The sequence below is a fragment of the Dreissena polymorpha genome, chromosome 15, assembly GCF_020536995.1.
Source record: "Dreissena polymorpha isolate Duluth1 chromosome 15, UMN_Dpol_1.0, whole genome shotgun sequence".
NCBI lineage: Eukaryota > Metazoa > Mollusca > Bivalvia > Myida > Dreissenidae > Dreissena > Dreissena polymorpha.
Window position 1 is genome coordinate 2,860,480 of NC_068369.1, and position 72,089 is coordinate 2,932,568.

General features: G+C 35.7%; 2 protein-coding genes across 2 annotated transcripts; one reads left to right on the forward strand and one right to left on the reverse strand.

Annotated features, from left to right (window-relative positions):
* Positions 1-5,187: 5,187 nt before the first annotated feature.
* On the forward strand, positions 5,188-35,736 carry LOC127860778 (nephrin-like). The gene is made up of 6 exons (XM_052399056.1): positions 5,188-5,484; positions 5,750-6,019; positions 6,146-6,439; positions 29,723-29,986; positions 32,672-32,725; positions 35,591-35,736. Exons 1-6 carry the CDS (start codon positions 5,469-5,471, stop codon positions 35,734-35,736), a joined length of 1,044 nt encoding a protein of 347 aa, XP_052255016.1. The 5' UTR covers positions 5,188-5,468.
* Positions 35,733-37,133, reverse strand: LOC127860779 (uncharacterized). The gene has a single exon (XM_052399057.1). The coding sequence runs from the start codon at positions 37,131-37,133 to the stop codon at positions 35,733-35,735; it is 1,401 nt and encodes a 466-aa protein (XP_052255017.1).
* Between the last annotated feature and the right edge of the window lie 34,956 nt (positions 37,134-72,089).

Here is a 72,089-nt window from a genome sequence, read left to right on the forward strand (position 1 = left end):
CCGCAGTCGATCTAAGATACCCACAGTTGATGGGAGCCGCAATAGTGGGGACAATGAGCACACTAACAGGTATTTTCTTTTTTTTCGATACTATGTACACTGTCGTGCGTTCTAGTTGCTGTAATCTTCTGTTATTACTTCCTCCGAATCCCGTCAGGCTCAGTGTCTCTATTCCATCACTCTCTAGTTGAAGATCGTCAGCAAGCTTTCTGGTGATAAAGGATCGCTGTGCGCCCTCGTCGAATAATATGGCGGCATCCGTTGTAGTGTTAGACGACGATACAGTGGCAATTGCGGTCTTTAATACAACGTCTGCGTTCGACCTCTTTGAAGACGAGAAGAATACGGCGGCTTCCGATTGCGGCAATTCAACTTCCGGTTTTCTTTGTAGCTCCTTACAGATAGAAGTGTGATGCTTCCGGTGGCAGTTTTGACAGCGTCCGTTTGACTTGCATTCTGTAATTCGGTGTTTACCCAAGCAGTTAAAACAAAGCTGTTTCTGTTTCACAACATTCATTCGGGCAGCAGTGTCAGGAAAGTTTTTACATTCGCAACTTAAATGTTCTTGATCACAAAATGCACATGTTCTAGAATAATTTTGCGTATTTCTTTTGCCAAACTTGTTGCTTATAGTGAATGAAGTCTTCTTACCATTCGCACTTGCATGAAACAATGCTGTTGAGTTGTAGTCGCTAACTTCCGGCAACGCATAGGAACTTCCGGTGCCGATCTCAAGAATGTTGATTTCCTTGTTAATCGCTCGTCGCAGATCTTGCAAAAACCAGTCATTATTCTCGTTTACGCGGGCGTGATTTTTACGTATATCCATCGGCAATTTTTCCAATACAACTGGCACCAATAGGCTACCGTACATATCTTGATGTTGTCCTAGCGACTCAAGACCCCGGATATACGTTTCCATGCGGTCGTAAAACCCTCTCAAACTCGCGACTGTGGAAGTTGGTGATGGCAATTTCAATAACGCTTGCATGTTTGCATGAACAATTTTGCAATGTTGACCATACCTTTCACGTAACAATTCGACTGCGCGCGTGTAATTTGCATTCGTGAGTGCAAATCCTTCAATAGTCATGGCGGCTGTACCCTCCAACTGTGCTTTCAAATAATTGAATTTCTGCACATCAGTCAAGTTGACATTGCAATGGATTGACGATTCGAATGAATCCCAGAACGATTGCCATTGTAATATATCACCGTCAAATCGTGGAAGTATTAATTTTGGCAATTTATGAGTACTAGATGTACTTATCTCGGGCGCTGACTGGCCGCTGTTGTTTGACGAATTGGTGTTCTCCCTGCGTTGGTTGTTTGGTGGTAGTGGAGCGGATGCCTGCTGACTACCGGAACCGGATGCATGCGATAATAAATCGGCGGCGTCTGTGATGCCAATGTTAGGCCGCTGTAGACGCTGCTTGTATCTTCGTAGTTTGACCTCTACGTCGAAGGTATACTCTTCTGCCTCGACCATCTCGTCTGGCGCAGCGTCGGCGTCGGTGAGCGAGATAATTTTAACATTGTGGACTAGCAGACATGCCACTTTTTCTTCTAATTTCTCGATAAGCGCTTGAAACTGAATGTCATCGTCTTCATCGCTCGTTTCTTCTATTTTACTGACGAAACGGTCAATAATATTTTTCAAACCTAGCCGCTGGCCTTGTAACTTCTCTATTGTCGTCGGCATTTTACTGTTTGTTCACGGCACCAATTTCACGAAGGTATACTGGTGTACTTTGAGTTGATATGCAAAACACGACTGTTCAGGTTCGATCCTTTAATTCAACTGCCCGTCAACAACAATACAAATCTATATGACGTCAAAATAATAATAATAATAACGTGCTCATTCGCGGCAACCGCCAATCAACGTTACGTCTAAAATCTCATATAATATTCACGACAATAACCTTAAAAAACAACCCCTTTAAACCTATCAGCGATCATAATACGGATGTGTATAGCGGCTATAGCCAATTCATACAAGATGTCGGTCAGAGAAGAATTTGTTTCCTTTCCTTGTCAAGAAACTATTATCATAAGGTCCATATTGAAGTAAATATTTTCTTATTCTTCTGATAATGATCATACAAGTTGTTCTTTTGAAATAAAATAACTTTTTAAAGGTCTGTTTTTATTTAATAATCTGTATTACTCTTCACTCTGTACAAGATTTGTTGTAGTTATTGGGGTTTAACGCCTTTTTCACACAGTACGTAACATTGCAGCCACAATATTTCAAACACAAAGCAAGATTTTTAAGCATGTATTCATTATTAAATCACAAAATACATAAGGAACAGTCATGATAAAGTTCTTTTGATAGAATATAGTAATATAATGTTAATATCAACAAAAACATTGGTTAATTATTAAAAACTTAATTTTTTGTTAAAAAAGCTGATTAATCGATTATTCGATGATTATGGCCTCCGATTAATCGACTCCGTTTTGGGGAACCGATTCCAATCACTAGTGGACACTGTTGCAGCTGCCAACCTGAACCCTGTGAACGTCTCCAACAAGTTTTCTGTCACAACCAACTACAAACGGGGGGTTGTCAGAGCAGATAATGGAAAACAACTAACTTGCAACGTGTCACATCAAACTCTTTCTGCTGCGTTGTCAACTTCTGTAACAGTAAACATTTTATGTGAGTGCAACATGAATACATTATCGATTATATGCATTTGCATTGTATATGAGCCCATCTTTTGATATTGCTGTTTAAAACCTTCATTAAATATGTGCTTCATAGTCAAAGTAAGCACACAAAACAGCATGTGCATTATCTATGGCGTGTTGCAAAAATAATTGCACTGATTTTGCATGTTAGTTTAGCTTTTGTGTAAATGTTTGTGTGTTTCGTATGTTTTATATGCACAGTTCGTCCCCTGAACGCAGCCATCAGTGGCAACCGTGAGATTGTAGCAGATGGTGTAAACCAATTAACATTGACATGCACTGCTGAGGAGTGTAACCCAGTTCCGGATATTGTCTGGTATAACGGGTCTTCACAGATAGCCAACACTCGTCCTTATTCAGACACAGAAGGGATGCAGTGGAATGGTAAGGTGAGAAGTCAGGAGCTCTGGCTGAAACCTACACGTTACATGAATGGAGACAACATAAGATGTGAAGTGAGAAATACAGTTTCTTCTGGTCCTGTCAAATCTGCAAATGCAACTCTTAATCTCAAATGTAAGTAAACACATCTAGTTAAAGTATATTGAAATAATTAATTTACTTGTCCTAAAATAATATTCATGGGTATCTTTGACATAGATTCTGGGGTATTTTCGGTATAGATCCATCAATTTCTTAGGTATGTTTTACATAAATTCGGGTGTATTTTTATGCAGGCATATAGGATGGCATATAGTGATCGCACTGTCCGTCTGTCTGTCTGTCTGTCACACTTTGCGATTAGGTTTCGAAAAATGCTCATAAATTCTATGTCCCTTCAGATGTAACCTTCATATTGGGTATGCATGTGTATATTAACAAGGCCTTTCCATGTGCACACAATTTTTACCCCTTTTACCTTGACCTTAAACTAAGGGTTCGCGTTTAGGTTTCAAAATCAGCGTTTAGGTTTTGAAAAATGCTCATTACTTCTATCAAAGTGTGTTTGGGGGGCATATGTCATCCTATGGAGACAGCTCTTGTTTTATTTAAATTAATGGGTATGTTTGGCATAGATTTCAATGTATGTTTTACATTCATATGGGGGTGAGCTGATCTACATTCATTGATATGTATGATATAGAGTCATGCTTGACATAGATTGGGATGTATGTTTAATTTAGATTCATGGGTATGTTTGACATGTATGAATATTCTTTCTTCTAACAAAGATATGAACAAGTTGATTTAGAATGTTTTCTTTAATAAAGCTTAACGATTAAGTTAGTTCAAGAAGCATGCATTAATATTGGTTTGAAAAATGTTTTTTTTTGAAGTTATACATACTTAAATAAATCTTATAAATAAATTTATGGCAGAGGCTTCAGCTTATTACAGTTTAATTGCATTTTATCAAAAATATTAATACAGTATTTTTAATCAAAAAACGGTTCTAAGGTCTAATTGATCTCAGTGTGCATGCCAGTGCTCATCCAGGCTCTAAAGTGTCTTGGTGAGCAATTATGGTCACCCTATTGTATGGCCTCCTGCATTGTGTATATTGTATCATGTATTGTCAATTGTCAGCTTTGTACCACTCTCAATTCGACATTTTTGATAATATCATGAAGACAGAATGTTGGAGAATCTTGGCAACATGTTGGCCAAGTTCTAGGATCAAGTGAGTTCAAAAACTAGGTCAACCGTGAAATCTTTGATAATCTTGTTACTACTCTACACCATATTTATGACTCCATGTGGATGTAACTTTGTCATAGTGTTTATCTTCACAATATCTAGACAGATTTTAAATCTTGGTCAAGTGCTTCCAAAAACTAGGTCACCAAGTCGAATCTTGTCACTTTGTTACCATTTAAGAAGCTTTGTTTATGACTCAATTTTAATTAAACTTGTTCAGATGTTTTGCTTGACAATATCAAAGCCATGTTTGAACTTGGGTCAAGTTACAACAACTAGATCACAAGGTTAATCATTCTACAATTGGTAAACCGTGAACTCAGATGAGTACTTAAAGGCCATGCTTAACTTCTTTTTCTATATAGCATGTTAATATCACTTTGTTTTGCGGATTCTTTCCATGATAATTATATATGTGTATACAGACCGACCTATAGTTAGTGTTGAGCCTTCTTCAAGTTACACTCTGAGAGAGGACCCCACAGCTACAGGGACGCTTACATGCACTGTGGACAGCTCTCCTCCCTCCAATATCTCATGGTACCAAGGTAACCTACTTATTTCATCTGCCGTTCCATCGGATGGACGACTTGTACACACAATCAATCCAGTCACCAGACAGAGCTATGGAACCTACACATGTAAAGCTGATAACACAATTCCGTCCAGAGATGAACAGGCAGTGTCTATAATTGTGGAATGTAAGGAAATTCTGATATTAATAACCTGCATTTAATTGTGTATGTTGTATTTAGCAATGCTCATTCTTATATAAAACTTCTTTATTATAGTTAACTGTGACAATTACAGTTTCATTCAATGAATAAATTACTATCAACACAGTTAGCCCAATCAACACTGTCATAGATGGCAACAAGGTCATCGTCGCGAACGGACAGAATACACTGACCTTGACCTGCACAGCCGGAAATTCCAACCCCGTATCTTCCATACAGTGGAACTTTGACTCTATTATTTCTACACAACCCTCGGTATCAAATGAATCCTCTTTATATGGAGGGAGAATAGCGCGTAGTGTTCTTACGTTTACACCCAGTAGAAACGATGATGGGAAGAATGTGTCATGTAGGGCGAACAATACACTCAACCGACCAGCGTCATCATCTGTCATGCTGGATTTCAAATGTTTGTACCTGTTGATTGATATGTCTTCTACTCAAAAAGTACCATGTATCCATCTGTACTTGAGTTCTTGCTGATAAGAGTATATGCACAATCATGTACATTTGTATATCTGTTATTATAACTATAACTACACATATATCAAAGACTTATAAATCTATCTGTTGTGTTTCCATGTCATTGTCAGTTCTTTAAAGTCATTGTGTGCATAATTGATAGCCTACTAAAAGCTTTATACATGTTTATTTTATAAGCAAGTAATTTGTAGATCGCCCACAGATTTCCCTGATACCGATTCAGTCCGCAGTTGAAGGTGACTCATACACTCTACTATGTGCAGCTCACAGTAAACCTCCTGCCACCTTTAGCTGGTACAGGAAGGGTGCATTAATCCATGAGGTATCTGGTACTAGTTCAGATAATCAGGGACCATACACAATCAACCCTGTTAACAGGTCTCATACAGGGATATACACATGTAAAGCAGATAACAACGTATGGAACAAGGACGAACAAGATGTTACTTTTACCGTGCAGTGTAGGTACCACATATCTGTTAAACATGTTACTTTATTTCAGTATTGATATTTTAATTTCATTTTTATGTTTGTTTTTTAACACTGTTTATTCTATTTTCTGATAATGCTATGCTATGAACTTTCAGATCCACCTGATATCACAGTTGTTGTTCAGAATACATCAATTATGACAAACATATCTCGGTTGATTTGCAATGCCTCTGGAGTTCCTAGTACGTACACATTCAGTTCTACATGGTCACAGGATTGGCCTGGGCACGGCAAGATCAAGGACTGGATTGGCAATAATGACACTCTTACACTGAACCAGCTGACTTACGCACATTCTGGACTGTACTCGTGCTCTGCTACAAATGGTATAAAGGTGTTTGGGACAGACCAACAGTACATGCGTGGTTCTGGATACCTGCTTGTTAAAGGTAGTATGTTGAAACATTAACACTCCCCATTATCTTAAACAAGATATTGTTATCTTGATTTGCATTTGTTTGTTGGCCACGATCAGTTCATATACCACCTCGTTTTCGCATGATTACTTAAGAACACTTTGACATATGATCATGCAATTTTGTATGATTATAACATGGAATGAATTTAAGACGCTTTTATTCGAGTCCACATATCAAATTAAGATCACCAGAGGTTGTAATAGGAATTTTGTTTCCGCACAATATCTAGAAGATGCTTTGGATTTGAATTGATGGGCTTAATACTTCTGAATCCACAGATTGAAGTGACAGGGTTGACGTTATTAAATTAGTTTCATCATAATATCTGAGTATGTTTTCAACTAAAATAATCTAAACTTGTGTGTCGAGTCATTGGGATGAAATGAAGATGCCTATTGTTTAAGTAAATGGGGCTGATAACTTGTAATTAATTTTTAAACAATATCTAGAAAATGTATGGATGGATGTTATAGATGTTTATTATTATATTGGTTACATGGAGGGAAGGAAGCCAACTATGGATTTTCAGGTCAACACTTCAAATGTCAAGATCACAGGAACTTGTAATATAAACCGAGTTATTTCATATTATCTAGAGACGGCTTTATCCTATTATCATCTGAATTGTTATGCCCTTTATTGGGGGGGGGGGGGTGAGGGGGGGGGTGGGCAGAAAGATGAATATTGTTGAGGTGAAATTTATGTATCGAGAACCATTTGACCTACAATCATCATAATTGGTATACTGTTTTATTGGAAGTAAATCTAGACATGTACTTTTGATCAAGGACCCTTGGGTTGTGTACATTAAATTAATGTTTGCACATTACAAAGGGAATGGTCTTATCCATTATCATCCATAGTTGTTTTCTGGTTATTAGCAAAGAAGATAAGAGACCTACCCATTTTTGGCTAATCAGGACAAAGATCAATGTTTGTGACATGGCAAAACCGTTTTCCCGCAAAATATTTGGAATGTGTTAACCCTTTACCACTTAGATTCGTATTTTGACGCATTTGTAGTCCCTTAGAAAGTTGAATTTAATTAAATACCTTCCTTACAAGATTTAAGTTTTAAAGGCTTCATTTTCAACCCTAAGATACTGATGAGCAGCAAACAGCATAAAGCCTTAACAGACTGAGTAACTCGCAGGCTGTTCTGGTTTTATGCTGTTTGCACATAGCCATTTTCACTTTGCTTCTGAGTGGGAAAGGCTTAAGAGTTCGGCCGTTCAATATGTACAACAGGATATGCGTCCTAATTTATGTGTTGACGGTTCTCTAAAAACAAATACAATACATATATAATATAAACAGTCAAACATTAAAAATATTTTGTACATAAAATAATTCAAACAATCGCACTCACGTAATAATAATGAATACAGAAATACATATACACCATAGTGTTTTTCCCAGGAGGGCAAAGTGGCATGGCGCATTACATTCAAAACGGGCATTTATAGTTTAGGCAAAAAAGGGCAAAAACATTTGTGAATACCTGGTTTTATGAGAAACATGTTATCAGAGGCAGTTGTGGGAAAACATAAACAAACTTGAAATGGCGCGGCAGAGGTCGACGTGTATCCCCACGCCACATGTTTGACCCAGGGGCGCCCCAGGGTTGGTAATGGGGCCATGCATAGTTGAGATTGACCGTTTTTCATAAGAGATGTTCAGTATCAATTAGAAGTAAATCGGTGTAGAAATGATGAAGTTATAGTAAAACGCAATTTTGGGTGGGTGTGGCCTATGTGGGCGTGGCGCCCTAGGGTTGGTTATGGGGCCATGCATAGTTGAGATTGACCGTATTGTCATAAGAGAAGTTCAGTATCAATTAGAAGTGAATCGGTGTAGAAATTAAGCAATTATAGTAAAAGGCAATTTTGTGGCCTATGTGGGTAGGGGCGCCTCAGGTTTGGTAATGGGGCCATGCATAGTTGAGATTGACCGTATTGTCATGCATAGTTGAGATTGACCGTATTGTCATTAGAGAATTTCAGTATCAATTTGAAGTGAATTGATGTAGAAATGAAGAAATTATAGTAAAAGGCAATTTTGGGTGGGTGTGGTCTTTATGGGCGGGGCGCCCCAGGGTTGGTAATGGGGTCACGCATGGTTGAGATTGACCGTTTTGTCATAAGAGAGGTTCGGTATCAATTTGAAGTAAATCGGTGCAGAAATGAAGAAGTTTATGTAAAATAACATAAAAAATGAGTGAAAATCTCTGGCCCGGCCCCGCCCAAACCCCCATAACTTTTGACCCAGGGGTCAGATCAAAATTCGAAATAGTGCAGGGTCGCACATATGCTCATAGCAACCATGTGTGTAAGTTTCAAGGTTCTAGTGCTTATTGTGTAGGAGGAGATAGGGGTCAGGACGGACAGACAGACGGACAGACAGACGGACGGCGGAGATAACCACAATATCCCCACGCTTTTCAAAAAACGTGGGGATAATAAAGCAATATATGCATATGAATCTGATTATGCATAGATCAACTAACATATAAGTGAAACCATGGTTGTCTGATCCCATTTTCTAACAATAATCTTGTCAGATGTTTTAACTTTGCAAGGAAACTGAACGCAACAAATTGCAAACACTCTTTAGCGTGACATAAATCCACTGAGCAGATTACTTATACATATGTTGTTGACTATCTAAAACGTTTTATGCATAGTTGATTATCACAGGAATTTCATTAATCCCTCCTAAATGTATGATCTCCATCGTTAATTCCATCGCTATTTGCCATTTTTGCCGAGTCACAATTTATTTTCTATATAGTCCGCCATCATGTTAAAATGATGTTAGCGACAGGTGCTCATAGCAACATTTAATCGTATAATATGTCTGCCTTATACGCGATTTGCATTTTGTTTAATTAGTTTATTATATTAAAGTAATTGTTTCAATAATTAATTATCTTAAAGACAATAACTATACAGATACATCTTGTTTGTGATTTAAAAATAAATTAATTACACGCAAAACTAAATGTTTTGATATAACTGAATTATGAATGAAATGCACAATTTCCACGAGGATAAAATCGAGGTTTTCATTATAAGCCTCTGAAGTAACTATCCGCGATAAGAACATATTATGGACCGATTAGTGTGTTTGGTATAACAAAGCCACTGACATTATCGATTTATATTTACACCTGAATATTTACGCACGACTAATTTACAACCGCATGAATCTTCGCTGCCTTGGGGCCATACTCAGATCCAGTTGTCTTAGAAGATTGGTCATGAGACAATTAAGATGTTATCAATAAGGGCGCTGTTGCCTTTGAAAAGGGCAGAATGGCGCTTAAAAATGGCGGCGTGGTGCAGCGCCACGCAAAACGGGCCTTTGAAAAACACTACAATATAAATACTAAGAATATGATAACAGGCATATATTTTTTCCATACTCGCAAAGGCCGCACTCTTAAAACAATTCAAAACTTAACGGATATCAACGTAAATCAACAATAACAATAAATGTCGTCAGATGCGTTAATGTATTTGGCGCTAAGGTTATAATTAAGTTCGCGTAAATTAACGTTGTTAAAACTCCCCACCATGAAATAACACGGATTTCATAATAAACAATGCAAAGAATTATAAACAAACACAAAAAATATAATTAGAAAAGTTAGTATACACTTTCACGCAAAGTATTTTAAGACAACAATTAAAGATGAAACACACTTTAAATGCCACTGCTTCAAGAATGTAAAAAAATAAGTAACATATAATAACTTGATGAGTCTTTATATCCAGATTGTTCTAAGTACAGTTCAAATATGTTTGATAATTCAATAATTATTGTATACTTTGTCAGTTTTGTTTCAATTCACATTGAACACTCGATGCGATCGTACCTCACAATTACGGACCTACCCGTCCCGACTCTTAATTACCTTCGTAAAAAGTCACTGTCCTCTTGGTGTATTGTCACGAGCTACTAACACAAGGTCACCGCCACGTAAGTCAGTCTGTGTCCTTTGCTACTCATGGCGTACATGCAACGTTGGCAAATATTCTCGTATCCATCTACAAAAAAAAAACGTCACTCAGATACTGAGTTTGTCGCAACCAATGATTTGAGTACGTGTCCTCTTTCTGGTAAATATCCATCGGAATACTGCCGTTTGTTTTCATCAGCATGATCGGAGTCAGAACTGACGAAACTTTTGGGTCGTTGCTCACTTGAGTAATAGGTCAATCATTAATTATTCTCATTGCTTCTGCCATAAACATAGTTAAATTTTCATCTGTGAGAAGTTGTTCTCCAGCCATTGCCTTGAAAATCGAATGTGTAGACTTAATCAGCCCCTCCTATACACCACCCTTGTGACTAGCAAACCGAGGGTTGAAGTTCCATTTAATTCCTCAGTTGAGCATATAGTTTTCTAAATTGCAAGAATTCATCTCATTTTTCAATTGGCACAACAAACTTTGTTCATGAAGAGCGTTTCTGGTGTTCCCCGTTGACAGGTTAAACTTAGAAACGCTGAGATGAAAGATTTGGTGGTCAAGCTATGTGCAACTTCTATATGCACTGCTCTTGTTGTGAGGCATGTAAAAAGGCAGCCATATCTTTTTACACTTGATCGCCCACTTTTGACTAACAACGATCCGAAATAATCTACCCCTACATAGGTGAATGATGGTTTGTTTGGTGTCACCTGTTAATGTAAAACAGGTGCCATTACATGATTGAGCAATGGGCTGTGCTGTCATCTGCAAAAACAACTTTTCAGTATCCTTTTTATGATACTTGGGCCACATAACATCCAATATCCTAAAGAGTAACTGCCAACACCTGTTGCACCCCAATGTGACCATTGATCAATTGGCTAATGTTGAATTAGCAGCATCGTCACGTGATTGTTGCTAGAGAGAATAACAGGATACGTCGCTGTGTCCACATTTGGCTGCCTCCCAGCCACTCGGACAAGGCTGTCGATTAATTTAGGGTTTAGCGAAGCTTAATTACACTTTTTTAACATGTTTGTTGTTTCTCAGCAAGGTTATTGCATCTGTAAAATGTGCGCTCTGGACATTTTCTAGAATGACACATGTGGCATTTCATACTTCTGTTACAGTTAAAGTTTCTGTGTTCAGCTGGATAGTGTGTCTCAGGTAACGACGTCGGCAGTAAAGTTTGAATCTAAATAACCACGCAAAGGCTCGCTGTAATTTTGTCCATGTTGAATAACGACCAATCAATTCTTCAAAAACATGGGAAATTTGTGTGGTTAACTTCATGGCAGTATTTTCTTTACTTCTTGGTCATCTTCTGTCACATTCGGTATCACGGACAGACAGACCAAGCGTCCGATGATTGAGACAGGAATGCTGGTCTATTCAGCCACATTTCAAGTATCTGCAAATTGCACGAATTAACACCTCTCGACGCAATATATGTGGGATTGGAACTTGAATCTACACTTCGCCGTTGAGTCGGAGACGTATTTTTATACCCCCACACACGTAGTTTAGGAGTGAGCTTGTAGGTCTGTCTGTCGGTCAGTCTGTCGGTCCTTATTAAGTGTCCGCTCTCTAATTCAAGTGGTTTTCATCCGATCTTCACCAAGTTTGCACAGATGTTGTATCTAGATGATGTCTAGGTCAAATTCGAATATGGGTCATGTCGGGTCAAAAACTAGGTCACAGGGTCACTTAGTGCGTTTTAAACATTGAGCATGGTGTCCGCTCTCTAATTCAAGTTGTTTTCATCTGAGCTTCACCAAACTTGGTTAGAAGTTGTATCAAGATGATCTAAAGGCAAAGTTGGAACATGGGCCATGCCAGATCAAAAACTGGGTCACAGGATCACTTTGTACGTTTTAAACATTCAGCATAGTGTCTGCTCTCTAATTCGAGAAGTTTTCATCTGTTCTTCACCACACTTTGTCAGAAGTTGTATCTAGATAATGTGTAGGTCGAGTTCAAACATGGGCCATGCTGGGTCAAAAACTAGGTGAGGGAGTCTTTTAGTGCGTTTTAAACATTGAGCATTGTGTACGCTTTTTAGCTCATCTATTTTTTGAAAAAAAATGAGCTATTGTCATCACCTTGGCGTCGGTGTCGGCGTCCGGTTAAGTTTTGCGTTTAGGTCCACTTTTCTCAGAAAGTATCAATGCTATTGCATTCAAACTTGGTACACTTACTTACCATCATGAGGGAACTGGGCAGGCAAACTCTGGTTTGACATAATTATGTGCCCTTTTTATACTTAGAAAATTGAAAATTTTGGTTAAGTTTTGTGTTTAGGTCCATTTTATTCCTTAAGTATCAAAGCTATTGCTTTCATACTTGCAACACTTACTAACTATAATAACGGGACTGTGCAGGCAAAGTTATGTAACTCTGACTGTCATTTTGACAGAATTATGTGCCCTTTTTATACTTAGAAAATTGAAAAATTGGTTAAGTTTTGTGTTTAGGTCCACTTTATTCCTACAGTATCAAAGCTGTTGCTTTCATACTTGCAACACTTATTAACTATCATACGGGGACTGTGCAGGCAAAGTTATGTAACACCAACTGGCATTTGGACGGAATTATGGGCCCTTTATACTTAGAAAATTGAAAATTTCGTTAAGTTTTGTGTTTTGGTCCACTTTACCCCTAAAGTATCATAGATATTGCTTTCATACTTGGAACACTTGCAAACTATCATAAGGGTACAGTAAAAAGACAAGTTGCATAACTCTGGTTGTCATTTTTACGGAATAATGGTCCTTTTTTGAATTAGTAACTTTGAATATATGGTTAAATTTTGTGTTTCGATCCACTTTACTTCTAAAGTATGAAGGCTATTGCTTTCAAACTTCAAATAGTTTTATGCTATCATGAGGTTACTGTACCTTGCAAGTTGAATTTTACCTTGACCTTTGAATGACATTGACTCTCATGGTCAAATTATTAAATTTTGCTAAAATTGCCATAACTTCTTTATTTATGATTAGATTTGATTGATACTTTGACAAAACTACTCTTACCTGACATACCACAATATACTCCACCCAAACCATCCCCCGTGACCCCCCCCTCCCTCCCCCTCTTATATTTTTAATGTCCCCCACTATAGTAGTGGGGGACATATTGTTTTTGCCCTGTCTGTTGGTTGGTTGGTCTGTTGGTTGCTTTGCGCCAACTTAAACATTTTGCAATAACTTTTGCTATTTTAAAGATAGCAACTTCATATTTAGCATGCATGTGTATCTCATGAAGGTGCACATTTTGAGTGGTGAAAGGTCAAGGTCAAGGTCATCCTTCAAGGTCAGAGGTCAAATATATGTGGCCAAAATCGCTCATTTTATGAATACTTTTGCAATATTGAAGATAGCAAATTAGTATTTGGCATGCATGTGTATCTCATGAAGCTGCACATTTTGAGTGGTGAAAGGTCAAGGTCAAGGTCATCCTATAAGGTCAGAGGTCAAATATGTGGCCCAAATCGCTTATTTCATAAATACTTTTGCAATATTGAAGATAGCAACTTGATATTTGGCATGCATGTGTTTCTCATGGAGCTGCACATTTTGAGTGGTGAAAGGTCAAGGTCATCCTTCAATGTCAAATATATGAGTCAAAATTACTCATGTAATGTCACTTCTGCAATATTGAAGCTAGCAATTTTATATTTGAAATGCGTGTGTATCTCAAGGAGCTGCACATTTTGAGTGGTGAAGGGTCAATGTCAAGGTCATCCTTCAAGGTCAAACGTCATATAGGGGGACAATGTGTTTCACAAACACATCTTGTTTTTTTTAAGATCATCTCACAAATGACCACCACACCCTCACACTATACCCACCCCCCACCCACCCCCCCCATTTTTTTTGAACGGTTAAAAACACAAATATTTATTTTAATTATTTTATTTTTGAAATACCGTCCAACCATCGCATTAAAGAATCCCCTCCCCCCTATTGATATTGTAATAATGTGCACACCCCAACACTATACACCCCTCTTCACTCCACCCCTCCCTCCTTTGTGATTGAAATTGAGAGTCCCTTCACCATTAAAAAGAAAATAGATGAGCGGTCTGCACCCGCAAGGCGGTGCTCTTGTTTTTGTTAAGACAGCATGCACAATATTCTGTGTCAATGCGACATGTGGGGGTATTCGTCACGTCTGTGACAAAGCTCTAGTTTTATTTAATGCTGGGCCGATTTCCCATAAATGTCTTGAAGCGACTTGATGTGTTTTTATGTATCCAAACCATATGGTGGAATCAGTACAAAATATGGTCTGGTCTTCTTTTGATACGAATGCGTACAAGTGACTTGCGATCACTGCTCTGGACAGCTCTAAGCGTGGTATGGACATCTGTTTTATTGGTGCCAGTCGGGATTTACCAAGTATTAGACTACATGCCACGTTGTGATTGTCGTCGACCATCCGCAGATACGTGCATGCACCATAGCCTGTTTCCTAGCCATTACTGAACACCTGCATTTGGATACACTTAACTTCTGAGAACTGTACAGGAAGATAGCACCTTATTGCTTTAATTGCTAGACACGACAATTTCGCTGGCCACCATTTCCAGTCCTCATGATAGCGTGATGGTATTGTTTCGTCCTAGCCGATCTTCTCTCAGCAGAGTTGCTTGATGATTGCATTTGCGCGTAATGTCACAATTCAAACTAATTTAAAGGGGTAGAATATCTAACTCACAACTGATAAAATGCCATGTCAAAGGTATTTAAGTAAGTTTGATATCAAACCTAATTGCGTCCTAGTTTATACCACGTGACACCTTGTCCGTGTTTAGTTGGAAGTGCGTTACCAGGATGAGGCTAAACAAAAGACGTAGCGCGATTTGATTCCCGTGTTGCATCTAACACTTTCCTGCTGTTGCTTAGCCACTTGGTTAGTCTGAATCCACCTAAACTCATCAAGGCTTTCAGATCAGATGCCAGGTGAATCACACTCTCTTCTGACGGCAGAGATTTAAGACAATCATCTAAAAAGAAGTTCTTGTGAACCGTAGACGCTACTTTTGGGTCAAATTATTCGTATTGTCGGTTGCAGTTCGTTTCAGTGCAAATGCCGCGCAGCTGGGGGAAGACGTCGCCCCAAACAAATGTACCTGCATACAGTACGTCTTCAGAGTTGATGACTTGTCCCCGCCAGGCCACCATAGAAAATGAAGCGCTTGACAGTCATGTTCACATACACGCACTTGATGGAACATGGCCTCGATTTCGGCGACAATCTGTACCCTGTCCTGTCGTAATTGACACAGTACCCCAACTAGACTGTCAACAAAGTCAGGACCTTGAATGAGTTAGCTGTGAAGTGATGTTCCTTGAAACTTAGCAGCACAATCAAACACCACGCGAACCTTTCCTGGTTTATTCTCGTTTAACACTGGATGGTGTGGCAGATACAATGTTTGATTCGTGGTGTGGGTTTTAGTTACAAATGTACTTCCTTAGCCTACCTTTTGTCTATATAATCCTTTACTGTTGCCACGTAATTCTTATGCAGCTCAGAATCTCGCAAGAGCTTTTTCTTCAATTGCATGATTCGCTTATGCGCTAGCATAAGGTTGTAAGGTAAGCTTGGGTTTTCATCACGCCATGGTAGTCCCATCTTATAGTGATTTGAAGTGCCTGTTTCTTCGACTGAGAAGGATTCCTTTTCGTAATAAATAAGTTCATTGAAGTATTTTGTCCTCATCCGCTCTAGTTGTTGTTGTAAGAGGTCGTCACGTGACTGACTAAAATTGATGTTCACTTCATTTCTGATGTAAGTATCCGTAGTGCTCTGAACGGGACCTCTCACCACCTAACCCAGGCGTGATCGAACAGCATACAGTTGATTTTGCTCTCCTGTTCGCATGGTCAAGGGTATATGCGCTTCCGGTGCGTCTGTACCAATCAACAGCACAACATCACCTGCTCCAACAGACGGAACGTTCAAATCCACAAGATAATGCAATCTGAAAATATCTCGCAGAGGTGGCTGATTTTTTTAAATGGGGAGTCTCTTCACTGACTAGAAATGTTTATGTCCCCCGCCACTATAGTGGGGGACATATGGTTTTTGCCCTTTCTGTTGGTTTGTTGCTTTATTTGTGTGTTTGTTCAACATTTGCCATTACTTTTGCAATAATGACGATAGCAACTTCATATTTGGCATGCATGTGTATCTCATGGAGCTACACATTTTTAATGGTGAAAAGTCAAGGTCATCCTTCAAGGTCAAAGGTCAAATATATGGGTCAAAATCGCTCATTTAATGTACACTTTTGCAAAATTGAAGATAGCAACTTGATATTTGGCATGCATGTGTATCTAACAGACTTCCTGAAACTCAACAGTCGTCAGTCAGACATTTTGTCTGACTGGTCAGAATTTTTTGTCAGACCTTAGGTTATTATGTCCAACCAAAGAAAATACGTGAAATTTCAAACAAAACTGTGAAAAATATTAATAATTAGAAATACGAAAATATTGCTTTATCATTTTTTTATCATATTACTTTGAGTAGCAAAGTAAAGTAACACCGTTTGTTAACATCCACTTCCTCATTATAAAAGTTACTAATAAAATCACTATTTGTATCGTATCTATTTAAAAGCTTAATGTCATTTTTATTGTCGTCTTCTCCCCAGTCTTCTTCATCGTTCTGCGAGTATCCAGGCTCGAGCTCCTTGGGGGCAATTGCTCTGGAAAAAAAGATAACTTCATTTTATTCTTAATCACATTGTTTTTAGAAACAAAGTAATTTATTTAAATTCACTTCCTCATCTTGAAAGTTGCTACAGAAATCACTTTCTACAGAGGTGCTTATCCTGGTATTTTTTTCACTTGCTCACGGGAGTTTGCAAGTCGTCATCCGCAACCGTTCTAGATTTTTAGGCTAGAAGACATTAAAAAACTTTCACATTATTTATATTTACTTATTTACTACAGATACTTTATTAAAAATGAAAAAAATGACATGAAATCACCTGGTTATAAATCACAGTTAAACTCTGTGCGTGTTCATCGATATTGTTGATAACTGCAAGCTGTTGTTTTGTTACTTTCACTTTTGTTTCAAATAAAAGTCGATCGATCGAAGGTCAAATGTACCGATCCCGGCTTGAAGCATGCACTTATTTACTCGTCGACAATATGCAGGGAACCAAATGCATTTCTATAACATTCTCCACCGCCCACGGAAAGATTATTTCCCAGTTTTGACTAGAAGACTTTGGACCAATCAACAGTGGGTTAATTGACCGGCGAATACCAATCATAACACCTCGTCCATCTCCTGAGTCTCCGTAAAGAGCTGGTTAATGCAATAAAAAGGCGTTTGGGTCCAGAGTGCGACGAATACACACGAATATCACAAAATCGGCAAAGTGCGTATTCCGCCGTATTTCGCCGATGTTCTATAAATACTTTTAATTTCTTGGGAAAACAACAGTTAAAGGAATGATCCTTAGACACGTTTTTACAAAGGAGCCTGAAGAAGATGCACAATTTACTGACGTGTAACCGTATGCTTAAAATCGGATTTTACCCAACAATGTAACATGTGTGGTGCTTTTGAGAGCAGTCGGGTACCGAGCATTCTTTTTGTTTTCTGCAATTATTTGACAAATGGTTGCCTTTAAAGCAGTTAAAACACAGTTTGGATTTACGAACGAATGTTCTCCTGTTCACTAAACTCATGGGCTGAAAGAGCTTGCATGATGATAAATGCAAGATACAGAACAGCACAAACATTTACAATCATACTGACTGCGTTGCTTGTGAGTGTTAGTGGTCAAAGTGGTCACTTTGCTTTTAACATAAGCATCTTGCTTGAGTTTCGTTTTCGTGGGCTTAAAAAAGGAAATTGACCTTAGCAAGATCAGTGCCATACATAGAGCATGCAACATGAGATCTTTGTCAATAAACTTTCCTAAGTTTTAGAAACATGGGTCTCGTCTTGACTCTAAAATATCATATGCTAGGTCTACTCATTTTGTTCTTAAATGAATTGGAAAACGTTTTACAATAAATCTCAAGTTTTTAGAATGATCAACATCCAAAATGGATTCTTACTGAGATAAAGATATCTGGCATTTTCGCATATCTAAAGACATATGTGAAAGACCTTCAAAATCCGAAGCCTTAATTTGTGGTACATTAACTAATTTATCACTGAAGATCTAGCAATTACATGCGGCTTGCCATACCGGTTTTGCAAAATACTTCGGGCTTTACAGTAACCCTCGCTGGATGTTAACAAAACACATTCTTCTTTAAACTTCTTAGCATCTCCGGTACAATAATGAATCAGATAGCTTAACCTTAGTCTTTCATTATTAATCTTAGACCCGATAGTAGTCTCAAAGTTCCTAATGAACTTTCCATAATCAATTGTGTTTCCGCTAAATGTCTTTATTTCGGGTTTAGGCAAACTGAAATCTGCTTGCAATGTACTGGCTAGTCTATGAAATCCTGAATCAATATACAGCATAATTTTGTTCTGTTTTACCTGACCTGGCTTCTGCTGCTGCATCATCACGATTTCTGGAAGTAACATTCTGAGTCACAGAGAATAAGGCCTGCTTATATCACTACCTTCTCGAATGTCACAAACATCGTCAGGTAAAAAGTTTTCTCAACGTGCCCCACTGCGGGCACATCTCCTCTTGACTGCACCGTGACATCGCTGGACATCCGGTCTGCTCCTCTGGACCGCATAGACAAATCCCTGAACATCCTGTCTTCTCCATTGGACTGAACAATCACATCGCCAGACATCCGGCGGTTTGTTTCACTCGACAACCCCGTCAAATCCCCGGACATCTGGGAACCGTTTTAATATACATTGTAGTACATTTACGATACGATACATTTTTCGAAGATACATAATTGCTAAAGTCCATATCATATGATTATAAATGTTCAGTACTTAACTACTAACATTGGCATCTCAAGCGCTGTATATATTTGACGAGCATGGCGAGTTATTCGTCTACTTATTAAGATTACAAAATTCTCTCGTAAATTCACATTGTCGTACGATCGTTTATGAAACGGCCCACAGGTCTGCTCCACTACACCATCACATGGCCGATGGCTGTTATTCCTTTCCTTGTTTCTTCTTCCCAGATTGCCTCCTCAATCCGCACTTCCCCTACCTCCCTCTCGTGCTCAAGCAACTGGCGTTTGTGCTCAAGTACACGCTGTTCCTGTTCGCGTCTGTGTTTCTCGTGTAGCGTTCTCAGCTTTTTTCTACAAGCAAGCATTTGGCCCTGGCACTTCTTTAGTTTGACCGCGATGACCCTGTCGTACTTGCACGGCTTACTGAAGATATGATATCTTCGTCATCAGGCGCCTTCTCATCAGCGACAAGCCACTGTGAAAGTCTTTCCTGGAACTTGTTGAAATTGTTCCGAGGACATTCAAAAGGTTTGGATAAATTTTCACACATTACTGAGTCCGTACACAAACTTACACACTCTAGATTAACACATTTTAATTTCTCACACAATCTGTCGTTCAGCTGCTTAACATTCTCATAATTTTCGTATGAAGACATATTTTCTTACAGTTGTTTATACAGCTTCGTTAAATTGGCTATCTGGGTCAAACGTGAACGCTTCGCACTATTAAAGTCTTTTGATCCGTGAAACACCATTTTGTTTCTTATTAGAATGTTCACATATGCCTTCAATCTTGAATCTTCTTCACATTAGGGTTGTTTCTTCACACACTAAGTTGAAATTTGTTTCTCCACACAAAGTTGAAATGTGTTTCTCCACACGAACTCCTTATACACACGGAAATATGTTGAGAATTGGGAGAGTTCCGCCGTTCAATATGTAGAAACAAGATATCTGTCTTAAATTTTATTTGTGGATGATTCTCTAAAAACATACAATGCATATATAATATAAACAGTCAAACATACAAAACATTTAAAATATTATGTAAATGAAATAATTCAAAAAATGACGCTCACATAATAATAATACATACAGAAATACATATACAATATAAATATGAACAATATAATTACCGACATCAATTCTTCCATACTCGCAAAGGCCTCACTCTTAAAACAATTCCAAACTTAACTGATATTAACGTTTATCAACAATAGCAATAAATGATGTCGATTGCGTTTATGTATTTGGTGCCAATGTTATCATTTAGATTCGCGAAAATTAAGGTCCTTTACAGAATGCTTTCACAAAGTATACTATAAATTAGTATGCTTGTTAGTTTTGAGCTATCTTTTTGTGCTTTCAAGGAATTTGCAGGGTCTTTCCTTCTGTCTATGTGTTCTCCCGTCCTTTAGTTCTTTGCATATGGTATGCGGGGGATAACTATGGAAGTATTGACAGGATTCAAATGCAACTGATCATATTTATAAAGTTTTTCCTTTAATCAATTTTCTTATGCAGATTGTTTCTTCTCTAGTATTGAAGGTATGTAAATACATCAGTATAAATAGGTGGGATGTCATTGAAAGAAAGTGCAGATTACAAGAACCAAAACTCTCTTATAAGAATTGTGTAGTTATTGTCCTTAGCTTTTTTGTATATTGTGTTTCTGTTGCAATGCATAAGTCTGCAAGTGTTAAATGTATTAAAATGATCGAACTTCAATCAGTAATAATAATTAATGGCTTTAAGAGAAGATCCTAAGTAGAATGGTCATACATTTCTGTAAAGTGATTACATGTTTTGTTTTGCCCTGTGTTAATTTTTCATGTGCTAAGCATACATTTTTTTAGCATTGATGGGATTAAAATGGAACGTATTTACAATAAAATTGAAGACATTAATAAGAAACTTTATAAATCTACAGTGTGGGTAATTGCAGATTGCATGAACTGTTACAACTTCTTCATTATTTTTGGAGTTATTGCCCTTGGTATTTTGTGTTTTCAATGCCCAATTATATAGTGTAATTTTATTGTGCAGATCATTACTCAAATAAAACAAATAGAATAAATAATGAAGACATTTAGATAAATTGCTGAGGAAAAAAGCCATTACTCTCTCTTTGATATTTATGGAGTTTTTGCCCTTTGTAAAAGTTTATTTTACAGAACATGATTAATAGTATTTAATTGATTGCAATGAAAATATATTTATCAAATGAGGACATCAGCTTTCTGCAAACTTGATGGTAAAGATTGTTATATCATTTGGGGGACGTTTGGCACTAACAGTTACAGCAATTGTATTTATTGTTGTTTGTGTTTGTTGTGTGCTTTTTCTATGCCCGAATGTCGAATTGTAATTTGCCTCAAATACAAGATCTTGTATACGAAATGATTTCCTGCTGATGCGACTGTTCTGTCTATTTGCTTATATTTGATGGAAGGTTGAACAATATGGATTTTTAGAGATTAAAGTTTAAAGTTACATATGTTGTTTTTTTAAATGCCCGCGAGTCTGTTTGTTAAGGATCTCCATTTGCTAATTTCCGTATAATTACTGGGAGGAATAAACGGGGTTGAATAATCTTAATCTTTGGATGATCTTAGAGAAAGGAATCGTGGCTGTGGTGCTTTGGGCAGAATTATGGTCCTTTGCCTGTTTTACCACTACTGAAAATATAAGTGCAGTGTTTTAAACTCATATTTAATTCTGGGAGAATTTCATAGTATATTTATTTAGAATAGAATTTTGGCTAGGACAAGTGTTGGCAGTATAATTGCCCTTTGTCTGTTTTTCCACTATATGATATTTTGTCCCAAAATTGTGTTTTGTTTCCTCTTTAAGTACCACTTGAATACGACTCAAACTTTCAGAAATGATTAACCTTAAGGTGTACATTATCGTAAAGATAGGAAAAGTGAATTTGAACAGTTTTGGCTGTAAAATATATAGTGGATTTCTCTGTGTCCAAACATGTGTTTTTGAAAACAAATGTGTGTGTGACACGTTTCTACTTTTATTGAAAATCTACTAATAAACTGCAGAGAAGTTAATGTTTCCACAAATGTATCTGTGACTTGTACTTAATAGCATTGAACAAGTCCTTAGTTTCATTCCCTATTTACACAATATTGCACAGCCATTACATAGTTTACTCTAATTATTAAAGTACTGAAGAATGAGACTTAAAGATATTACTTATATTTTTATAAAGCTACACAAAACACTTCTTTTTCAGATGTCCCAGTCATCACATCGCCAGATGAGACAACTCCAAACAGGATTGCATCCGAAATTAATACAAATGCATCAATTACTCTTCAAGTTTATTCGAACAGTGGGGATGTGAAGGTTTCAGTATTTAAAGTCCTGAATGGCTTTAGAGGACAGACTTCCGTAGGATCAGTAAGCATGTCTTCTACAACTGTACACCTTCCTGTGTTTAACCGCAAAGTTCCAATAGAAGGCACAATTATCAATATTTCAATCTTAATGGAGCAAAGAGAAGACTTTGGATTGTATGAAGCAATAGTTTTCAATGCGATAGGAAACAGGGCCCTACGCATCAATGTTGAAGCTAAAGGTAAAGTACTTAAATGACACTGTGTACTAATGTCATGACTCCAATAGACAATTTGGTTTTATACCTACAAGAAGAACTTGGGATATCATTATAAATATTGTTCATTTGTCTGTCACATTTCGCCTTAGGCGTAGGGATATTGTTTTTGGCGTTGTCCTTCCGTCTTTCCGTCCGTCCGGAGCATTATCTTGGAAGTGCTTTCGCGGATTTCATTGAAAATTGGTATATTTTATATATATTTATATTATAGTATATATATGGATAAGCGAATGATGCACGCCAAATGGCATTGTAAACCATCTGTTAATAACAGAGTTATGGCCCTTTGTATCTTGAAAAAATGCTTTGTTTGTGTAACCGGAGCCATATCTTGGAAGTGCTTTGGCGGATTTCATTGATGTATATCAATAAGAGGATGATGCACGCCAAATGGCATTGTACGCCATCTGTTAATAACGCAGTTATGACCCTTTGTATCTTGAAAAAAAATGCTTTTTTGAGTGTCAAATATAACACTTTTGTGTCCAGAAGCATATTGGCGGGAGATATCAATTCAACAAATTTGCTTGTTAGGGTTAATTTTATATTTAATATGGGACTGGCGGGCGGGCGGGCGATCGGAACAAGCTTGTCCGGGCCATAACTTTGTCGTTCATTTTGAGATTTCAAAATAATTTGGCACATTTGTTCACCATCATTAGGCAGTGTGTCGCGCACAAGAATTGCATCGATTTCTTCAAGGTCAAGGTCACACTTTGAGTTTAAAGGTAAAAATGGCCATAAATTAGCTTGTCCGGGCCATAACTATGTCATTTATTGTGAGATTTTGAAATCATCTGGATCATTTGTTCACCATCATCGGACGGTGTGTCGCACGAAAGAATTACTTCAATATCTGCAAGGTCAAGGTCTCCACGACTAAAAATAGATTTATTTTGAAACAAAGGGGGTTAATTATTAACAATCAGTTTAGTTTGAGTTTTCTCCTTTTATCAGACTTTTTTTTCACATTGAAAACCTGGTTTTGTGTCAATTTTGTCCCTTGGTTCTTGTTAGTTCATCTTGGTGCTCGAGATGAGCTATTGTGATCACATAATGTCCATTCATGTGCAATGTGCCCGTGTGTGGCCAGTTTGTAATTTCAGCTCATTACAACTCTAGAGGCCACAGTTTTAATCGAAATGAGATTTGGTCATAATGTTTATCTGAACAATATCTTGGCTGAGTTAAAATCAATGTAATGTGAGTCCAAATGCTAATTCCCCAGGTCAAATCTTAAAGAAAACTTTTTAGCAAACTAGAAGCCACATTTATGGCTTAATACTGATGGAACTATGCAAGAATGTTTATTTTCCCCCGCCGTAGGCATATATTGTTTTGGCGTTGTCCGTCCGTCCGTCCGTCCATCTTTCTGTCCGTCCTTCCGTCCGTCACGCATTTTTGTGTCTGGAGCCATACCTTGGAAGTGCTTTGGATTTCATTGAAACTTAGGATGGATATATATATGGAAAAGAGGATGATGCATGCCAAATGGCATTGTATACCATCTGTTTATAATGCTTTTTTTATATAAGCTTAGAGCTTTATCTCCATTAACACACGAGCCAGAGCCATGAAACTTGACATAGTTGTTCCCAATCATCTGGCTGGGGTGCTTTACATTCAGCACCCATAGTCCTAGGGGCTAATTCATGACCCTTTGTATCTTGAAAAAAATGCTTTTTAATATAAGCTTACTTTTTTCTCCATTAGCACATGAGCCAGAACCATGAAACTTGCCATAGTTGTCCTCAATCATCTGTGGTTGCTTCACATTGAACACCCATAATCCTAGGGGCTAAGGTAATGGTCACACATTGAGGTCAAAGGTCACAAATTTGATGAATTATTCATTATTAAGTCATTCATTTACTATGCATCAAGGGATTCTGTAATTACTATCCACAATTGTTCACAATTTTCTAGCTGAGTGTCAAATATAAGATCCAGGTTGCTACCCAGCAAACAAAAGACGTCTTTTTACGTCTTTTTATGGTTGTTAAGACGTTGTTCTGCACAGAATAACGTCTTAACAACCATAAAAAGACGTCTTTTGTTTGCTGGGTAGAGTCATGGTTAAAGTTACACAAAAAGGTCAAAATCACACATTTTGATTAAATATGCATTATTTGGTAATGATTCTACCATGCTAAAATGGATTCTCAAAATGTCCTGATGTATTTTTTCTCAATTATCAGGCAGTGCAAGACCTATGTGTGTTTGACCTAAGTCAAGGTCACACATCAAAGGTCACACATTGTAGAAATATTTATTATTTAGCCATTATTTTACTATGCATCAGAAGATTCTGTAATAACCTTTCATAATTCTTCTCCATCTTCTGTCTTGCTGTGTGTCATATGTAAGATTCATGTCTAGGGTTAAGGTCAAGGTTCATGTCTAGGGTTAAGGTCAACATCACACAATATACTTCATGTAAGGTCATGCAATTTACATCAAGGGTCAAGGTAACACAAACGTTTCATGTAAGGTTGTACGCTAAACCCCTAAACTGACCAGCATTTTTTCCACAATTATGTATACATCTTTGTACTTTGAAATTAGAGGCTAGAGATTTTGTGATCCAACAAGGGAGAGCATATAGTCTCTGCTTTGTCTTTCTTACCTTCTCTCATAAGTTTATTGGGAGGAGGATATTGATTTGGCGTTGTCCATCCGTCCTTTTATCTGGATGAGATTGTTTTGGCGTTGCCCATCCGTTCAGAAAACTTTTGTGTCCAGAAGCATATTGTGGAACAAAATTTATTTGGCGGGGGATATCAATTCAACGAATCTGCTTTTTTAAACAATTTCTAGGTTGAGTATGGTATATGGGTCTTGTGCGTTCAAAACTATGTCACCAGTTCAAATCTTAGAAAAAATCTTGTTTCCACTTCAGAGGCCATTGATGATTCCATCTTGATGAAAATTTGTCAGAATGCTTATCTTGACATTTTCTTGACTGGGTTTGAATTCGGATTATGTGCCTCCAAAATTAGGTCACTAGGTCAAATCTTATAAAGAAAACATTGTTTTCACTCTAGTTGCAACAATTATGACGCAATCTTGATGAAACATGGTCAAATGTTTATTTTGACAATATCTTGACAGTATTTGATTGTGTTTCAAGTGTTTTAGAAAAACCTTGTTACCACTCCAGTCATAAATTCAGCTTATGTATTTTAAGAGAAAACAAATATTTGTATTGAATATAGGATTGACTCAGTAACCCCCTTTTTGCAATTATATGTATAATAGTTAAGTTTACTTGCATGTATCATGTGTGTGTTATTGTTATTCAAGGTTTTATTGTTTTAAAAAGAAGGCATAAAGCATTCCCACTGCCTGTCTTTCCACTTGAAGCATTTGTTTCCCTACCACAAAAGTCAAGTCATACTTAGTGGATACAGGTCAAATTTGGACATAAACAGCTTGAAAATTCACCTGTTTCATTACTTCATTGTAACTCGTACAGGTCAATTTTGCCATAAACAGCATGTGTGAGACAAAAGTGGAATGTGAAGGCATCTGTGCTTTGGATTAATTTCGGAACAGTATTACACTGTCCGTAGTCATGACACATTTTATCAATTATAATGGACTGATAGTTGTATTATCAACAATTTCAGATCTTTATGGGACGGATGAAAAGTAAAGTGTTGTTTTAATATTGTCTTACATTTTTGTGACCCTACAAAAACAATTAACAATGTTGACAACATTATTCAATGTGTTGAAATTTTAGGTTTATCAAATGCATAGTTCCTACAGTAAAAAATTGTAATTATCAATTTTAATCAAGTGAATGGAGTGATTGTTCTTTAAATTTGACGATTTTATTTCAATAGACACTGAATGGTGTTCAAGGTGCTGGACAAAAAATTGGCATCAACTTGATAAAAGTTGCACATTTTATTGGCGACTACTCTTTTTTGAGCCAGCTGCAACCCTAATTATGTCATAATTGGATTTCAAAATAAATTGTGACAAATGACCATTATATCAAATTATGTGTTGTGTGCAAAACCATGTATTTCATTTAATGGTCAAGGTCACAGTAGACACTGAATACCTGTGAATATTTTTATATGAATTACACTAAATATTCGTGAATATTTTTATATGGATTAAGTGAAAGAACAGGTTTATGCCTGGCAAATAAATTTGTTAAGTCTTGGTGGATTTGAAAATAAATTTACTCTGAAGATTCCAAATCTGCATAAACATAATGCTTGCTTTTAAGGTCACAATACATGCTTTAGGCATACTCCCCAAATACCGTTTTTGTGAGAAGATGTGTTCCGTTGCAGCCAATAAGTAAGTCAATCATGATGGGATATCAAAATGAATAAGAACAAATCATCACTATATCAAGATGGACTGTCATATGCATCAACCATGTATATTGCTTTATGTTCAAGATCTCAGTGGACGTCTGGTGCATATTCCTTATATTGTTATAGAGAAGGTTAATGTTTGTGGCTGATCCATAAGTTTGTTCTGCATTTTGGGATATTGAAATAAATTGGCGTCTTTCACCCTTTTAAAATGTTTAAAAACGCAAATAAATACAACGTCATGCGTATTGAAATCGCACCCGATTTGCCTTTTACGCAACTTCGTCACATTCGATGCGTATAATAAAATGGCTTCAATCGAAAATGCATTGCTCATTTTTGGTATTTTTTGTTTTTATTTTCGTAACGCGACGACGCTTTCATTCAGCAAGCGCCTGGATGACGGATCAGGAAAACAGTCAAAGTAATTCAAACGCTCTGCGGACAAGAGTTCATAGTTGAATAAAGCGTCTGAGCAAATTATTTACGACGACATACATGCGTTTTCAATCTTACTTAATCTGTCGTTCATTGTGCATGTATTTGTAAAGCGTGTGTACTTTCAGTTTCTATTACAATGCGTTATAAAATATCTAAGAGAGGTCAAAAGACGTCCACAATTGTTGCGCCAAAATACCAGTCAATCGCAAACGTTTTCGAACCAAGAAAGCAAGAGCCAATAAGTCCCGAATAATTCGTGTTATCAAATTTGTTTAAGTTTAAAGTTTATATTATGGACAGTTTCAAGGATTAAAGATGATATGAAACATCAGTTTATTAAAGTGAATTATACCCCCACAAACGAAGTTTAGGGGGGTATATAGGAAAGAACTTGTCTGTCAGTCGGTCGGTCGGTCGGTCGGTCGGTTGGTCTGTCAGTCTGTCTGTCGGTCTGTATTAAGTGTCCGCTCTCTAATTCAAGTAGTTTTCATCCGATATTCGCCAAACTTGGTCAGAAGTTGTATCTCCATGATATCTAGGCCAAGTTCGGACATGGCCCTTGCCGGGTTAAAAACTACGTCACGGGGTCACTTAGTGCGTTTTAAACATTCAGCATGTTGTCCGCTCTCTAATTTAAGTAGTTTTTATCCGATCTTCACCAAACTTGGTCAGAAGTTTTATCTAGATAATCTGAAGGCCAAGTTCGAACATGGGCCATGCCAGATTAATAACTAGGTTACAGGGTCACTTAGTACGTTTTACACATTGAGCATGGTGTCCCCTCTCTTTTTCAAGTGGTTTAAATCCTATCTTCACCAGACTTGGTCAGAAGTTGTAACTAGATGATGTGTAGGTCAAGTTAGAACACGGGCCATGCCGGGTCAAAAACTAGGTCACGGGGTCACTTAGAGTGTTTTAAACCTCACCATATTGTCCGCTCTCTAATTCAATTAGTTTTTATCCAATCTTCTCCAAAATTGGTCAGAATTTGTATCTTGATAGTGTCTAGTTCATGTTTGCATATGGGTCATGCCGGGTAAAAAACAAGGTTACGGGGTCACTTAGTGCGTTTAAAACATCACAATGGTGTCCGCCCTCTAATTCAAGTCGCTTTCATCCAATCTTCACCAAACTTGGTCAGAAGTTGTATCTAGATGTTGTTTAGGTCAAGTTTGAATATGGGTCATGCCGGGTCAAAAACAAGGTCCCGGGGTATCTTAGTGCGTTTTAAACCTCACCATGTTGTCCGCTCTCTAATTCAAGTAGTTTTTATCAAATCCTCACCGAACTTGGTCACAAGTTTTATCTAAATGATCTCTAGGACAAGTTTAAACATGGGCCATTCCGGGCCTAAAACTAGGTCATTGGGTCACAATGTGCGTTTTTTAACATTCAGCATGGTGACCGCTCTCTAATTCAAGTAGTTTACATCCGATCCTAACCAAACTTGGTCAGAAGTTTTATGGAGATAATCTTAAGGCCAAGTTAGAAAATGGGCCTTTCTGGGTCAAAAACTAGGTCAAGGGGTCACTTAGTGCGTTTTAAAAAATGAGCATGGTGTTTGCTGTTTTTTGTGAAGACGAAATACAAAATATTATGTGTCAATGCGGCATGTGGGGTTATTCGTCACGTCTGTGAAAAAGCTCTAGTTCAAAATTGGTCCAAGGGTGCAGATTAATTTTCATTTGTGTCAAATTGAAAACTGTAATAAACTCAAAACACAATCATTTTAGTGTCACAATGTGAATTCAGATGAGTGATCCTGTCCATGTCCTCTTGTTTCAAATAAATATGAAATTTTATTGGTTCCTCTTCAATTACAGCTTGCTGAACATTCATCACTCTTAAAATAATTCCAAGAATAATTATTTTTATTTCATTAAAGATTTCACTTATTGATGTTTTGTCATGGATGAAACAGATAACGTATTGTATGTTTTGTTTTTCCAGGGAAACCACAGCCACCATATGATGTTGTTATAGAAGAAATCAATGACCATTCCGCTGTAATATCCTGGAAACATGGCTTTCATGGTGGTTTTCCACAGACTTTTGTTATACAAACCAGCTTTGATGGAAACTCTTGGAAGAATGCAACCACTGTTGAAGGAGAAATGCTTATGACTGTGCTTCGTATTAACGCAACAGTGACTGGTCTTGAGCCAGCAACTCAGTATTTCGTTAGAATGTTCTCATTCAACTCAAAAGGAGCAAGTACACTTTCGGAGAACAAAAACTTCACAACCTTCAAATCACTGGGTAAATATTTGTCGGTCATTTTAGCTTTGGAACAAGTTAAAGTCAGTGAATTTTCATCATCATTTGGCATTTTATTTACAAACCATTCATTTTTTCAACATGCAGTTTTAAAATGACTACAAATACTTTGTCACATTATATCACATATAAGACGCCATTCATCGAGAAAAGTTCAAGGATATATTTAGAGGTCAAATGTCAGAATTTGACATTTTACTTCTCGTCCGAACTGTAAGCAATCATCATGAAATGTAACAATAATTCACTATACATTTAAAAAGGTCGTCAATTGCAAGTTCTCGCAGAAAAACGGTCGTTTTTTCCATTATATATTATAAGCTCCCAAATGTTTGTGTGCAAAATTTCTCAATTACTTCTGGTGGGATCATGATCAACTTGTCAGTGTGGAATAAGCTAAATGTGTAGATGATTGTTTAAAGGGGAATTTCGGATGCAACAAATTTGGCCAGAATAATGGCATTATGACGGTTTTCGACTTTTAAATATATATTTCAAAAACTTTGTATTACAGTTTCTTTGACTGCTTAGCGTTTATTGGCTCAAACTTTAACTTATAAATGACCTTGATGTGTGGATTTATTATTAAGAAAGGAGTTTTAGGATGCGTTTTTCTTTTGGCTAAATAAAGGATCTTTGTTAAATTTTACATCACCTGAGCACATTGTCAGCTTCGATAAAAAGTATTTCGTTGAAATAAAAGGAAAAGCATGAACAAAATGAGGACTTATTATGCGATTGCATATTTATACTTATTTAATGAAATTATGAAATGTTTGGTTATCATGAGCTTCTGTGATCATCTTTCTCCTTTGTTTCGTCGTCCATTGTAATTCGTTAACATTTACCTTTCAGAAGCCACATTTATTGCCAAATCTTTATGCACCATGGTCATAACCATTTTTCCCATAAAAAATTTGCCTAATTAGAAACTGGGTCACGAGGACTTAAAAACAAGGTTATTAAGTCACCGTAAAGAAAGAGCTTGTGAATGCTCGTGTAGTCACATGTTTTGTCCTACCATCATGAAATTTTCTGATTTCATTTGTTATACTCTCGACCAGGTTCGAAAATGAAGTATGTCCGTTAAAATCGTGATATTATAAGGATTGAATAGTTTTCCTTATTTGTCTTAAGTGAAACCTTGTGAACTCTATAAATTGCAATTCAGCCTTCTTAGCCTTAAACTTGATCAGACGCTTGATAAAATTATATCTCGCCGAGTTTGAAACTGATTTGGGTGTTCTTAAAAACATTGCCGACAGTGAGCGGAGAGGTTTTAATATATGAATATTTAGTGAAACATTTTGAAAAATATACAAATTAGGAATTTTTACCAAGCCTGATGAAACATGCTCAGAACAAGTGTTCTAACAATACCCAAGCTGAGTTCGAAAATGAGTATCGTCTGTTAAAATAAAAACACTTGGCTAACTAACAGAGTGCCTTGACTTTCCATTGTTGCTATATTCCTTAAACTTCTGTAGTTTGTAATAATTCTTATTAAATCACATGTGTGTACATAAACATCATGAAACCTGCTCAGAACACTTGATAAAATGATATATTCGCCGAGCTAGACAATCATCTTTGTCCCTTCAAAAACATTGTTGGCAGGTGTGTGATGCATTTTTCTTATCTTGCTGTTGTGAAACCTTCTAAACAGTATACTTTTTGTTTTTGTTTTTACCAATTTATCATCAAATTTGCATGTCGCATCTTTTATAATTATGACCATCGTTCCAATCTGTTAGTAAACATTGCCAGAAGCCAAGGGTGGAAAGTTTCGCTTGTATAGCTTTAACTAAAACAAAAGTGATCACTAAAAAAGTCACATATTGATGGAATATTAAAACAACTTAGCACATAAGAAACCAACCAACAGGAAATGGACCACGTGTAAATCCGTCACATTGTCCTTAAATATGAATGTCACCTTTAAAGTTCAAAGTTCCAATTTTTGCCATAAAGCAGCTTTGTTTCTGTTTATTGATTTATTAAGATGAACCTTTAAATATCATAATGGTCTAGCCGGAGATAAAATATTGGACCTGTAATTCAATTTCACAGTTTGTTAATTACTTACACCAGTTGTCCACTTTAGCCTATTATGTTGTTTTGTATAATGTAGATTGTTTAATGTGGCGAATAAGCTCAGTCTTGTTTGTAGAATCATCAAGATAAATTAACGCAATAATAATTATTGTCAATTCAATAGAACGTGTTTGTTCTATGGATACGTGTTGCTTTTTATATAAAGCAAGAGTCTGCATTTAATGGCGCTATGGTCTTGTTTCGCATTCAGCACTATTTTAATATTAAAGTTGCAGTAGTGACTTCTATGTGACCATTGTTTATATAATTTACATGGGTGCTTACATGTTTTTTAGATAAAGTTTCATCCGAAAGCAGTTCCAAAGCGGGGTTGATTGCCGGAAGTATTGTGGGAGGACTAGTTGGACTATTTGTCGTTGTGATGACTGTGGTTGCACTTAGAAAATACGAACTCATATTTAATTGTAAATGCGTTCGTAAGCCGGGTAAATACATTTAAACTTCTTTAAACATGAAACATATGTTATATCATGTTTTGATATATTAATAATAGTGTTCTTATTTCAGAATCCACCGGACAAGTGCTGTATGAGGCATCGGCTGTTTCGGCGATAAACAATGGTACGAAGCGTAGATGGAAAAATGCTGACATATGTTTGAGTTAAACAAGTTGAATAAATATAAGCTCTTTCATTATCCATAGCATATCTTATCCGTTAAGTACATTTTTATTTGTGTTAAATTAGTATATGTAGTGTGTGTTTTTTAATTGTAGTGGAATATGAGTCCCTTGGAAATCGAAATGATATACGGTACGTTAAACTGCGTATGAATTGTGGTGTTCAAACATATTTAATCGAGCAATTGAAATCTCATTTATTCTTTAAAACAAAACAAGCATTTATGATGAACATGCTTCACTGAACATGTATTAATTTAGTAAAAATAGTATAAGCATTTCAGTAGTGATTGTAACTACATTTTAGTATTTAAACAGTAACTTAAGACTATACCTTTCATTAAACCACAGCTGAGTCACAAGTAAAAAATGCACCTGAATAGGCTTAAGTATTTGTAAATGCATCTAGCATAAAATTGTCTCATAATACCGTAAAATTAGTTCTGTTTCTGGACGCGACCAACCTGAGATCAACACTAGGTGTAACGACAATGCACTTGGGACAAATGCGTACGAAAGTTTAGGTGAGTTTTGTATGTGTAGAACATGCAGTTTCTAACATTACCACATTTGCACGCCTCTACCTCTGCTGATACAACAATAATTTTGTTTACTAAAGTATACGTTAATTAATTGTTTTTATTTTACTCAATAATGAAGAACCTAGTCTTTAGAACAAAACTATATCAAACTTTTGTTCTCATGATGCAATTTAAAATTATATGTCAGTACACTATCATTCTGAATTATTGCGACGTTGCTACTATGTAATGATGCACGGTGCTTGTGTTAGTCGTCACGCTCGGATTTAAGCTTTGCCCCCAAAAAATATAATGCTTTGTTTTCTATTTCAGATGCTAATCAGAGGTAACAACGCACCTATCATCTCCATTAATATCTAGCATTGAAATAAATTATGAAATTTTGATGTAACATTCTACGAGGATCTCAAGTTATTACACGTGTATATTCAATTTCATGTTTTATACATAGCAGCAAGCATGTGTACTCGGAATTGGGACGTCAGACTGGAAAAGGAAAGACACGTCCATATGTAAATACCGCTGTACATCTAGATTCAGGTGACAACATAATAATATTTATACATCTTTAAACCTTCTATTTCAAGTGCATTAAAATGACGTTATTCCCAATATTATTTCCGAACAAGAAGCCCTAGAACAAATATTAAATAAACACACATTATTTCTGTATTGCAGGAAACGCTGTGTATGTGAATACCACGTTTGAAAATGCCTAACAGGCAATCCAGTAATGGTCTAATGGTGGACTTTTCGCGCTTTTGAAACATCGGTGTTATTTGTATGTTAGATAAACATTACGATTATCTGATTCTATTATATATTCTATTCTTTAATTCTTCTGTACACAATAAAGATCTACACGCGGCATTTCGACGGCCATTTATGGATTAGTTGTAATTTTTTAAGCAAATGTTTTTTTAAAAATAAAGTATGTATTGTATGATTGACAAATCGGTCTAATTAATATGAACAGTTAAATATTGTTTTGTTTTAAACTCATAACTATGAAAATAGCTCTACCTGGACATCTTTCATGCTGCTTGAAGATCAATAGTCATAGTAGGTATCGCTTTTGATAACGGTTATGACGTTGCAGGAAATTCTCGATAAAGTGCGCATTTTTATAATGTAGATAACAGGCTTAAGCATGTATAAAATATTTCTTAATAATGTGTATGTATGCATCTTGTTGCTCATTGATGAGTAAGTACGGGATACATTGTAATAAAAAAACGACACCTTATATTCGGTAATAAATGTATCAGTTGAAAAATTATGTACTGTGTTTCATTTATAATAATTAAATAATTGAATATTTATTTAATGGATTTTTAAATTGTATTGTATGAATATGTTATGATGAACTGTGTTATTATCGTTGAGGATACTGTTGTACATTGACAGACTCAAACAAAAAGAAAGTATGTTCTTTCAAACCAGACCACGCATGCTACTAATAAATAATGTCATCTGGAGACTTAAAATTGGCAAAATTACGTAATATCACCTGTAAAAGTTGATTAATATTGAATCTCACATTAAATAATAAATAATATATTTTATATTTAATATATTTACATGCTTACAATAAATACATAAAAAACAATATATTTAAAATAACGTTTAAATAAATATGTTTATATACAGTATGTTTTATATTTAATAAATACATGTCAATATTGAATAAATGCAATGCATGTTTATTATTAAATCATATAATTAAAGTATAGATTATTTCGTTCTCCTATTCTAATATTATATATACCCATTCATGCATATTGTAAATATACCTCAATAATAAATTCCATAATCGATCATATCTTATTTTGTCATAGTTTTGTAATATTATATATACCCATCAGTGCATTTGTTAATATTATACGGGCGGAAAGTAATGGTATACTATACCCCACACGCGACCAAAAAAAACAGACACGGTAAATGTTTTTCCTATTATTCGTTTAAACTAAGGCGTTCAACGTTTTTATTCACACTAACCCTACCGATACTACGTTTGGCGACCCTTTACTGTTCTATGTATTCCAGACTCGATATTCAATCATGACTGCTAAACTCAATCAAATTAACTTAATTAATTTAAAATGTTAGGATAATTTTTTAGCATTTGATAATATTCGATGAATTAATTTGAAATCATTATAATAACTAGGTGAGGAAAGTTAAATAGAGAATTGGAAGAGTTGTACATGCCATTGTAGTTGTAAGATACAGCCGTGATGCTGCTACTATCTCCTTCATCAGGTGGGTCCATATTCATCGGACGTTTCGGCACTGTCCCACTACGTCCTCCTATGGTGTGCCGACCGGAAGTGATCAATTTTCGGCCAGGAGATAGTAAGCCTCCGCTACACTTCCTCATCTGCCAGGTCTCGGTGGCCAGTCCCTAGTCGACAGCCCTGTGTCCCCCTATCCACTTCTCCTCTCTCTTCCGCCATAGCCACAAGGAAGCAGACTCCGTTTCACGTGCAACAACCGATATGGCCCGTTTCCGGACCTGTCCTGTAACCCCCAGTCTGCTGAAAGTGCGCCACAGTGATTGTGCTGGGAAACCTCTGCAGCCCACCTCCACTGGAAAACACCATGCCTTCCAGCCTTTCTCTGTGCAGGTATCTGTGAGGGCCTGGTACTTTTCGCGCTTCCGTTCGAAGCTCTCTTCAATCCGCTCCTCCCATGGTACTGTGAGCTCCACCATCACAACCTGTTTTGATGCAGCTGACCACAGTACTATGTCGGGTCTCTGGTTTGTCACGGTGATCTCCTGTGGAAACTTGAGCTGTTTCTTCAAGTCTGCTTCCATTCTCCAATCTGTTGCCGTTCCAAGAATCCCACATGCGCGTTTGGCCTTTGCCCCTTCTTCTCCGGCTCTGACAAAGGAAATGAATGAGGGGCCTTTGTTGGTCGTCTTCTGCGCTTTTCGTGCTTGATCTAGATGATCGGCGATTGAAGCAAGAACCCTGTCGTGACGCCATCTGTATCGACCATCAGACAGGGCTGTACTGCATGAGCTCAGGACATGCTCCAGATTCGCTAGTCTTCCACAGAGCTTGCAATCTGGCTTTTCGGCAAGACCCCAAGTCACTAGGTTTGTTGGACTTGGCAGCACGTCGTAGACAGTCTTGAGCAAGAAACTAAGTCTGTCGCTTTCCATGGTCCAGATCGCATTCCATGTAAGCTTTCTCTGGGGTACTCCCTCCCAGTTCAGCCATTTTCCCTGTTTCCGTAGGGTAACAGCTCTGGTGAGCCTGGATTCTTCCTCCATTCGGCGGATCTCTTCCTGCACTTGGGTGCGTCGGTCTTTTGCACTGGCTTTGCTCCACTGCGAACGGGTTACGCATCCGAAGCCTAGTCGCCCGTGTGCAACATTACCGACAATGTCGCTGTGCCGAAGACGAGCCTCAGCCTCTTCAACTGCCTTGTCAGCCCTCCACTTTCTCCCGGTGTTGACCTGCACTCCTGCTTCTCTAACCTTCTCATCTCTACTGTCTCGTAGCATAATGACTTTCCGAGCCTTTGTGACCTTGTATTCCTCCGTCAGTGATCTGAGAGGTATCTGCAGCTTGCTGCCTGTGCAGTACAAACCGAGGCTGGTGAAACTCTTTGGCACCCCCATCCACCTCCTGAGGAATGAATTTATTGTCCTCTCCATTGCTTCCACTGTTGATGACGGTACACTGTACACCAGCAGCGGCCACAATAGGCGTGGTAGGATGCCATGTTGGTAAATCCAGGCCTTGAATTTTCCTGGCAAACCACACTTGTCCACATCTTTCAACCAGTTCTCCATTTGCACTACCGTATATTCTTATTAAAATGGGAATCTAAAGGTTAACGATATACAAGTTAAGATGACCTTCCTTTCCATTTTTTGGGGGGATATTATAGTGGAAACCAATATATTTTCTTGGTATAATAATCAGAAGCGCTAATTGATTATTAAAATGTATATAACAAATGTATGTTGATAAGCGTCGTATTTTTCAAAAATGTCTTCAATCATAACAAGTCTGTGATTTAAGAAACGCCATGATCGTTTTGTATAATATTAATTCTGTTAAATTTATTGCAGTTACATCCAGTGGTGGTTTGTATTTGTCGTCCTTTTATTGAAAGCAAAATAACTTAGATTTTACTAGAGTTGCGACACCTTAAGGGTTTCGCGGGATGGAATGAGTGGGGAGATCAAATCAAATTGAAATCCGATTATTTCGAAAAAAATTGGGTACGAACAAATTTAGGTACGAAAAAAAATTGGGTACGAAAAAAATTTGAGCATGAAAAAAAAATTGGTACAAAAAACAATTGGGTAAGAAAAAAATGGGTACGAACAAAATTTCAAACAAACAAATATTGGGTTCGAAAAAATATGTGGGTACGCAAAATTTTTGGCCAAAAAAATGTGGAAACACAATAAAATGTGGGTAGGAAAAAAAATTTGGGTACACAAACAAATTTGAGTACGAAAAAAATAGGGTACGAGAAAAATAAGGGTTTGAAAAACTATTTGGGTACGAAAAAAATGGGTACGAATAAAAAATTGGGTACGAAAAAATATCACAGGTGTAAAAAAAATTGTGCGTATAAAAAGGCCTTGTCCATGTACACATGCATACCAAATATGAAGGTTATATCTCAAGGGACATAGAAGTTATGAGCATTTTTCGAAACCTAAACGCAAAGCGTAAACGGAAAGACAGACAGACAGACAGAGAGACAGACGGACAGTCAGATCACTATTTGCCCCATTTTTTTTCGAAAGGGGGCATTAAAAAGGCCATTATTATTTAAATATGTCAAGGGATATTGAAAATATTTGGGTTGGTACGCAAACTTTAACATAGATTTATCAATAATATGCATATTCTAGGTTGAAAAAAGGCCATAATTATTACAAAATGCTTGATAGAGATGTCTGCTCTTGTTTAAATATTGGGGTCTTGTTGGTAAAGAAGTTTGCAAAATATGAAAGCAATATGTAAAGGGACATTGAAAATATTTGGGTTGGTACGCAAACTTTATCATAGATTTATCAATAGTATGCATATTCTAAGTGGAAAACGGGCCGTTATTATCACAAAATGCTTGATAGAAGTGTCTGCTCTTGTTTATTGATTGGGGTCATGTTGGTAAACAAGTATACAAAATATGAAAGCAATATGTCAAGGGACATTAAAAATAGTGGGGGTGGTACGCAAACTTTAACATAGATTTATCAAAAATATGCATATTCTACGTGGACAAGGGCCATAATTATCACAAAATGCTTGATAGAGTTGTCTGCTCTTGTTTATAGGTTGGGGTCATGTTGGTAAGCAAGTACGCAAAATATGAAAGCAATATGTCAAGGAACATCGAAAATATTTGAGGTGGTACGCAAACTTTAACATAGATTTATCATTATTATGCATATTCTAAGTGAAAAAAGGGCCATAATTATCACAAAGTGCTTGATAGAGTTGTCTGCTCTTGTTTATAGGTTGTTGACATGTTGGTAAATAAGTATGCAAAATGTGAAAGCAATATGTCAATGGACATTGAAAGTTTTTGGGGTGGTACACAAACTTTACCATAGATTTATCAATAATATGCATATTCTAAGTGGAAAAAGGGCCATACTTATTAGAAAATGCTTGAAAGAGATGTCTGCTCTTGTTTATAGATTGGGGTCATGTTGGTTAAGAAGTTTGCAAAATATGAAAGCAATATATGACGGGACATTGAAAATATTTGGGGTGGTACACAAACTTTAACATAGATTTATCAATAGTATGCATATTCTAAGTAGAAAAAGGGCCATAAATATTACAAAATGCTTGATAGAGATGTGTGCTCTTGTTTATAGATTGGGGTCATGTTGGTTAAGACGTTTGCAAAATATGAAAGCAATATGTCAAGGGACATTGAAAATATTTTGGGTGGTATGCAAACTTTAACATAGATTTATCAATAATATGCATATTCTACGTGGAAAAAGGCCATAGTTATCACAAAATGCTTGATAGAGTTGTCTGCTCTTGTTAATAGGTTGGGGTCATGTTGGTAAATAAGTACGCAAAATATGAAAGCAATATGTCAATGACATTGGAAATATTTGGGGTGGTACGCAAACTTCAACATAGATTTATCAAAAATATGCATATTCTAAGTGGAAAAAGGGCCATAATTATCACAAAATGCTTGATAGAGTTGTCTGCTCTTGTTTATAGGTTGGGGTTATGTTGGTTAAGAAAGTATACAAAATATGAAAGCAATATCTCAAGGGAGATAGGAAATATTTCGGGTAGTACGCAAACTTTGCACGCTTACGCTAACAGGAACTCTAACGCCGACGCTGGGGTGAGTAGGATAGCTCCACTATATATTTATATATTTCATATAAAATAGTCGAGCTAAAAATGCTGAAATAGCTTTGGGTATTGACTGCCAATCTGGCTTTGATTTTTATATGTACCGAAATAGCTCAGGATCTTGACCACTGAACTGGCTTGGATTTTAATTATGCTAAAATAGCTCGGGGTCTTCAACTCTTAGCCGCCATTCTGGCTTGGATTTAATTATGCTAAAATAGCTCAGAATCTTGCCATCAAACAGGATTTTAATTAGCCTGAAATGTCTTGGGGTCTTGACTACAAAAATGGCTTAGATTTTAATTTTGCTAAAAAGCCTGGGGTCTTAAGCGCCTAAATGGCTAGGGTTTTAACAAGAGCTGTCAGAGGACAGCGCGCTCGACTATTCGAGGGCTTGACAGTATTATGTAAGCCTTCATGGAGAGGGGGGGGGTATAATGTTGGTGTGTGGTAATTTAATAGATAATGTTTCAAAAATAATGAAAGAACAATTGTTATTTTTTATGGGGGGGTCTGGGGTGGGGCATGGGGGATGGTTTGGAAGGAGTATATTGTGGTATGTCAGGTAAGTGTTGTTTTGTAAAAGTATGAATCAAATGTGATCATAAATAAAGAAGTTATGGCAACTTAAGCAAATTGTTCAATTATCTTAGTATAAAAGGGGCCATAATTCTGTCAAAATGATTGATACAGTTGTCTGCTCTTGTTTATAGATTGGGATCATGTTGGTAAAGAAGTGTGCAAAATATAAAAGCAATATGTCAAGGGACATTGAAAATATTCGGGGTAGTACACAAACTTTAACATTTGTTGCATATTCTAAGTAGAAAAGGGCAATAATTATGTAAAAATGCTTGATAGAGTTGTCTGCTCTTGTTTATAGGTTGGGGTCATGTTGGTAAACAAGTATGCATAATAATGAAAGCAATATGTCAAGGGACAATGAAAATAATTGGGGTAGTACGAAAAATTTAACATGTGCACGCTATCGGAAACGGAAACGCTGACGTTAGTAGGATAGCTCCACTATATATATTTCATATATAATAATCGAGCCAAAAATACTGAAATAGCTAGGGATCTTGACCACCAAACTGGCTTGGATTTAAATTATGCTGAAATAGCTTAGGTCTTGGCCGACAGTCTGGCTTGGATTTAAATTATGGTGAAATAGCTTAGGGTCTTGCCACCAATCTTGCTTGGATATTAATTATGCTGAAATAACTTGGGGTATTGACACTCAAAATAGCTTGGGCTTTAATAATGCTGAAATCGATTGGGATCTTGACCATCACAATGGCATGGATTTTTAATGTGCTGAAATAGCTTGAGGTATTGACCGCCAATCTGGCTTGGATTTAATTATACTTAAATCTCAGGATTTAAACCACCAAACTGGCTTGGATTTTAATAAACCTGAAATATCTTGAGGTCTTAACCATAAAAATGGCTTATAATTTAATAATGCTGAAATAGCCTGGGGTCTTGACAGCAAAAATGGCTTCTTATATTATTACACCTAAACTTGTTTTATTAGTAGCACAGCCCCATTAATATTTTATTTAGTACTGCCCCTGGAATTTGTTCACGTCATTATGCCATTATGAATTTTTGTGACGTCATACGACCGACTTTCCCAGTTGTAATCTACATGCATAGGTCATTGGTTTTATAACGTTCCATTTTATTTTATATTTTCTCTCTGATAGGCGTTTCTTGTTTGATTTAATTATTTTTATTTTTTTAGCAGTCACATAAACAACCAAGCTATGTAATATGGAATTTTTACACTCATTATTGCTGCTTCTTCCTGTATTTGCGCGATGATTATCTGAGATATTAACTCCATGACGCTATATTCTCAAATCTTTTTCTATAAACAAGGAATGTAGTTGACAATTGTTAATAGTTTTATTTGATCGTTCGTCAAAAAGTAGTAACTCTGTTACTCTTGTATCTTCAATGCAATTGAGTAATTAAATAGTAATTGAATTGAATGCGTTTTAATTCCATTTTATTATTGTTTAATTTGGGTTACAATGCTATGACGTTAAATTTTATTTACACTTAAATGTATTATGCATATTGCTGGGCCAAGTGTGAGGTTGAGCGCTCTATAACCAGGTTTAAACCCCCAATGCTTTGCATTGACCGTTCCAAGGCGTAGACCCCAGCTTTATTCATATTTTGTGTTTATGTTGGTTTGTATTGTGCTGTTTTGTACTGTTTGGGCAATCGGTCACTTGCCTTAAATAAAGGACCAACTAATTGTTTTAATGAAAATTCAATACTGCTCCAGCAGCTGGAGTTTCACTTCTTTATATTGTATGTTAATATTTAAAATTCAACAACTAATGACAACCGGACATATTTACTTAAAAAAAAAAAGAAACAATTTCTTTTATGAAAATGAAACAAATAAAACTGAATACTTATCATTTTATCGGCAAAACAACTAATTATCCAAACATTACACATTGAATCGCACATTTCAATAAAATAATGCCCCTTAAACGTTAATGCATATTGATATAACGAATACATCAAACGTTAGTAATTTGAATTACATTGGATATTAAGAACACAAAACATATATGGATGTTAATCAAACCCCGTTGTTGTTTATTTGTCAAGCTCAGTTTGTAAGAAAGAAATAGGTTTATTAAATTTATCGCGTGGTAATAGTATACACAATTTAACTCGTCAGACAAAATTAAGTACACAATGATAATTACATGGTTCTGTCGTATCTTTTGGAACAACCATCCGCTGCACAAAATACAGTCATTTGTATTGATGCTATTTAAGCAGAACAATTTCTTCTTTGTTTATTGAATTAATAACGCGTAACTTATTTTCCTTGTTTCGCCACATATGGAAGCTAGCCTAAGCGCTTTCCATGTCTTAACGTCACAATGTTTATGTTAGCGCGTGATCTTTACCATGACAAATAATTAAACACAAAAAACTGGAAAACTATATTTTTCCAAGATTATTTTTTATAATAGACTTGTTTTTTTCTTCAATTATTAATAACGATAGCTGTTTTTGCACACATTAGAAGAATAATTCGCAATGCAAATGGTCAGTATTTTAAAAAGTGTGCAACTCATTTTTTCACATTTTTCAACAGTTAGCGACAATTTTGTTTTCACAAATTTGAACAGTTTGAGACTCATATTTTTACAAATTTGAACAATGCTCAATTAATTATTTTCTCAATTTTTAACAGTCACAACTCACTTGTCCACAATTTTAAAAAGTGTGCAACTTATTTTTCCAAACTTGTCAAGATTGCGAGGCTCAATTTTAAAATCTTCAACATTGCGCGACTCATATTTCACAATTGTCAACATTGCGAGACACTTTTTTTTCACAATTTGTAAAAGTTTGCAACTGATATTTTAAAATTTTTAAACAATGCGCAACTCATTTTTTCACAATGTTGAATAGTCACCACCCATTTTTCTCACTGTGAACAGTGTGCAACTCATTTTTCAACAACATGAACAGTGTGTGACTGATGTTTTTTACAAAATGAGGCGGCAGAGGTTGGTGCACAAAGATAAAAAAGCCCACTGCCAGAAATTTTATCATAAAAAATAGCCACATGGCTTATTGGAGGTAAACAACCCTTTCTTCTTTCAACAAGCGCACAGACCAATGACAGTAGGACCATTGGCACTGACCGTTGGTTCATCAGCACGAAAAATGGGTGTCAAAAATAGCACAAATAATGCAACATATGTAATTTGCATGTATAACAATGAAACTTACAAACCACTTGACCTGGAAACATATGGTGCAGATCTATATCTACATCGGTACGTTGACCAGTCAAACTTGACAGTTACTCAACGGATCATTGGTCACAACAGCGTACACAACATCATTAATCTCAGCAATATATATCTCCGACTTCAAACACACAGTTTGCAAAATCGCTTAATATTGCACGAAAGCAGCTTGCTTACTTGCTTGCTTACTTGCGAACTATTTTTATGTGTAAATATGCATAGACGCTAGTGGATATGTAATCAGGCTACCGTTTATACATCAATGAAATTTAACGCTTGTTTGTTTTTGTTTGTTTTGTAAATATTTTCTCAAACGGGTTCAGCTTCGTATGTTAAACGCAATATGAACTTATTTATTAATTTGGGAAAAAAATCGCAATATGTATTATTTAAAATCAAATCTGATTTGTCCAGCGCGTGTATTGTCTCCTGGGGGTGAATTGTCGTGGGGTTGCTATTAACGCTATTAACGCTTCCGGTGAGAACTCATTTTAAAGCGATTGCGCAATAAAAAACACCACTTTTTAGGGATTTAATCAAAAACTGGATTTTTCATAGATTTTATTTACCTATTACCCAATTATATCTTATTTATATAATGTCATATTAATAAAGCCAACATCTCAATTATAACAGTTCATCTGCGGAATTAAAAGTCGTCGAAAAAATTGAGTTATATAATTTATGTGCGGTATCACATTAATGTTTGATATCGCTATAAATGTGCATCATATTATATGACACACAATACAATACTATTTAAGATATTTAATAAAAGGGCACACAGTCACATGTCTTACATAGTAAAACACCATTGAAGCACACCAAGCAGGGATCTACCTAAGATTTATAATTCATAAGTATTGACAGTATAAACCGCTTCGAGTATGTTCGGGAATACGCTGAAAGAAAGTATGTTATAGAAAATAAACTCACGACTTTAAAATGAACGCATATAAGAAAAAATAAATTAAAAACCATACTTGAAGTTGACATTCTTATATCTCAAAAACCGTACACTCCTTATTGAATCAACATTTCCGTCTAAAACATACACATACGTATAAATAAATGAATAAAGATTTATAAACAAATTATCATCACTGAGACCATCACTAAGTATTAAGCCCATTTAACGTCATATTAAATAATATCTTTTAGCAAAGAATTTCACAATTAGTTTTTGGCCATGGGTAAAGCCCCAATGCCATAGTAATGACATCAATTTCTGAGCCTATCCGCATTAGCTGGATGCCAAATTCCCAAAACTCCGAATTACCACATAATTCGTGCGCAATAGAATTAGCTCTTCGCAGATCTCAATAACTCGCCTTGTAAATACAGATCATTACTATATGACAGTGTCATAAAAAGTGTAAAAAAATATTATTGAAGCAAAATTGCTAAGCATTGGCTACGACAAAGTTTTCATTGTTTACATATCCATGCGAGAATAAGTTCGTCACGTGATGGTCTAGGCCGAAAAGATACGACTGTTTACGGAGACAGTAAGAAGACTTTTTTCTGAGACATTTTTTGAAGATCTTATATTTGGTATTTATAAACATACTTCAAAATATTCTTATTTTATTTTGCGTAAACAAGACATTCGAGAAAAAAAGGAAATAAAAAAACATATATTCACGATCATTCTCGGAAATAGACGAAGTAACCATCCATCCATCCATCCATCCATCCATCCATCCATCCATCCATCCATCCATCCATCCATCCATCCATCCATCCATCCATCCATCCATCCATCCATCCATCCATCCATCCATCCATCCATCCATCCATCCATCCATCCATCCATCCATCCATCCATCCATCCATCCATCCACCCACCCACCCACCCACCCACCCACCCAACCACCCACCCACCCACCCACCCACCCACCCACCCACCCACCCACCCACCCACCCACCCACCCACCCACCCACCCACCCACCCACCCAATACCCATCCATCCATCCATCCATCCATCGATCCATCCATCCATCCATCCATCCATCCATCCATCCATCCATCCATCCATCCATCCATCCATCCATCCATCCATCCATCCATCCATCCATCCATCCACCCACCCACCCACCCACCCACCCACCCACCCACCCACCCACCCACCCACCCACCCACCCACCCACCCACCCACCCACCCACCCATCCATCCATCCATCCATCCATCCATCCATCCATCCATCCATCCATCCATCTATCTATCTATCTATCTCCGTGTACTGCAAACCGCTCTTTCGAGTATTATAGGAAGATATGGACACTATAAAGACTGTTTCCTGGGAAGAACCAGTACTTGGTGTCTATGGAGGAGATAATGAGAAAGCTGCCCGAGTAGAAATCGAACCAACCACCTCAGATCTGTAGAGTTGAACAAAAGGTTATCGTTCCCACCACCAGTATCGTGTAGTCCCCCACCGTCTATGTACACTGTAGTATATATTCAAATATTGTATTTTCTTGCAGTCTCTGAGCGTCTGCACTCAACCGCTAGGGTCAATCCGTATAAATTCGGACAAAGGGAGAAATTCGGACAATATTTCTTCCCAAGCACAATAAATTTAGCCTCAGGCCTTCAGTGCCTACAGCGCTTTGATTTTAAGGATGTGACATTTAAACTAGTATTATTGCAACTAACTTACCGCCGATCAAATTGTGGCACTCTTCGCAGCCTAAATCACACATTTTAAGGAGCGCAAGTATTAAGAATAAACGTATGCAAACGTATATCATCTTTCTAGAACGTCTGATTTCGTGTTGAAATTATCATATTGAATTTTGAGCAAGGAATACATGTTAACTGCTAATTTTCTGCAAATGTCCAGGGTCTTATTGCTTTGGCTTGAATTTAGTTCCCTTAACAGATGATGGATCAATTTTTTATCATTCATTGAATGTCATGTTTTATTGTATAATAAATACTAAATAAGGAAAAGTTAATAATAAACAATTATTATGTTTTGTTTAATTGTTCAGTTAATTATAAGTTTTGATTCGAAAGTTATCACACAATATCCATAAACTTGTCATTTGAAACTCATTATACAGACGACATTTACATTTTAATGCACGTCAACCATGTCCATTATTTACGCTCTTTATAACTTGAAACACTATTTCGTTATATATTGTAGCATTGAGAATTCAGTGAAAATGTATACATGTTAATGCTATTGACGTTACGTAAACGTTTTGTTTATTTGAAAAAAAAACACATTTACGAGCCGTTGTGTTATGTACTGCTCACATGCTCAGATTTTAAGAAACATCTACAGTTTAGATCGGACAAGTCAACTTAACCATAATTACTACGATCTCTCTAATTTAGCAAAGGCGTTAATTAAATCAGTGTTATTATAAACCATTTAATGAAAATAAAATACGCGATTTAGCTATTCTAAAATGTATCCAGTAAAATGTTTTATTTTACTACCCAATTAACAATTCTAAGCTTTCAAGAAAGTTTAAACGGGAATCACATATGTTACTTCAAGTTCATTGACACAATCCCCGTAACACTACTATCTTCCTTATTGACCTCGCGCACACATATACATACTCTTCAAAATATTTGAATTTTATTGATTTTCATGTTCAAGGGAGAAGACCCGCAAATGTGTTTGAAAAATTTAAAATATATCTTTTTAAGGCTTGGTCTATAACCATGTGTAGATGAAACCCAGAATCGTTGGGTTAAGGGACGAAATATATATGAAGTTGTAATATCAATCAATGACGACTCGTATTTCTTTTATTCTAAGCCTCACATGACACATTATACAAAAGGCAATTACATGTTATTCTCTGAACATCAGAAACCGAGACCCACAGAATTGGCGAAAATATAGTATCATTTCAGCACCAGTGATCTAAGAACTGGCTGGCTATTACACACTGTTGAAAACAATTACATGCCTATGCATATAAGACCCCGAGCCCACAGACGACGTTGGTGCCAATATACTCAATACATCAGAACATTAGATGTTGGTACCAATATACTCAATACATCAGAACATTAGATGTAAGAATATTACCAATTATGTTAGAAGACGAGGCCAATAGACCGTTCCGATTATTCCCACTAAGCTATATAACGAAACTCGCAGTACGCGGCGACTACATGCGAACCAGATCGAGGTGCTTATACTCACCAGAACCCGACACCCTCTAAACGCGATGACAATATCACAACATGGCCCAAACATAAAGATGTGCTTTTTATCAATTTTATCAGAATCCGAGATGTCCAGGAGCGACTACACCCACTATATCAGAACTCAAGACACTCAGAACCAGGTGACTATAGCCGCAATGTCAGAACCCGAGAAATTTAGAAACCAGGACCTGCAGAACAAGAAGAATAAATCAATCATATCATAATCTTACATCCACAGAAAGCGATTATTATATCCAGTATTTTGAAGCCCGAGACTCACAGAATGTGGTGTCTATACCCACTTTATCAAAACGTTAGACCAACAAAAAGCTGTTCCCGTATACCTGTTAGGTCAAAACACAATTGCTCAGACCCTTGCGCCAATATAACCACCATTTATGAGCTCGTGACCCGCATAAAGCGTTGACTATATCCAATGTATCAACTAGAACCCGATCAAACAGAATGCGGTTAATAGAAACTTAGCTTTAGTAAACTTGACATACGCCACATGTGTGCAAATTTTACATTTCCTTGACACGAAGTACTCAATTTATTCAGATCCATGCTAACATGTAACATTTTGTGGGTAAAAATTGCTCTGTTAAAGATAGCCCCCACCCCCCCCCCCCCAACGCGTAGATCGAAATGAAATAACATATACTCAAATTTAAGTCATGATAAGTTGAGAATTTAGTTCTCTGATATCAGGTAAATGATACTTATCTGTATGTTTGCTTAATTTTACAGAAATAATAGGCTCCCTTTGATACCAATATGATATTTAGTATCAATAGAACGTCTGTCAATAGTACTGCCTATATGGTTTTTTATGAAAATCGATACTAAAAATGCTCGTGTTAAATGCATGTGTGCGACCAGGAAGATAGATCGCTTGTACGAATGCAATACACTTAACCGGTCTTCATTTAGATGTTTGTTTTTTCACCAAAATGAAGTTTCAACTTACGTTAAGTACGTTAAAGTGTTATTTAAATGAACCGCTTTTTTTCTTCAGAAATTATAAACCATTTAACATATCGACTGAGCGTCACCGTCTTAACATTTATTACCAAATATACTGAAAATATTAAAACTTAACAACTTTGTTTAAGTAATGTAATACATGTATACCAGTCGTGATATTTTAATCAATATAAACTAATAATTGTTAAAAAAAATACGGTATTATAGAACTTTCCTGTTTTTGTCAATCGCGGTTGACAGTCCTAATGACATTCCCACCATACGTGCAACAATCTTGAGTGAACACTGTAGTACGTAAGTCGTTTATGGGATGCAATTAGCAAAATCTATACACAAGAGTGCGTGTTGGTGCAACATGCAAACATCGGACCTTCAAGATAATTAAAAGGTTCGAGGCTGCACAGCTGTTTCACGCAGTCACGCACGTTTCCGCCGCTCAAGCCAAAAAAGACCGTTCGCCTGCTCGTTTAATTATTACCACAAAGAACAAACGTGCACATGTCACGCTGACTATGACTTCACACAACTACAAATGGAGAAAAGGTTGAATTTATTTTTGCTATCAATGCCATCCACTTTTTATCATCAAATAGTTTATACATCAACATATATGGGTTGTTTTTCTTTAAAACTTGGGTTTTAGCTTTACTTCAAACGAAATTCAAAGTTTAATTGAGAAGCTTCAGTTCATGTCTTGTTCAGGAAGTATTCCAATATAAGCAATATTTAGTTAGTTAGAAAAGAGTTTGATACTGCTCTTAGAGTGGGAAGCGATCCCGATATTTTCTGATCACTACCTGGACTATTTATGCAATCGAAATATAATCTGTTGAGAAATATCGGACTCAGAGTGAGATAACAAATCAGGCATGTTTTAGTCTGCTATAAGTGTTTCCGTCATAGTGTTGCTGAATTTGTGGTGACTTATTTTGACCACGAAATATACGCATGATTGTTGCATATATAAGCCAAATTATAAATTGATGCAAATCAAGTTTTAACATTACTAGTTAAATGGTGCTTTTGTAAATCGCCCATGGATTATTTAATCCAATATCGTAAAAATAATTCGTATACAAAGTAATTTATTGTTAATGTTCCAATCTTTAAAGAAACATAAGATAAAGCTTAAAGCGTAATGGTGAATAAGTATTTTTGTGATGCAACTAAATATATACTAAAGCGTCCACTCAGTTTATTTTATCAGTAATTGAGTCAACGAAATCTCTGCTATTTGACTCACATAGGTTCTAGAACATTATGTAGTACACGAACATTTATGTTATTATATGTTAGTTTGTTGATTAAAATAAGTTTGGCTGACCCACATTACGTTATTAGTCCATCTCGTTCTTGGTTAGGGAAAACATATCGGTCATTGCTCCTCATCACTTAACATGAAACATAATGAATATAACACTTTAAGAGTAGAAAAATTAACATTTTGTAATTTATAATCGGAAATGACTTAACCTTATTATGTGATGTTAGTGGGACAAAGCAGCTAGTGGGTGTCCACAAATGTACTCTCTTACAAGCAAATATATTGAGTCATTTGTTTTCATCGTATATTGATAGATGTAATAGTATTCTGAAAAGAGGCGTGAATGAATGAAACGAAGTTATATTTAAAGGTTAACACTGTCTATGTTTAACAACCCTGTTTTTAAATGAATACCAATGTAATTGATACAATAGCATAGAAAGTGTAACATTATTTGATGATTCTTTTACGATCGACAGTAAGTCAAAAGTGACATTCGTGTTAAGTCACATTCACTATTAATTCACCAAGAGCCGTTACAATTTATCATTCCCACTAACACTACTGTTGTAAACACATCAATATTTAGATTTTCACATTCTTTGTAGATAAATCGCAGACTAATTTCACATTCACAGTTTTCAATTTATATTTACAGCATCTCTTTTAATATGTTTAAGTTAAACACCAGCAAACGAAGTCTGACATGTGGTTATCTAGTTGTCAAGCTGACAGTCTGTTTGTCGAATGGTTTGTTGGTTGATTTGTCCGAATAAAATGTTACACAATATTGAAAAAATTGCCACCAGTACGACTGAATGAATAACTGAAATTTTTGTATATATGTTAAAATATTAAAACTAAGCGAACGCTCTGTCTTGTCTTCAACACGTGTTAAATTTTCATTTGAAAAACTGCTTGACGATCTTTGTTGTGTAGTTTAGCGGAAAGGATTGCATCGTTTGCAGATTTATATTTATTTTTCTGAAGAGTTGTTTTTCTAAAGAACGGACTGTGTATATTTTCAAACACTTGTTGTGTTCATAAGCATAATTCAAATAAAAAAAAAGATATTGGTGGTGCGGATGTTCCAATGCGCTAAAATTGACCTTGACCGCGCTGAAACCCGGTGTCGGCGCTCGTCTCATCAACAACTCGTATTAGGGCTAGTGCCATAGATGTAGTTACGTTTGGTATCACTTTGAATTTAAACAGATTATTTGAGTCTGAGGTGAATGTGCGTATGGCGGCTCATATGATTCCGAACAAGTATCCGGAAATGATGAAAGTACTACATGGTTTACTGTGAACAATTTGCGCTAATATGACGATGTCCTAAAATAAATGACAAATATGTATGGTGTATTTTTATATATAATATATTTATGTTTGTAGTTTACCAATATAACCACCATCATCAAAAAAGCAATTGCAGCAGCAGCATAAACAAGAACATCATCAAAACCATCGTGTGCAGAAGCCTTATCAAAAGAGATACTGATAGAATTAATAGCATGACGTTCGTTGAAAAAATCAGTATTCCGGTTAGTGCAACCATTTTTATAAATGTCGTGTTTAACTTAAGTACATAAATTATACATGTTCTAACACTACACGTGACTTGTTTTATATAGACAAAGAAGGAAATCAAGTGTGGGTTATTCTACATTCTAACACGGCACGCGACTTGTTTTCTATAGACAAAGAAGGAAATCAAGTGTGGGTTATTCTGCAATAAATTATGGGCGGAGCTTAATGTTTCGAAAATAGTTCTGAATAAATAAAGAAAATATTGCAGTAAAATGCACGTGTTAAAACCCGCTTAAAAGAAATGTAATTAATGTAGCATGTATATAAATGTTATGAAACAACAAATTGTATATTTGGTGATAAGTGGCATAACCACTCATGCAAAGAATGTTATTTGTTAAGAAACATAATTAAGAAAACATCTATAGCATGTCAACTTTTCAGTAGCATCAATAAACGTGGCGTCATTAAGTTTCCACAATTGTTGTTCTCAATGAAAGTGACGTCATTTGCAAAATATTTATAAATGAAAACGACGTCATATGTTTGTACAATTCAATGACGTCACTAAATAGTGAACTGTGAGTAAGAAGAGCGGTGTATTAAAAAATATAGTTCACGTCCAAAAGCTTGAACCAAATCAATCAGAATCGTGTTAGAATCGAAATAATATTTGTCTATGATGGTTTTTGTCGAATAACCCACAGTAAGGAGAATAGATGCGTGTTATCAAATCACTCGTGCTTCGCACTCGTGATTTAATCCCTATGCATCTCTTCTCCTTACTGTGGGTTGTTCGACAACAAACCATGATAGAAACATATTATTTTTTAAATAATTATGGGCGGAGCTTAATGTCTCGAAAATAGTTCCGAATAAAAAAAGAAAATATTGCAGTAAAATGCACGTGATAAAACCCGCTCTAAAATAAATTTAATAAATGTAGTATGTATATAAATGTTATGAAACAACAAATTGTATATTTGGTGATAAGTGGCATAACCACGCCTACAAAGAATGTAATGTGTTCGGAAACGTAATTAAGAAAACATTTATAGCATGTCAACTTTTCAGTAGCATCAATAAACGTGACGTCATTTAGTTTCTACGATGTTTGTTCGCAATTAAAGTGACGTCATTTGCAAAATATTTATAAATGAAAACGACGTCATATGTGTGTACAATTCAATGACGTCACTAAATAGTGAACTTTGTACTAAGAATTGCGGAGTATCAAAAATATAGTTCACGTCCAAAAACCTGAACCAAATCAATCAGAATCGTGCTAGAATCGAAATAGTAATTTTCTACGATGGTTTGTTGTCGAATAACCCCCAGTAAGGAGTAAAGATGCGTGCTTCGCACTCGTGATTTAAATCCTACGCATCTATACTCATTACTGTGTGTTATTCGACAACAAACCATGATAGAATGATTTCTTAAATAGAAAATATTAAACTGTTTGATTATAAAATATAAAACTTCATTGGTACATACAATATTTTTTGCAAAAGCCTATTGTAAAAACGTTTAAACTAAAACTTATAAATTATATTTACTGACAAGAGAACGCGATCAAAAAAGCGACGAATTTAGTTTTCGCCGCATTGTTTTTCTAACTAATATGATTGAAAAATAACTATATACATGTAAATGAATGCCACTAACATCACACTCAAAATAAACAATGGAGATGATTGTATTATTGCAATATAAGCATAACATCGAATAAACAATACCGACGTGTATTTTGGGTTTTCGGCTGTTATTCTTAATATAATGCACGTTCTGCACTGCCTTGAAAAGTGTTATGTCTGTTAGATGACTGTCATTAATCTGTCAACAAAAGAGCAGCAGATCTCTTTGATGACATCGTCGAAAAAATGTACTTATTCCGTTGTCGCAGCATATAATACAGTGGGAATTTGTCCGGTTAGGGCAATGGTTTGTACACCTATGCAACTGGAATTCATACCCACTCCCAGCGCATTTGAGCTTTATTGGTGGTAAACATACTCCAAAAATTAAGGGTTTCTTCAGGGTTCTTGGACCCACCCACTACACATACGAAGAGGAATACATTTCAGTAAAAAATAAATGACTTGATATTGCAGCTTTTATTCAGAATTCGTCACAAATTTCGTGCACCTAGTTACTTTATTATGTAGGAGTGCTTGGACACTCTCCGTGTCCTCACAGATTCAGGCTCGGAAGGACCTCATAAACTGTGTGTGTATTTCAGAGGTTATTTACAGGCACCCAACCCCGCGTCCTCCTGACTGTATCCTGCTTTGGTTTGAATTTTTGACAATTGTATATTTATGTGTTAATACAACAATCAAGTGGAATAATGTAGAAGTTTCCAACATGAATTTAGCAGTGCCTGATGAAATCAACAAGGAAGCTATTTGTGTACCCTACATGCAAGAACGAATTCATTCTCCGGGGGAAATCTTGGTTTGGATTTTCGGACGCTCAAACATGGCCACTTTATTTTTACGTTACATACATGTGCTAATTTAAATGATTTGTAATTTGGAAGTGACGTATATAGACAACACGTTGCTATATCAGCGTTATAGCCGTCGTATGCTCTATATTTAGCATGTGTTGCTCATTACTCCAGGAAAACGTGTTTAGGACTTCTGTCCACTGAAATATGGTCACTGTACGCCAGAAAGCAAAAACAAACGATTAATTCGACAAATTTAGAATGTAGAAGATTATTTGTGTATTCTTTAATCACGTTGTAATCAAAAGTCTTGCAACATTTTGGTTCTGGACTTTCGGATATTTAAACATGGTCGCTGTTGTTTAACAATGTACAAGAACCATTGCTTATGCAACTAAAGAATCTTCACGAGCATGTGGCGAATTTTAATGGCCCGTGACTATATCAGCGTGATAAGTACCTGTGTATTCTACTAGCATACATTCGTCTATAGTTCATGAAAACAATTGTTAGGGATTTTTGCACAGTTAAACATGACGACTTTATCTTACAAAAATCGGATAAACACGCCAAATGGGACGAATGGTTTAGTGTGTTTGACGGACTTATACGGAACCTGACACTGCCAGCATGGTAGCTGTTTGTATAACCAGCGCATGTCCATATACCTAAAAAACCCTTGTTTGGGACATTTTGACATAGAAACATGGGTACAGTGCGTTATAAGTTCTTGATTACTCTGAACATAATTACAACGGCTCAATCGGCTGATGATCACTCGCAAGTTCGCAAGTGCTGCATTTAGACGTTACGTGACCTTACCTGTTTGATAGGTGATTGTGTACTCTTACCGTCTATGAAAACTCATTGGGCACGTAACAAAAAAGAAACCAAATTTAAAATCCTTACATTGGGTGAATTGCCAATGGCCCGAGGTGTATTTCGACGGCAAATAACTATGTGAGCTAGGTAGCTGCTTCTATAATCTTTTCGGACGTATTAGTAAGGGACAACTCTTGTTTGGTATTTTGGACTACCTAACATGGGTACTGTCAGTTAAAAGTTCAAAAGCTAAATTATTGAAATGTCACATGTACGTGAAGAATTTGACGGAACGTGACTATATCAGCATAAAAGATGCTTGTTAGCACTACAAGCGCATATCCATTCATAGTCAGAAAAACTCCTGTAAATAACTTTTTGACACTCAAACATGGTCACTGTACGTTTGAACCTAGTTCAAAGGCTAATTTCGATTACTGTTCAAATGCACGTGACGAATTTAGACGGAACTTGGCTATATCAGCATGCTGGGTGTTTCAATGTTTCGTCCAAATTTTCGCGAACTACGGACCACTCCACGCATGTTGAGTACACTCGCATCTATCGCGCTGAAACAGTCACGTATTTTCAAAAATCATCCTGGACACGTAACCAGTCATCATATAAGCTTTCTTTTGTTACCATTTTGACGTTATGCGCAAATGTTTTAGAATCTGAAAGTCCTAAACAAGAGCTTTCCTGGACTTAAAACTAACTCGTGCTTGAAGAATAAGAAAACATCTACCAAGCTGGTTACAGTGTATGTCACGTTCCGTCTAAATGCAGCACGTGTGCGTGATCATCTCTCCGATTTAGCCTTTGTATTTAGTTTAGCTTTTTATTAACGAATAACGTACTATAAGAATCTACCAATCTGATAATGTCACGAGCCGGTTCAATACATTGCATGCACGTGACATTTCGTCCAGTTATCATGTTTGAGTATAAAAACAAGACAAATAAGTATTCCCAGACTATGGACTAACATGTGTTTGTAGAGTAAAAACCAAAGCACTTGACCACTCAATTAAAAGTAATACATACTACACATTACCAACATGAACCAGTACATACGAAAAGCTCTGTTTTCAGAGTTTAACGTTTATTTAATGAAAAACATATGTATTTTTTTACGGAAAATCTTCAAATTACCCCGAATAATAACATGCATGACCAACATACTAAAGAAAGAAGATTACATCATTTAACTCTGACTTTCACAAGAAGATGATGCATATATTATACGAAACACGAGGAAAAATATCATATTTAATTATAATAGTGGTAGTATATTCTTTAAGAGACGAGTCTTAAGGTATTTTAAGCGGTATATGTCATTTCATAATATGTTATATAAGAGTTAGTAGCCACTAACATGTCGCTATGAAAAAGCCTTTGTTTACAAAAGAGTCCTCTTCAATATTGTCATATTGCAGTCTTAAGGGGCTAAACACAGTAGAGCTTATTTGTTTGTATCTGGATAATATAATATTACACCAAACACTTATATACATCGGATTACAGAATAAAATTAGTAGCTGTATCTTGAGCTTTCTACCACAAATAACAATTTACGAATTAAGTATGAATCATTAACTGTATACAAGAACGTGCAATGAGGTTTGAAAGTGTTTCTGAAATACAACTTGTATCACTGTTCACACGGATGACTTCATTTGAACATAATTCGCCGTGTGTTAGCTACAGACCTTTCGTCCTCTAGGATAGTATGGGACCATTCGGATGCTTTGATATGCAACATTTGATAACAATCGGCGGATAGCTTCGGAAAATGTACAAACGCGTTTTTAAACATGTGCATTTAAATGACGAATGAAGCGACTCATCATCGACATCTTCACTTCCTGATAGCTTATTTTTTCTTCTGCATTCATTCTCTATTGTGAATCTCAAGTGAATGCTTGAACTCAAATTTCAATATACATGTGTTTTATCAGCGTATCCCATTACCACAGACATAAATCATCGCAATCCTACTTACACACTTAAAGGGGCCTTTTCACAGATTTTGGCATGTATTGAAGTTTGTCATTTGATACATGTTAACATAAATAAACAAAATACAAATAAAAAAAGAAAAAAGTAACCCTAAACTGAGCTCCAACCACTGTACCCTGGAGTCCTGGAGTAAAAGTCTGTCGCTTAGACCACTCGGCCATCCGTACTCAAAAAATGAGTAATGTATTTTATGCTTAATATATGCAATCCTCGTAGTTTCACAAAATATAACGACAACAACAGAACTCTCCAAATTATTCAATCGTTTCGCGTTGCATCGCTTTATATTTATCAGGTTTTTAAATCGTCAAATAATTCATATAATTGATATATTAGAGCATGGTAAATGTTAAGTATAACTGTTTCCTCACAAATATCATAACTAAAACGAAAATTTGCGAATCTGAAACAACTTTTTTTAGTTTTGTCAATTTACCAAAACGTTAAAAGGCCCCTTTAAGTGAACATTTATTATTTACATAATATACGTGCCGATAAAAAGCTCTTCACCATAACGAAGTTTATACTGTCAAAATTATGCTTGATTGCGACCTTGAGTGGTTCGAGAATTGAAATGTAAAAGGAAAATCTCAAAACATCGACGATTGTAAACTAGTATTTTGCTGTCGCTTCATTTTTATTTTTTTATTTGGATAGGTATCCAATTAGGTTTTAAAACTTCACATTGGTCCATTGCAATTAACAATTCAAAGGCTTAACTACATTTTAAACGGGCATATTATTTCCAAGTTCATTGACACTATCCTCTTTAAGGCACTATCTTCCGTATTGAGCTCGCTTTCACCTATACAAACACTTCGAAATATTTAAAAAAAAATAAAGTTCCTTGTTCAAGGGAGACACCCTTTACATTTTTGTCAAATTGTAAATAGCTCCAATAATGGGTTGGTTTACAACCTTAGGAAGATTATAACAATCGTAGGGTTACGAAACGAAATTCTTCAGTGCATCATTAAATAACGATAATGAGTATTTTTTTGTATTCACAATTTTCCACGACACGTCTTTAAATAAGCCAACGAAATGTTCTTCTCAGTATTAACAGTTTAATAGACATAGTTTGTGATCATTTTTCATAAATTGAGCCCCTGTACCAAATATTTAAGAGCCCAAATCCACACACCGCAGTAGCTTAATTCCTTCTATGTCTGATACAAAGTGTGACGTCAGATGCACCACCATTAAGAAAGCTTATTATATCATGTGATCCTTAATTAATGACGATAAACCAATTCCCAAACAGTGATATTCAAAACAAACGTACGAGGCACTACACGCCTGTAAACAACAAACACACCGAAAATAAATAAATTGTGGTCGACTTTGAACGGACAATGAATAGGGATGGGGTTGAAACCGTTGTTAGGATCTCCAAATCTCACAGTCGACCCAAAATTATTCACAAAAAACGTTAAATAACCAATAACCTCTTATACAAACAATATATCTGTACGGCTTTACACCGGCTTTTTCCTAACCAGAGACCCAGAAAACGTGGTATTTATATAGGTTATGACACCTATGTCTATACCGACTGCATCAGCACCCGAGACCCACAAGAGCGTGTTGTCTTTACCCTCTATACTCAATCTAGACACCTACAGAAAACAGTACATGTACCCACTATATCAGAACCCGAGATCAAAAGAAAGCTTTGTCTGTATACTGTACTTGTCAAAACCCTAGAGAACAGACCCTTATGTATATTATCCTGTCATAAATGTACCGGAGACTCTCAGAACGCTATTGCAATATCCAATATATCAACTCAAACCTTATCGAGCAGAAACTGTGTTTTTAGTACACTTGACATATTATACGCCACGTTTGTGCATATTTCACATTTCCTTGCCGCCATCCGAGATATGAAAAATACTTCAGTCACATTTATGGCTTTTTGATAAGCGGTGTTTATTATTCATTTACGTGCATGATTCATGCAAACATGCTAAATTGTGTTAATCAGACATTTTTACACCCGTAAAGATCACTCTCAGATGCGTTAATCGAACTGAAATAACGATTATTCGCACTTTAAGTCATAATTAGTTTATAATTAAGTCTTCTTATGTCTTGTTTATGGAATCTCCATAGTGCCACTTATATTATGTCTGCTTAATTTGGCAGAAATAATAAGCCCCTGTTTATGCACATATGATATGCAGTATTGATTCAACGACTGTCAATAGTGCTAACTAAAAGTTTATTGGGTAAATCTATATAAAAAAGCTAGTTTTAAATGTTGTGTGCGACCAGGAAGAAAGACCGCTTGTTAAAATTTACTTTTAACGGCCTTAATTGTAGAGGGTTTTTTCAGCAAACTATATGAACGTTAAAAAGTTATTTAAATGAACCACTTTTACGGATTAAGGAAAGTGAACCTGTTTCATATACTTTTTTGTCTACCGTCACCATCTCAACATTCTATCCTTAGGTAAATAACGCACATTTGGATAAAACAAACATATATCGAAATTTTACAAACACCTAAACTTTAAATTCAAGGGAAACAAATAGATGTATGATTCGCTTATTAAGGCTTCAAGATTTATTTTTCTTTACATAACTGCTTTCTTTCTGACAAAAAGAGAAAGCTTGTTTCTTTAATTGTTAATCTTTGTAATAAAATCTATCAATGAATTCATGTGTGTGATTCTACATACCTTAGGTAGTCCTAATGATCTTTATGAAATGGACCCCATACCAACTGGACAAATTATCCATAGACCCCCCTTAAAGGGGCCGACCAACGTTTTGGTAAATTGACAAAATTTAAAGAAGTTGTTTCAGATTCGCAAATTTTCGTATAAAATATGATATTTTTTATGAAATAGTAATACTGACCATTCACCATGCTCTTAAATATCTATTATATGCACCTTTTGATGAGTTGAAAACCTGAAAAGTATCAAGCGTCGTGCGACGCGAAACGATTGAATACTTTGGAAAGTTCTGTTGTCATTTCGGGATACTATGAGGGTTGAATATATAGGTACAAAATACATCCGCTTTAAACATGAGCATGGATGGTCGAGTGGTCTAGGCGGGAGTCTTTTTAATCCAGAGGTCATTGGTTCGAGCCCTGTTGAGGTTTACTTTTTTCATTTTTATAAATTGTATTCTTGTTTTTTAACTGGAGATGGTAAGTGCAAATGTTTAAATTTATCAATATAAAGCATTTAATGACGAGCTTCAATACATAACAAAATCTGTTTGACGGCCCCTTTAAACCAGAAAATGTCTTTAAAATTTATTTGTGTCCGCAAGATTTTACACGTGCACCATACTTGCATCAATCTGTGGTCAACACTTTCGTATCTTAATGTTATTTAAATGACGCAAAAAAACACAATCTATCTACATGCGCGCGTAATTAATGCAACAAAGAGACATTCCCGAATTTGTCTCATCACTGCCTTGACTCTATCAATATTATCGAGACATTATAATCATTTGAACAATATCGGCCTTAAACTAAGAAAACAAATCAGGAATGTTTGAGTCTGCTTTGAGTGTTTTTCGTCATAGTGTTGCTGAATTTGTGGTGACTAATTTCGTAATAGGCCATGAGATATACGCATTGTGGTTACCTATCAGCCAACTTGTAAATGGATGAATATCCAATTTTAAAATTACTATGTTCGATTATTTTTGCTAATATAATAGTTGATTATATTTCTATTAAAAATCTAATATGGTTATAAAGATTTTATAATTGTGAATAATTGTTATGTTTGTGATGCAAATAAGTTTATATTGAAGGATCCAATAAGTTTATCAATCAGTACTGTAATTGAGAAAACGCTGCGCTATTGTACTCCACCATGTTCAAGAACATTATATGGAAGATAAACATTTATTTACTTTGTTTCTCTTTGTTGTTGACGAATATATCGACAATATCAATAGTTTATGAACTATGTTTGGCTGATCTACAAAACGTTATTATTCCATATTGTTTTTGCTTAGTGCATTCGGTCATTGTTATTCATCGTTAAACGTGAATCTTTATCAATATTACCAAATGACATCAGCTATTTTGAAGTTATGTTATTTATAAACGGAAACGACCAAACCTAATTGTGTGATGTAAGTGGAATACAAAAAAAAACTATTTTATTTTAAGCAGTTTTGTTATGCCCCATAGCTTGTGAACGTTATATCCGACATGGTCTAGAAACATGCGGCAAAACCTGGTAGTGGATTACGAGCAAAATATAGAGTCATTTGTTTAATTGTGTATTGATGGTCCAATAGTGTCCTGAAACGAGGAATTAAAGGTCGTTATATTCAAAGGTTTGTACGGTCATAGTATAACATTTAGGTATGAAAAATAATAATACTGTAATGGGTACAAGAAGATTTAAAGCATCACATTCTTTGAGGATTGACAGTTGGTCGAAGCTGTTATTCCAAGTTAGCCACAGTCATAATTAATTGCTCAGGTGCCGTCATATTTAAACATTCCCACTAAGTAATACGCCTCTTATAAACACATCAAGATTAATATGTTCACATTTTTTGAAGATGAACAGTGAACAGAAAACGTTCTGTAATGTGATCAAAAAGTGTCGCATGATCAAAAGAAGAACTGCTTGACAAGCTCTGTAGTGTAGTAGAGTGTTTAAGAAGCACACCGTTTTGAAATCGCATTTTCTTTTTTTAAGAGCTAATTTCATACGACAATTTTTTTCTTCGAGTATATTTGTCGGAATAGATTTACATACGGTGCAATTGTAAAAATAACAGGTGGTTAGCGTGTGGCTTTGATATTAATGAATGAAAACATCATTTTAAATAATAAATAATCAAATTATAACGAAAAATCAACTTTTATGAAAAAAATCACTATCAAATATGTATAATATAACAAGGTATAAAACTCAAAATCACCCGAAAAAGGGGATGCATCGCTTTGAACAGCCATAATTTCATCAATTGTGCAGCGATTTTCACGACCTCGGTCTTATTTCAAATGCTGGGTCAAATTTAAAGAAATAACATGATACACAACTCGCGCGACCTACTCGTTGTCGATCGGACCCGATCTAAGACTGAAATCTTCACGGAGTTAAGGGCATTTTGCCTGCAAAGTTCACGGACCTCGGTTCCATAATTCAATAAAACGTATGAAAAAACATACCGTTCTTGCCGTTACATTATGCATCAAAACTAACTACCCAGTGCCGTTTGAAACCAATTTTTACATACATTTCAACTGGCTGATATTTAAAACACACGAGTGATTTCATTGGTCCGATGCGAAGGTGAGTCTTTACACCTGAAGATTTCATTCATAAGTCGGGTTCGATTGACACGAATAGGTCACGCGAGTTGTGTAACGTGTTATTTCTTAAACTTTGACCCAGCATTTTTTTAAATATATAATTTTAGTATTTATCATTCAAAATGATGTTTTCACTAATTAGTATCATAGCCACACGCTAACCACCTGTAGCCGAAATACCAATACCGGAGCCTAATTAAGTTTTACTGCCAGTTCGCTTAAAAAAACCTTAAAGGCTATTGAGCTCTTCAAACAAACGTGTTCTATATTAAATGAATCAATTTTTAACTTAAACTGCAGATGTGAAACAAGGTAAAAATACACCGTTTAGTCCTCATACCGATAAATCATATCGATCGGCCACCACTGCCGTATACGAGTACTGGGTCGCCGTGGTGTAATGGATATGGTGTCCGCCTAGCGACCGGGAGGTCACGGGTTCGATCCCCGCTGTGGGAGCGTTCTTTCGATCTCCCATATAGACACCAAGTACTGGTTCTAGGCCCAGGAAACGGACTCGAGAGCATTTCAAATAAGTAGGAATTACTTTCTATGCAATCGAGTTAAAATAAATAGGTTTAAACTATACGAGTACTCTTCGAGTCACAAGAGCCAATGTTTAATAAATGTATGGATTGCTAAAGTTTTCTGGTGAACGGGAAATCGACAGAGGGACACGCAACATCGTAATCCCAAAGCTTCATTTCTCCAATAAAGACCTGTTGGACGCTTATATTTTTGGAGCAGTTTATCTGATAAGAGTGTATAATACGTTTGTCCTCAGTTTAATGTATGTGGATGTAATGCGGCCTTTTGTTTCAGAAAAACATCCACATCGTTAGTCATAATCTATGAATTATTTTATGTAAGTGAGATCGTTTTTTTACCAACTAAAAACAATTAAAATCAATTTCGTTTAATATATTTCTTGTTTATTATTCACTTTTACGATGGATAGTTTTCACATAATAACGGTCTCCCGTGTGTAGCTCAATGTTGTTATACATACAGAGGCTCGTCAACTGCGTCGTCCTGATTATGTACGCTTTGATATGTTATTGGCGTCGCACTGGAGTGCGGCGACTAGTATGGTGGGCGGAAAACAAATTTGGTAGAGCAGTGTTTATATTTAAAATTCTAAGTGTTAAAAGTATAAGTAGTGGAATTTGTGGTTCACGAGACAGTTGGAATGGCTAGTTTATCGGTTGATGAGGTTATAAGCTCTATGGATGAATCAGACTCAATATCTATGACGGAATACTCAATACCCGTGCAAAACCGGTTCAAACAAAGACAAAATGGCGGCATCGGATCGTCTGACGGCTTTCAAACAGTGCAACGAAAACCGAAAAGGAAAAAAGTAAGTAACAGTAACACAGAACAGTTCGTAAATATGAATATAGATGATAAACTGTTGTGCATTTTCGAAAAAATTAACAGCGTTGAAGATAAAATATCACAGTGTAGAAGTGACATGGTGAGAGCAAACACGAATTTCAAACGTATTGACGACAGAGTGTGTGCACTAGAACAGGTATGCGAATGGCAATCAGAAATGACCAGGTCAATGTGTTACCATTTCATTGATAGGGATGCAAGAGACATGAGCAATAACATAATAATAGATTGCCTGTCAGAAAAAATGTCGTACAATGACAGAACATTGGTGATAAGGTTCCTTGAGAACGAGTTAGAAATCGGAACAGAAGGCATGATGATAGACCGAGCACACAGGCTGGGGAGAATTAATAGTTATCTAAATGATCAAAAACGCCCAATGATAGTCCGCTTTCGCGATTACGTTGACACAGAAACAATTCTTGCTAGGGCCTACAAGCTAAAGAGAAGCCCGTTTGGAATAGAAAGGCAATATCCAAAGGAAATAGCGAGAGCGCGAAAGGAATTGTATCAATCACAAGAAGCTGTACAAGGGAGACAGTTACATCAGAAAGTCCAAATAAAATATCCAGCTAGATTGCACATCAACGGACGGGTGGTACGCGATATGTTTCCAGTATGGTACAGCATGCTCGCTACAGATAGACTAAAACAGTGTCCGACCAGTCATACACATGATAAAGTAGAGTGTACTCTAACGAAACCGTGGTAGAACGTCGCGAAAATGATGAGGACAGTGATAAAGATGGAACGGACGAGGTGTTTACATTTACCCAGAGCAAAATTCATAAAATCCTTTCATCGTAAACGCCCATCTCGATGTAAACAATCAAGACTGCATTGAAAACACACAAAACGAAAGTAGGCCAAATTACGCGGACCGTAGTGAAAGCACGAGTAAAGAAAATGGCTACTTACCGAAAAGCGGTGATAAATCCAACAGGGGAAAATCAATCACGAGCGAAATTGACACAGACTGTTCGCAAAATCAAACGCAAAGAGCGAATTACTCCGATGCAGTAAAACGAATTAAAAATGGTAAATCCTCACAAGCGCAATCGACCAGAAACACACACAGTGTTGGAAAAAACCCAAGTAGCGGTACTATTAATAAAACACGGACACAGAACGCAGCCAAGCGCGGTGAATTGGACCAGAAATAGGACAGCTGTGGAGAGAACACGGGGATTCGACTTAGTATGTTAAATGTACAGGGACTAGTTGGAAAACGGTACAATTAATTGCAGTCGGTCGAAAGGAAAGAACTGTTTACAAAAATATATATTTTATTATTTACTGAAACCTGGTCAAACAAACTGTACGATTATTCTGTGGACGGGTTTCATTCTTATATATTAAACAGAAGTGTTAAATTAAAAGGCTCAAAAAGAGATAGTGGGGGGATAATAATATTTATCTCTGATCAATTGAAAAACGATGTTGAATTCTTAAAAAATACCGTTTATTGTTTTATATGGGTTAAATTAAAATGCAATTTGTTTAAAAGCAAGAGCGATGTTTTACTCTGTTTAGCATATAATGTGCCACAAGGAAGTAGTAGAGAAATGTTTGTTAATGAAAGCATATTTAATCTAATTTTAAACGATATGATTCAATTTCAATGTAATTTTAATAATAACTGTGAGTTTATTGTTTGTGGTGACTTTAATTCAAGAATTGGTAATAAACCTGATTATGTCGAAAATGATGGTTTACACCGTTTCAATGTATTACCAGATGATTATCTTGTAGATATTATTTTACCGAGGATAAGTCAAGATAAAAATGTAAACGAGAATGGTAAATGTTTACTTGATTTTTGTAAAATGTCTGGTTTAAAAGTGTTAAAGACGGCCGAGTTGATATTTCTCACAACAATTTGGTTTTCTCAACTGACCAGAATTGATCAGTATTCGTCTGATACATTCTAAAGCTTAACTCTTCCATACTGATTTTTTCAAAAACTGTACCAAAAAATGCCAAAAGCATCAAAAATACGAAACCTTATCATGTACATAGCGGAATCCTCAAGACTATTATTAACCTGTGACGTATGCACGCTGTGGGTTACGTGAGCGCCAATATCACGTGATTTCCACTTCCGCGCTTTTCAAAACAAAGAAGATACAACACACGAATTATGTCGACGAATAGCCCTAGCAAAGTGAGTGAGTATAAACATGTTTTAGTCTTAATGGATAAACGAGGATCATTGAGTATTTAATATCATGTCTCAGAATGTCTTAAAGGAAGGCAATTTGTGAACTACATTTCTTACCGTGATATAATAGATACACATAAGGATAATGTATAACTTATAAAATGAACAAAAAATAAGTTGAAAACCCTTATAAGTGTTATGATTGTTTCATTTATGTGAAGAGCAGAGTTTACATAAGTATTAAGATGCATGACCAGTATTAAAAGGTATAAAAGACTGCTTACGGGCATTTATTAACACAATTATGTGGCAATGTTTTAATTTCAACTTTAAATCACTGCAAATGTAATCTACACATATATTTGTGACAAAGTTTGTTTTCATGTTGATTTTGCGAAACTAAATGTTAAGAAAACAATTTGATAACTTGATACATTTATCTGGCTCCATAGCTAAATGAGTGATCAATAAATTCGGACATGATACTGTCCGAATTTAGTACTGCACCAGTTATGTTCGATATAACAACAATCGGAAACCAAGTTGCTTGCTTATTATCAAATTATCGAATTCATAAAGAAGTACAATTTGATAAACAAAACTACGTAAACATTTTAATAGTTTATAGACCTAGATCTATACGTACTTTTCTTTGGCCGAGACGGTTGTTTTTGCATGTGATGCGATGAGCATTTTCACCAACTCCGAGTCTGTGCATTTATTTTCATTCTTCAGGCGAGTCCATGCCTCGAGCGAATTTCCCAGATCGATAGTTCTGGCCTTCTTTTTGTCGTACGATGCTTTTCTTTGTCGTTTACGAGCTGATTGCGGTAATGTTGGAGGCCTACCTAGACGCGGTTTCTCCATTGCAAATGGCTTGTATACAATGATGCAATGGTCACGTGGTTTTACATGTGACCCGCGCGTCTTTTAAATTTAGATCATTTCCGTGCGTGCACAGAAATTGAAAAGCCGTATCTTTGTACTGAATTTAGGCATTTCTTGACCGATTTTGACCAAATTTTTTGCACATCTGACATAAATAACATCACATTTTGACTCATAATCACTTTTTTTGCGACACATAACCCCCCTTTAAATTTTAGAGTACGGGTCGATTGTCAATTAGGAAAGTTTACTTGTGTAACGAGTCGAGGATCGAGTGTTATTGATCTGGTTATGTGTACGCCGTTGTTATTTTCATGTATTGATCAATTTGAAGTACTTGATCCGAATGTATTATCTGACCACTGTGTAGTACAATTTCACATGACTTCTGTTAAAAATAATTGTTGTGATGAGTGCGATAAAGTACCGCACGTATTCAAATGGGATAATGAAAAAAAGGATATTTATATACAATCTTTCAATAATTCAGGAACCACTCAATGTTTGATTAATATATGTAATGATATCGATCTTATAAATAGTTCGGCGTCATTAGATAATTGTTTAGAAAATTTTTGTACTGTAATTGATGATGTCTGTTCACCTTTATTCAAAAAGACCATAATTACTCAAGTTAGAGGTAAACATCGCGATAATAACAGTAATCAATGGTTTAATGACGAGTGTCAAAGGGCAAAATCTGAATTTTATAATAACTTGAACATATATAGAACGGACAGGTCGGATGAAAAAAGAATTTTGATGGTTCAATCCCGGAGCAACTATAAATGTTTAGTAAGAAAACATAAATATAATTATGATTTAGAGCAGACAAAGATTTTAGAACATAACCGATTATTAGATGCAAAACAATATTGGAATTTATTAAAGGGATCGGTAAAGCCATGCAAGTCAGATAAATTAAAGACTGATGATTTTTTTCGATACTTTAAATCCATTAATGATCCAGACACCCATTTTTATCAACCAGATGAAGACATTCTGTTTTTTAATGAAAAATACCTTAATGAGGAATTTCAGGTAATGTTCGATGATTTAAACATTGAAATATCTCAAGACGAAATTAAAAAGGCATGTAAATCTTTAAAAAATGGTAAATCTGCTGGTCCTGATTACGTTTTAAATGAGTTTCTTAAACACGGTGTTACAAATGAATCCTTTCTTAGGGTTTTACATTTACTTTTTAATAAAATGTTTGATATAGGTTATTTCCCAGAGGCTTGGAGCGAAGGATTTATTGTTCCGCTGCATAAGAAGGGGGATTTAGATGACCCGAATAATTATAGAGGAATAAAACTGTTAAGTACGATAGGAAAATTATTTAGTAAAATAATTAATAGTCGATTGAACATGTGGGGTGAACCATACAATGTGTACATAGAAGCTCAAACCGGATACCGAAAAGGTATGGGAACTGTTGACACTATTTTTGTACTGCAGGGTATTATTAACCATATTTTGAATCAAAATAAAAAACTATACACAGCTTTTGTCGATTTTACGAAAGCATTTGACTTTATAGTAAGAGATATCATGTGGTATAAATTGATAAAATTAGGGGTACGTGGTAAAATGTTGAATATAGTTAGATCGATGTACAATGTTGTTAAATCGAAAATAATATTTAATAATGAAATCAGTCACGATTCGTTTACATGCTATTTGGGAGTGAGACAAGGTGAATCTTTATCGCCATTGTGTTCTCAATGTATTTAAATGATATCGAGGAACATTTTATGCTAAATAAGTTTGAAGGAGTTAATCTTGGTATGTTAAAACTGTTTTATTGTTATATGCTGATGATATTGTATTATTTGCAGAATCGGAAGCCGGACTGCAAAATGGATTAGATTTATTAGAGCAGTATTGTACTAAATGGAAGCTATGCGTTAATATGAATAAAACAAAAATATTGATTTTTAAAAAAGGAGGACAGAATAGACGAAATTAAAATTTTTATTACAAAGGACACATTGAAGAAATAGTGAATAGTTTTACATACCTAGACATAGTATTTACCACTGGGGGTTCTTTTTCATTAACGTATGATGCACTCTCAGGACAGGCTCTTAAAGCAATATACAAGCTGAAATCTAATTTAGTTAAACACCCAGATATATCAGTTAATCATAGACTTGATCTTTTTTATAAACTAATTGAACCTTTTCTAAGCTATGGTTGTGAAGTATGGGGGTTAAATAATAGTGTTCAGATTGAAATAATACATATACGATACTGTAAACAAGTGTTAGGTGTGAGGTTGCAAACACAAAATAACTTCGTTTATGGAGAACTGGGACGTGTACCGTTAATAAATAAACGTATCATTTGTGTTTTATAGTACTGTTTTAAACTATTACAATCCGATGATGTCAAGTACATAAAAATTGTTTACGATATGTTAATACATGATCATGATATATACCCATAAATAAAAGTATTGGGTTAAATCTCTCAAGGATGTATTAGACAGATTAGGTTTTAGTGATGTGTGGTTTTTTCAAGGGATAGGAGATGTTAAGATATTTTTATCAGTAGCTAAACAACGTATTTCTGATATGTTTTTGCAAACCTGGTCAAGTGAAATGGAAAACACGACCAGAGGTAAAACTTATAGACTTTTTAGTAGCTTTCAGTTACAACCATATTTTAATTGTGTAAATGTCTCAAAATTTAGGATGGCGTTAACTCGTTTTATAGTATCTGCACATAGACTTGAAGTGGAAGCAGGGAGATGGCACAAGCCTGAAAAGATACCTTTTCAAAATAGAAAATGCAAACACTGTAACGTCCTTGAGGATGAATTTCATTTTTTTACTTGAATGCCTAACATTTATTAATTTACGTAAGAAATACATAAGTAAATACTATTGGAAAAATACAAATATGATAAAGTTTATCGAACTCTTACAGACTGACAATGAAAAAAGTGTACGAAATATATCCATTTTTGTTTTTAAAGTATTTAAATTGAGAGCTGACTTATATTATCAGTAGTTTCTCTCCAAGTACCTTCATTTATTTATCTAATTTATATATAAAAAATACAATAAACGATAAAGTGTGCATGAATTTGTTGTATTAAGCATTTGATCTACGTTATGTTTACAATTATGTACGCCATTGACCATTTGTGAATATATTGTGTTGTGAAATGTGTTTACTCATAGGCTTAAAGCCTAATGTATGTTGAATAAACTCCAAACTCTATGTAATGCATTTTTGTTTCGCTTACGGGAGAAGTTATTTTACGGATCAATGTATATATTTTGTTTTAATAATATCTTGCATAGTGGTGATTTTTTGTGTAAATTAGTGTAAATAAGTACTGCATTTGTGTATATAACATTTATTACAACATTTATTGCCAATAATGCAAAGCTAATTGTTTTAAATAATAACTGATCACAGGGGAAAGTTCACAGAAACTGGGCAAATACGCGAAATTAACTTTCTGGTTTTTTATAAAAACAAAACATTATCAAAATATATTTATTTTTTGGTTTTTCTTACAATAGCGCAGACTTTTGCTGTTATATGCATCTTTTTACGATTTAAAAACCTGAAAATTATAAAGCGTTGCAACGCGAAACGATTGAATAATTTGGAGAGTTCTGTTGTTGTCGTTTAATTTTGTGAAACTACGAAGATTGCTTATATACAGTATAAAATACGTCTATTACACGTACTTGGCAGGATGGCCGAGCGGTCTAATTGGTTTTTACCTCCAGGACTCCGGCGGTCACTGGTTCGAGCCCTACTGCGGCTACTTTTTTTCCTTTTTTAAATTTTATTATTGATTTTTTACTGGAGCTTTTTAGATCCAATGTTGACATTTATCAATATAAAGCATTTAATGACAAACTTCAAAACATGCCAAAATCTGTGAAAAGGCCCCTATAAGGCAGTAGGTGCCTAGTGAGATCGGGAATAATCGGTCGATATCGCCGTATTCGGGAAGCGTTTCGGCTATAAGCGATATCTACGGTAAAGTCCGGAAATTATACAAAATACACGAAATAAATTTGTATTTTTTTATTTAAGAGTTGAATGTGCTTATCTCTTTAAGAATTAATAACTATAAAATAGAATTATAAGTTAAATAAATTCGTTTCATAAAATATTTGTGTTCATGACGTCAGGTTGTTGACATTTTTTAAGCAAAATGAAAGTGCGAAATAAAAGCGAGCGATTTGCAAAATCGAAAAAGAAGCAAACACCGATCGACAACGTTGTGTTCGATAACAATTATTCATTTGCCGAGCTCTGCGATGGCGATTTGTGTGAAAATGACTCACGTAAAAGCTATTCGCATTTGCTAAATGGCGTGAAAAGAGTAAGCAGAAGTAGGTAGGGGGATGGAAGAAGATTGATTGACTCGTTGAGCTGGAGGTTTTCCTAAACAAATTACTGTATGGTCAGTTTTGTAATCTGTGTCCCATTCCTTTGACAATATATAACATTGTTGGCGAACTACAAAATGGCCTCAGTGGTTATATGTACGTTGTTTGTGAAAACCCTGACTGTAGAAAAGTAAACCGTGTTGCTTATGGAAAGCAGCTCTATCTCAAGATCAGGGGAATACCATGCTTTGACGTAAATACCAAGCTTGGAACAGGTATGCATGTCTTCATTTTTTAATCTGCCATTTCTATCAATGTTTAATCATTGTACAATTGCCATTGATCTTTGGACTTCTTACACATTTTCAGACACTTTAAAATTCCAAGTGTCATTTTCAGTGAATATTTGTTTATCGTGTAATATGTAAGGAAACATTCCGTTGTCAATCATATTCAGTTTTCAAATTTAGTTTCGCATTTGTGTTGTTAAATCAAATTGATTGCTCATTCATGTTATATAATTATGTAATGATGATACGAATGGATTCTATGAAAATACAGTGTGACGTCATTATTAAGTAACTACGGCCTTATTTCTTTTTCATGTTCTTATCATTTTCATTTCTCTTTTCAGCAATGAAAGTCAGTTTGGGCAGGCCGGTGAAGGTAAATAAATTCCTAACCACTCTAAACATAACGCTTATTGCAAATAGAAATCTTAAGAAGATGGAGGCTCGTTCTGGGGAGGCCATCAAGAAAATCTCAACTGCGTCGTCTAACAATGCTTATGAGAAAGAAATGGAGTAAGTGTAAAAACTAACTTTTAATACAATGTTATTGGCTATTCTGGTGCCTAATTTTAGTATTTTTTCTCATAAACTGTCTTCTTATTTCCTATTTCAGATGAACATGAAGCATATTAATAATATTTATTTTATTAAAGGTACTGTGTTCGTAGTTTGGTATTTTTTTAAAAAAGATTTTCGGTTATAACGCCAGCGCAGGCACATTATTAAAAATATTTGTGATTGTTATTATTAATATTAATAGCTATTCCAAATATTTCAATTTTTTAAAATAAATTCATTTCTTTTAGTAATAAATCTTATGAAGGAGCATAGGTATATTAAAATTCTGAGCTATTCATATAAATGATGAATTATTTTCACAAGCAATATTTTGAGTTCAATGACATGTCAATATATAATGTGCTTGTTGTGCTGAA

Coding starts and splice junctions, on each gene's coding strand:
- LOC127860778 (XM_052399056.1), top strand. Junction 6,020..6,145: donor TGTTACTTTTACCGTGCAGT/GTAGGTACCACA, acceptor ATGAACTTTCAG/ATCCACCTGATATCACAGTT. Junction 29,987..32,671: donor ATTCAACTCAAAAGGAGCAA/GTACACTTTCGG, acceptor TTCTTATTTCAG/AATCCACCGGACAAGTGCTG.
- LOC127860779 (XM_052399057.1), bottom strand. CDS start 37,133: ATGGAGAACTGGTTGAAAGATGTGGACAAGTGTGGTTTGCCAGGAAAA.